The sequence below is a fragment of the Chrysemys picta genome, chromosome 1, assembly GCF_011386835.1.
Source record: "Chrysemys picta bellii isolate R12L10 chromosome 1, ASM1138683v2, whole genome shotgun sequence".
NCBI lineage: Eukaryota > Metazoa > Chordata > Testudines > Emydidae > Chrysemys > Chrysemys picta.
In genome coordinates, this window is record NC_088791.1 from 199,268,919 (window position 1) to 199,321,972 (window position 53,054).

The window sequence follows — 53,054 nt, forward strand, 5'->3', positions numbered from 1 at the left end:
GTGCCCTCAGCAGAGCCAGCATTAGCCACAAGACAGAGGTTCCCCGAAGACTAGACTCTAGCTGTCACTGCCATTGAAAGTGGCAGCCCTAACAAAAGGAGCATCTGTGCCCTCCAGTTTGTCTAGCGATACGGTGATACAGTGGGGAAGAAGCAACTCCACCCTCTACAACAGGTGTGGAGTTGGAATCTTCTGGGTCTAGCCCTTCCTTATGCAGTTCGTTCTCTTCCACCATTAATAGTGAAAAAGAAAGAGAATCACATTTGCAAATGGTAGTCACATTACTTTATGCACTTCTGGGAGGTGCTCAGATGCTATGGTAATGAAGGCAGTGTAGGAACTTGTGGAGAATAGAATAGACATTCCATGCATATTGTCCTAGACACAGGAGATCTTTCACTTTCAGAGAGAGGCAGAGAATCTCTTCATTTAATATCTTGTTTATGGCCCCTTCATTTAACATACCTCTAAATATGCTTCAGGCTCCATCCCCAATCTCAGCACAGCAATGTACTGTCAAGCTGGTTATAAGCCTAAGTTTTTGTGCAGAATGTGAGCCCATGACTTTCTGGCTCAGGAGAGAAAGCAATATCAGTACCTGTAAGTAACACAGACAAGATATATTAGGGAAAGGGCAAATTAAGAAAAACTAAAGAACTGAAGCTAATACATAACTACAGACACACACACTGAGTATCCTGTGAGCTAAAGCTTGAATGTTCCACAGCTCTCAACAAAACATCTTCAAGCTCCAGTATGAAAACTTGATTGAAAAATTACTCCTGATCCCTAAGCCTGTAGGAGAGATGGTAAACTAGGAAACACTGTTAAAACACTTGACTAGAAGCAATCAGCAGTTGTGGTTTGAAGCTCATGAATTTCAGTAGGAGTTAGAAACAGAAGGTTTCTTTGCTGTTTATGGCACATGAACAGCTGTTAAAGAGAGAAGCTAGAGTGGATTTGCCTGCCGTAAAAGACATCCCTAGCTTTTCTGGAATTTTTGACATTTAACTCCCTTTCCTTCTGAAGCTGAGTCAGACACTCCTCCTGCCCCTGCCATCCCTTCTTTCACACACACACCCTTCCACTTAGATCACATGTCTGTAGCACTTCTGATAGGGAAGCAAGATTCATACTAGTGTAACTCAATTGACTTCAGTGGAGCTACTCCTAATTTACAGTGGCATATGTGAGAGAAGAATCAAGCTCACATATTTCATCTACTTATATGTTATTTTTTACATAATTATAGAAGATTAATGTGTACAACCAAATAAGGGATCAGTCAGCAGGTGCTTAGGTATGATGATGGGCATGGTATAAATACACACTAAGGGAGATTCAACTTCATGTAAAAATGTACAGTCCAATTCCCATCTCTGTTACTGTGGTGTAAATCCAGAATAATTCCACTGGCATAACAGATATGCTAGATTTACACTCATATAAGTAGGATCAGAATTTGGCCTGCAATGGAAACCAAATGCCAATGCTGGCTCTGACATCTCCTTTCTGCACCTGTTTGCAGAGGATAAAATCTCCCATCCCCTCCATCCCTTTAGAGTGGGCTCCAAATTCTTGTAGTAGCCATTCAAATCTGGTAACCTGTCACTGGAGTAATAGTGGGTTAAAGGACACTAACCAAATACTTTTATCATCATTTACATGTAATTGTCATTCACACATGACAGCAGAAAGAACAGCACCCTTTTGACTCAAGTAAACAAGCTAAGTAAGTTTTCTTTTCTCATCCCAATGAGATGTTTGTGTGCATGTGTGGGTGTGTGATCTTGCCTCTTTTCAGAGTGAGCCATATCTTTGCTGAAGATGTGGTCCCTTAGGAAGTGGTTTTTCCTGACCAGGGTAAACATTTAAAGGCTATGAGAACTTCCTTCCCTACTCATGTGCCTGTTAAGAATTCAGATGTTAAAAAACTACTCCAAAATGCCTGCACACCCATAGACATTCTTGACTCACTAAAACTGCTCATTGTAGCCAATTTCAGGCAGCCTCCCACACATTACATGTACGCAGATCAATTTGGTGTATCATCTTTCCGTGAAGCAAAGACAGCATTTTATTGTGAAGCCATGTGTGTGCATACTAATGGCAAGTAGTGTGATGTTAGGTGTGCAAGTTCTTCCCAGGTGTTTACAGACTGCCTATTACTATTGATCTAAAAAGCCTGCATGAAGGATAGCAATTGTGATCAATAAACAAAATGGGAGAAGGAGAGCAAGTGCCCAGCAGCTGTGGGAATAGCCAGGATACCAGATACTGATCAGTGAAGAGTTAAAAGCAGCACTCTGGAAACGTTGGCTGGATGACTTCCTGACAAAGTTTATACAAGTATAGTTTTGCAAACGTGTGTGTGCAAGGACGTATGTGCCTACGTGCCACATATCCCGAAGCAGCCGGAGCAGAGGGGAAAAAAATCACAGATGAGACCAGGCTGAAAGAGCAGCCGATGAATGTGCAGGGTCATCACATCACTCTCATTGCAAACCCACGGGATAAATCACAATAATGCCTCCCCCACCCCCGAAGTACTCATATTACTAAAAGAGACTAGGGCGGGAGGAAGAGGACCAGCAGCTCAGGGAATTTACAGCACTTCTAACCAGAGGCATATTAATCAGGTTAACATCATGCCCGCAATGGCTGATGAGCCCATGCATTCAGAAGTGTTTGCTGTAACAATGAGTTGTTAGAGATGAGAGCGGCATGGCAGACCTATGATTACATGGGCTCTTTACTTTATTAGTGTGTTTTCTGCAGTGGAGGGAATTATTCTTCCTTACTATAGAAGTGAACATTCCTGAGCCCAATGACTTGTGGCTGACTGAGAGCATATCTTTTAGCAAGTCATCCAGTCTTCATTTAAAGACTCCATAGCACCAATTTTAACAAAGTGGAAGTGTTATAGTTTTAAAGGAGACAACTTAATCAGAAGGTTTAGAAAACCTGACCTATGAGGAAAGGTTAAAAATAAACCTGGACATGTTTAGTCTTGAGAAAAGAAGACTGAGGGGGGACTTGATAAGTCTTCAATATGTTAAGGTCTGTTATAAAGAGACTGTGATCAATTGCTCTCTATTTTCACTGAAGGTAGCACAAGAAGTAATTAAGAACATAAAAACGGCCATCCTGGGTCAGACCAAAGGTCCATCTAGCCCAATATCCTGTCTTCCGACAGTGGCCAATGCCAGGTGCTTAAACTTTCTATCTGTAAGGACAGTTAGGCTCTGGAATAGGCTTCCAAGGGAGGCTGTGGAATCCCCATCAGGTTTTAAAGAACAGGCTGGACAAACACCTGTCAGGGATGGTCTAGGCTTTCTTGGTCCTGCCTCAGTGTGAGGGGGATGGACTACATGACTTCTTGAGGTCCCTTCCAGCCTTATGTTTCTATGATTCTATAGAATGGTATAGAATGGTACCATGGTACTTATGAAAGGTACTTATGAAAGAATTAAACAGTATCAGTCCCTGTGGGAATGGTCAATCAGTAAGCCAATGTTTCTGCGTTTCATACCTTACGTGTCTTGCCATTTGATAAATTGCTGGAGAGTTTTATGGGTATAAATATGTGGAAGCTCAGAAATCCCTTTGCTTCTTCAGTGCTGCTGTATTTTGACAAGGTATTTTGTGGAAAAAACAAACAAACAAAGGCAGTGTGTTGTCTATCAATGACTCCATAGCAAATTTGATCCATTTACATGTAAAAAGATGTTTTTCCTAATTGCCACCCTTGCAAACTCAACCTGGACTCTGAGAGTCAAGCTCAGTTCTTTGTGATTCACACATAACCACCAACAGTAAAGATGCCGCAGTCAGCATTTAGACAACACGAGTCGGAAACAAAATCCAGCTCGCTCTCCAATTGCTGGAGGGCTAGCCAGAGAAAAAAGGAGTAAACACTTATTTTTATTAGCAAACTAAGCAAAGGTAATTCATAGACTGTAAGGCCAGAAGACATACCTAGATCACCTGGTCTGACCTCCTGTATAGCACAGGCCATGACATTTCATCCATTTACCTCTGTATTGAGCCCAATACCTTGTGTTTGGCCAAAGCAAACACAGAGTCTGAATTCTTGGGGAACAGAGCTGTGGAAGGAGACATTGCCATTTTTACATACTGTAGTCACTTTTCTGGTCATTACCTCTCTTTAAACTCTTATTAAAGTAATCTGTTATTTTCCAACTTGTCACCGGACCCAATTATTATAACTCCAGAAATGAACAGGACCATTTGTGCATCATTCCAAGATGCAGGGGGAGGGATGGGAGCTGGTGGAGGAGGAAAAAGAGATTTATTTCCCCCCTACACTATGTAGCATTCACAAAAAATCTGCAGAAAAACTGAAGCAGGCAAGCTGGTTCTTGTAGAGGGAGATTCGGGCTGATTTCATTCGCATTCCATTCAACCTTGAACAATAGCATTGATATAATATCTCTTTCGATACTTTTCCTCACACATAGGGCGGTAGATGTACAAGTGCTTCTCATTTCGTTGAGTGGATTGAGAAGTTCCACACCAGGAGGACAGGCATCGGCGTTGGGAGAAAGGGGGAAGGGAGGTGATTTCAGCCTAACACCAACTATTCATACTGGATTGTTTTCCACACACTTCATTTGCGCTGACATGTTACAGAATAGGGCTGTTCACCTGGATTGCATTAACTGATTTTCATTCAGTACATAGCCTTCATCTCCATCCAACCAACAGCTGCCCCTAGCTGGACCACAGCCTGAAACATGCCATATATGCACATGACACAGCTCAGATTCCCAGCTTGGATGATAGCCTTTTAATTCTAGAAATAAGCAGAGGGAGTAGAATGCTTCTCTACATAGATGGGGGAGGAGGGGTTAAAAGTTGGGCAGATTCATACCAAATTCCTTCATAAACTAATTTCAGAGGGGTAGCCATGTTAGTCTGTGTCAGAAAAACAACGAGGAGTTAGGGTGACCAGATGTCCTGATTTTATAGGGACAGTCCCGATTTTTGGGTCTTTTTCTTATATAGGCTCCTATTATCCCCCACCCCCGTCCTGATTTTTCGCATGTGCTGTCTGGTCACCCTTCGAGGAGTCCTTGTGACACCTTAGAGACTAACAAATTTATTTGGGCATAAGCTTTCGTGGGCTATAGCCCACTTCACACATATGCATCTGATGAAGTGGGTTATAGCCCATGAAAGCTTATGCCGAAATAAATTTGTTTGTCTCTAAGGTGCCACAAGGACTCCTCGTTGTTTTTGCTTCATACACTCAGCATCAAATCACTATGTCCTAAGAATATAAACTGTCTTTTTAAAAGCTATTTAATACCGAGAATTTCTCAAGTGTTAAAATATGAAGCTAAGCAAAACCTGGTTCTCATCTGTGTGGTTTACCAGGATTTTTTCAGTTTTGATGGAGCAATCCAATGTCCTGAAAGTCCAGCTCAAAGAACTTTCAGGGCCCTCACATCACCACGTTGCAACATTGCATTGAAACATAAGGACATGTTGATGCCATCCTGTTACATTGCATCACAACATGTCCTTGCAATACCCCACATACAAAATTTCACAAAGTGACTTGCATAAGTTTGCCCCTTTGGAAAACTGAGCTTTTGTATAAGGTACTGACAAATGTGAGAGCGTGGCAGTGGGGATACTTCAAAGACTATTGTACTGAGATGTGCCAGCTGCTTTGGGCACATAGGATATTCATAGACTATTATATCAATAAGCGGTATGTGTATCTGTATGTTCCTGGCTCACTGGTTGGGCTTCCTGTGGAATACAGAATCACTAGGGGGTAATTAATGTAAATAGCTGGACAAGTAAAAAGGATCAACCCTCTAGGGAAAAATACACATACTTGTTTTGACTGGGTTCAAGAGGCCTAGCAAACAAAGAACTAAGAATTTGAATCAAAAGTCAAGCTGACCTGACTCAAAGTTAGACTCATTCCGGAACGAAGAACTGCATGGACCTACCAGGAACTCATGTGCCTGATGGGTGACACCTGTTAAGCTTAGCATGCATGTGGACTGTTATGCTATGATATGTTTTCTATGTGCTGCTTTTGACTAAGTAAATGTACTATGCTTTGGGAATGCTGGCTGGTCCCTGGTAACAAATGTCAGAGCTCCTGGGAAAAAGCAGGGCTGCAAGTTAGACTTGCTATGATGATCACAGTGTAGAACAGGTGGAGCTGCAATGTAAAGGCCCAGTATGGAGGGAAAGGAACATGAGTTCCCACCCTGAGCAAGGTGAGGGCTAGAGGTACATCTACACTGCAAACAAAACAAAACCCTGAGGCAGCAAGTCTCAACGCCCAGCTTAACTGACTCGGGCTCATGCTAGGAGTTAAAACTAGCAGTGTAGACATTTCTGCTCAGGCTGGAGCTCAGGCTCTGAAACCCAGCAAGGGGAGTGGGTCTCAGAGTCCGGACTCCAACCCACATGGGAATGTCTAAGCTGCTATTTTTAGCCCTGTCGCATGAGCCCTGCAAACCCAGATCAGTTGACACAGGCTCTGCGACTCACCATTGTTTTGGGGTTTTTTTGCAGTGTAGTCATACCCAAGGAGGCCACGAAGAGGTCACAGTCAGAGGTGCCTTTAACCCCAGAACTGAGCGTTGTTTTGGAAAATGCCTTTCAGAGACTGGTTTTGTTCTTACTGCCTTCTGTCAGGGCACATCATCTGACTGTGGGCAGATGCAATGCAAGTCTAAGATAGCAGCTGCCTGGGAAAGCTCAATGATGGAACAAGTTAGTAAGCGAAATAATGCCATCTGAAAGAAGAGATGCTGCAGTTCCCATGGTCTCATCCCTTAGAAAGAGAAAGGGGACAGAAGAACACTGTCAGTCTGGGGAGCTAGAGGAAACTCATCATGCACAGTATATTTCACAAACATTAGTTCTGCCTGGGCTGAAAACGCAGCAACCAGCTGCCCAGAAACAAATTTTAATTCCACTCTCTCAGGCATTACAGACGTCACGTTAGTCTCTGTACTGACGTCTGCGAGCTAGCTGGGTGATAATTGAGAATCACATCTGATAACTTTTTTTACAGGGTTGGGGCAGGTGTTTTAGTTCCCTTTTTTCTCTCTCACTCTTAGTAGCTTCTGGTCTGAAAGCCAGACCCGTTGCTACTGGCGGAAATAGTTGGACGTCATGTTATGCCCCAGTGTATTGAATTGGCCATGTTTATGTCTTTGCCTCCAGGACAAAGGTGTGATGTGCAGAAATGATAGCATTGTAACACAATAGCATACGATGCCATGTCAAAGTATGATGACATCACATCAGTTCAAAATTAATTTTCCTTGTTTAAAACTCTTGTAAGTGAATGTAGGGCTTATGAAATGTAGCAGATTGACAGCCTAGCGACCAAAGCCCTCTTTGTAGCTGTAGAACAGGTAAGACAATGGAAGCAGACTTCCCCACATTGCTCTGCCCATGTATCTCAACCGGATGTGGAGGGATCACCTTCAGGAGTCAGAGAGAAGTTTATTCTCGTACCCACACAGTCTCTGGGACCTTCTGCTGAGATTATCAGCATGGATGTTAATTAGTGCCAGGTGGGCCAGTAGTCTTTCACCCTCCACTAAGAATGCAACTGAGGCCACCAATTCATTTCATAAAGGGGATATCAGGTGGCAATAGCTTTCCATCACTGCTGATCTGGACTGGATTCCCCAGAAGATATCCTGTTTTCAGGACATAGGCCAGTCTTATCAAAATCAGAAAACTGAGGTGGAATCAAAGCAGGTCTGTCAGGAACTGCATCTTATTTACTGTGAAAAAATTCAAAGAACCCACTTTTCTTTTTCACTGAAAATTTTCATAGAATATTTTGGTCATAAAACTGAGAGCCAAAAACATTTCTATGAAACTGCAAATTTTCTTGCAAAAATTTCTATTTCATTTTGAAAAGGCATTTTGTAATCCAAAAATAAATAAATAAATAAAAATAACCAGTGAACAATGTCCAACCAGCTGTAGGTGGAACTTAACTTGGGCCAGATTTTTGAGAAATGCTGAGCACACAACACTCCAACCAAAGTTAATGGAAGCTACATGTACTTAACAGCTCGTAACTCAACCCTGCGCAACTCATAGAATCATAGACTATCAGGGTTGGAAGGGACCTCAGGAGGTCATCTAGTCCAACCCCCTTATGGCCGGGCGGGCTCCGAGCGCGGGACACTCGGATTGGGGGCCACCCCTCGGGGCACACAGAGCTGCCTGCAGGTGCCGCAGGGCGGCCGCCCCCCAGTGCCGCAGCCGGGGCTGGGCGAAGTGGCCAGAGCTGCCCAGGGACTGCGGCAGGGCGGCCAGGAGCAGCAGCAGCAGCGGGGCCATAGAGGGCAGGGCGCTGCCATGGGGCCCTCGTCCCACTCTCTGGGGCTCCACTCCCTCTGGAGCTGCCCTGCCCAGCTCCTCAGCCCCCTCCCGGGGTGGTCCCCTGGCTCTGCCCTCCCCGGTCCCGGACGGTCCTGGAGGCGGGAGCCCTGGCTGGAGGGACCCTGGGCTGAGGCGTGGCCTGGGAGCCCCGCTGCTTACCCTGACCCTGACAGCGCTGGACCGGCTGGAGGCGAGGGGAAAGCGGGCGGAGTCAGCACTGGTGGGGGGAAGCCCAGCGCTGGGGCGGCAGGTGATGCGGGTGGGGTGGGGGGAAGAGCCCAGAGTTGGGGTGGCAGGGGGTGCGGGTGGGGGGAAAAGCCCAGAGTTTGCTCAAAACTCCCTGCTCAAAGCAGGACCAATCCCCAACTAAATCAATGAACCGATACGCACACAGAGAGCTGTAGGTTTATGTTAGAGAAGGCAAGGTCAAAGAAACATGCCTTGTAGGTGGGGAGGGGGAGGGGCAAAAAGTGGCGAGGTTTGTGATCTCTCTTCGTTCTCTTGGGAGTATTCCACAACCTTGGATTAACTCCCAAGAAAGCTCTGTCTCCCTCAGAGACAAGCTTTGCCCGTATGGTAGAAAGTTCCATTGTGCCTGAGGAGCAGAACTGTCAATAACAGTCTTCATCCCAAAGCCTTAGTCGATCTTTTAAGTATCCTGGGCCCAGGCCATAGAGCACCTCGAAAATAAGGACTGGGACCTTGACGTCCATTTGATATCCTAACTGAGTTATTAAAAAAGGTAGTATTAGCTCTAGTTAATGAACTGAACTGATTGTTTCTGGTCACCATGTCCTTCAAGATTTGAGGACTAGTAGATTTCATCCTCTCACACCTATTTTTTATTCATAGATTGGAAAAGGAAAACAAGGTTTTCAACTCCCAGTTGTTTTCTTAATTTTGAATGAACTAGTCATTGAATTTAACTAATTGAACAAACTGAAATGAAGAAAATATTCTCTCTGCCCCTGCAGAAGAGGTTCCTGCTGTCAAAAGCTGGTTTAGCACTTTAGCAAACTCTGGTCCAAGAAGCATAGCCAATTACTCAAACCACTGAACTGGTGGAACTTTCTTAAAAATTTGGCAGCAAACACATACTGCTTTATTTTTTTTATTTAATTGAAATTATTTTAATAGCTTATAATAAGTTTAGAGCATAAGATAGGTTGACAATTTTAAATTTAATTTTAAATAGGTTAATTTTATAAAAAAATAAACCTGTATTTAGTTTAAATTTAAAAAATCATCAATTTTTATCCACGTTGGCTACTTATGGATATTGCTATGTGCATGAGTGTGGAATCGAAGAGTACTCCTAATCTATGGACTGATTTGACCAATTGTGAGTTTGTGTCTTCTACTAATGACAATCGGATCAGGGCTGCAAAATTGTCAAAACATTTTCCTCTGTCTACCAGCATTACTTCTGTCTTGCTTGGGTTCCGGTTCAACCAGCTCCTCTTCATCCATGAGCTGATCACCTCCAAGCACTAGGCCATCTTGGTGGTGGTGTAGTCTTATGTGATAAAGGATAGATAAAGTTGTGTGGCGTCTGCATATTGTTGGCACTTGAGCCCTTGCCGTCTGACCAGTTCACCTGCTGGTTGCATATAGATATTGAAAAGACTAGAGAGAGAATTGATCTTTGTGGGACTCCACAAATGAGGGGTTGTGGTCATGAAGGTCCAGTTTCTCATCTCTTCTTAGTGGGTGGATCTTTCTCAGGTCCCAGGCTACTGCCCTAAACGCCCTTCCACCTTTTGTTTGCCTTGTCTGTTTAGACTGCACGTTCTTCTGGGCAGGGAATTTCTCTTACTAGGTGTATACGCTGTACCTATACTGGACACTTTATGGGGCACACCTATGCCCCCTGGGGATTCCCTCAACCTGACAGAATCCTCTGCTGCTCCACTTTGGTAGCTTTTATGCCCGCTTTGTGCTGGCAGAGCAGGACAAACAGACTGTACTGAGGTCAGGATCTGGCTCTCTATTCATTACAGTATGTTAGGCAATTTAGTATGTCTCTGAGCCTAAAGAGTGTGTCCAGCTTAGTTTGCAATAGGTTGGTAACATAAGTATGGCCTAAATTTCTCTAGTCACTGGAGAAGTAGTACAGGTAGTGTAATGAAAATGAGGTCTGGTAACTCCCAACTGAGGTGTGGCCTATGCTCATGCGTTAGTGCTGTAACCATGGGTAGGAGCAAGTAGAAGACCTGTACAAATTGAACTGCTCCCCACCCCTTCTTTAGAAGCAGCTGAGGGTCTGATTCTCAAGGTGCAACACTGTGGTCATTTGCGCCTATGCCCCGTGACTGCAAAGATGAAAGAGAGCAACAAATCCCGAGTTGGTTGCATTGTAAATGATTACAGTACCTACAAATCCAGGGAGAATCAGGTTCTGTAGCTTCTTCTTGACTAGCATAACAATGGGGACTTTCAAATCATGTTAGCTAGCACGATCTAACACACAGGTTACCTAACTCTACTGTAGACAGGGCAGTTGTACTTTAGCATGTGCTAAGCTGGTTAAGTTGAAGCCTGCACTCATAGCTAAGCCTGAATGTGACCATCTTGCCTCATGCTTACCTAGGCTTCAACTCAACCAGCTTGGGATGTGCTCCAGTATGACTGTCCTGCCTGCACTAGGGGTTTAGTACATGGTAGTTAGACCATACTTCTTTAAACAACAAACCGCTTTTACTCTAGCCAAGATAAGATGTATGGGTGAAATCCTGCCCCCATTGAAGTCAATAGGAGTTTTGCCATTGTCTCCAATGGAGCCAGGATTTCACTCTGTGTGGTCACAAGTTCCCGCCAAATGCTGGTGTCTTCCTTGCTGGGGTATCATTTTTTAAAAAAAATCCAAATTCCCCAAATTTACTCCTTAATGTGAGAAAACATTATATATATATAAAGCACAGGGACAGCGAGCAGATGAAGGAAACTTCCTTTTGCTCTGAATCACACAAGTGAAAAATCAGTGGCTTAATTTTCAAAGGTGTTGCGTAACTGCAGTGCCCATTGACTTCAGTTTGATTTGTTGCTTCTGCTCAAAATCTTTGACCTTCAGGACACTATTTGTTTACTGGCAGCAGTATGGATCAGTGGCTAGGGCCCCAGCCAAGGAGATCTGGATTCTAGTCCCAATTCTGCTAATACCACTGTGTTACCTTCAGCTAGTCACTTCACCACTCCATGCCTCAGTTTCCCCAACTGTATTTTAAAAGAAGTGGAGGCTGATAATGATCCTTACCCTCCTGTGTAAGGCACTTTGATCTATGGATGAAAAGAGCTCAGTTATACAGTGCTGATCTGGATATTCCATTGCTTTGGCCAGTACTATTCAGTGCCTATTAACAGGACCTGTTCACTATTGTATTTGCTATTGCAGTGTGAAAAAGAACACTTTAAAAGGCGGAGGTGGGGTGTGACTGATTGTCTGAACTACTATCATACAACGCTTTGTTTCCTACCATTTATCTAAAGCTAAATGCCAGCTGTGTTTGATGACTGTGAATACAGAAAAGCGGGAATACAAATGCAAGTCTCTCTCATATAAAGTATTCCCATATTTTCTAAAAGTATCTTTTTCGTCACTCCATGTTTGCACAATTTCCTTAGTTCCTTTCACAAGGCGTTTTGAATAGGATTTCTCACAGCTTTCCGTTTATCTTTCTCAAGCCTTCTGTTAGTCAATCTCCCTAGTCAATCCTGTGGAGCGTTCTGGGCCCGGCTGACACAGTTGGAATGACTTCTGCGTTATTTTAAACAAAATGGAACAGGCAGATGATGTAAGATGCAGATGGTCTCTTTGTCATGTGGGGAGCTGCTGCCACTTGCTGGCGTCATGTCATGTTTGAGTGGAAAGGTTTTTCCTACCACATTCTTTCCAAGGAAGGTTTCAAAGATGAAACATCATGAGACGTGTTGATGCCAAGGCCAGGCTGCGGGAATTTTCATTTATAATTCAGGGGCTCCTTCACAGCTTCTTTAGAACCCCGAGGAGCCTTCTGCCCCATATTTCTATCACTTTACTCCCTGTCCCCCTCCTCCAACCCCAGGGTCGCTAAGTCCTAGCTCTCAGACCCAGGGAGAGACCTGATGAGTTTAAGCATGACCCCTGCCATGGTCAGTAAAGGATTATTAACCAGGTCTTTGAAGCACAGTCCATAGGAAAATCTAACTAGCCCTGTTTTCAGGGTGGAGGAAAGTACAGTTAGAACTGCCATTATGTTGGTTCTGTACATAAATGTTCAGGTTTGTTTCCTTTTTGCTGAGATCTGTACTTGTGGCTACAAATCCTTCCTTGCCACCTGCAGAAGGTATTTCTAATTACAGCACAAGCACATCTTGTGCCAGTCAGCAGGTCTGCAAAAGACCCAGGCAAAGGAGCAGAAATAGTTTTGCAATGAAAGCAGGACTGAAGAGAGAATGTCGCAAGACTGATCTCTTCTCCAGTCTGGCATCAGTGCTGGGAAACTGAAGCACAATGTAGAGAAATGGGGCATTAATTCTGCTTAAATAGCAGACTGTATTTCCTTCACCAGACTGTTCTGGGGAACTAATTACACAGACTCCCAAATCAAAGAAATATAAAACAGTCTGCAAATTATTGCAATGTTGATTTGTTGGCAGCCCAAACCATGACATATGGTCCTCCAGTATGGTACCCCATTCAACAGGGTTGCTAGTGTAGCTCATTACGCAAAGTAATGACGTAAGTAACAGTAAGAAACTGCTTATAGAAATTTTATTTTAGGTCGTTTCCCTGGTTAGTCACACAAGAAGAAACTCAGTGGTTTAAAGGGATGCTGCTGATCTGGTTAGGCTCTTTAACGTACTTTCCTTATAGAAAGGAGGTAAATCACACACACGCACACGCACACCACGTTAAAAGAACATTATTGAGTGCTTAAACTTACAGCCTAATAATGTAGGGGGGGGTTGTGTGCAATTTCTTATATTGTTAAAAAAGCCAACTGAAAAAAACAGAAATTCCATCATGTGGCATCATATTGACACCCACATGGGTCATCAGCAGGGTTGGAACCTTTAGATCCTCCTCATAGACCTCTGTCATTTGCGCTAATGGAGTAACTAACAGCAGTAGTAGGTTGTCCTTCTCTCTGTGGACCAGATTTAAAGGGGGATGAGACACACCCTTTTCTATGGGGTTTCACAGATATTTGATGACAGCAGAGTAATAGTGAGACTCAGGCATCCGGGGTTCCATTCCAGGCTCTGGGGCACTGTGTTCTCTAGTGGGCAGAGACTTTTCTGCCCATTGTCCCCAACCTTGACCACTTAGTCCCATCCACTTGTCCCCATCCTTCCTCTTCCTCACTCTGGTTCCTCATACCAGTCCCATTAGCCTCACCTAGCCAGTCCCAGTCTCCACTCATCAAGCTTCTCATCCCAGTCTCCCTGCTCAGCCCAGCCCAGCAAATCCTAAACTATGTCTAGACTGCATTTGTCTTTCAGTGGGGTGTAGAGTACGCACTCAGGTAGCCTGCCTAGCACAGTTTTAAGTAGCAGTGTAGATGGTGAGGCATGACTTAGGTGAGTAGAGTACAGACACACCTGAAGAGTGTGGGTATGTATGCGAGAACATGCCCTACATGGCTCTCTACTTGCCCAAGCTGAGCCTGCCCATTTACACTGCTATTTTTAGCTGTATAGTGTCCCACTGCCTCCCAGCTGCTGGAGCCTTTCCCCGCCGCAGGACCTGGGAAAGGCTCTGGCAGGGGTGAGGCAGTGGGGAAATGCTTTGGCAGGGGGGAAAGGCTCAGTCTTTCTCCACTGCCTGCCCCCAGCCAGAGAGTCTTTCCTCGCCACAGAGAAAGCTCCAGCAGAGGGGAACTACTGAAGCTTTGCCCTGCTGCCTCACCCGTGGCAGAGCTTTTCACTGACATGTGCAGCTACACACCGCAGTGAGAGCACAGCTAACTTTTCACTGTGTCGTGTAGCTACACATACCCTACCACCAAAAGTGGTGTGTCATGTAGATGTAGCCCTAGTGTCTCACCCCTCTGGACTCTCTGTCGCAATGCCCCACACCCAGTCCCAGTCTCTTTGTCCAGACAGGTCCAGTTCTCCTCTTGCACCCTGGCTCCTTATCATATAATTTTCTCTCCCACCCCTCCCTCATCACACAAGTCACAAGGTAGCATTTCCAGGGCCAAAGTTAGGTGGAGGCACTACAGTACAGGCCCATTCCTAGAGTCCCAGCTCATGGAATCAGGTGATTACATCACAACCTCAGCTTTCATTTAAAAGAGAAGTATTTTCTAGCCCTTGTGGTTGCAGAGAAAAATTTGAAAGCATGTCCCAAATATAACTGCTGCAGACACGTCTGCCTGAGTATGCAGACATCCTGAAACAATAGCTCTGAGAGAATTCAACTGTCCTATCTCAATGGAGTGCTAGTGTCATGGAGGCAGTACTTTGCCAACGTTAGGTATAATATTTCTTTCCCTTTCCTGTAACCCAGCTTACTTCTCTGCTGGAGTATAGACCACAGTTAAGTCCTTCCAGAACTTACATTTCTTTTTTTTTTTAAGTTAAATCTCTGAGCAAACAATCTCTAAGGGAAAAATGTTTACTAAATCTATTCTATCTATCTATATACACGCATGCGCACACACACATCTATAAATGAATAAGAGTTTACTTTTAATCCATGAAACAACTGTGAATATTGTCAATAACACCTTTTTAAAGATCACACTTTCAAGGGTTTCCCCAAATTTTAGTACCTGTTACTATCACAAGTTCTAATGCAAAATATAATTCTGCACCCAAACATCCATACACACACACACCCCTAGGGCTCTTCTCTGGAAGGATTTACTTTTCTCAGTCTCTGGAGAATAGTGTCCAACCCTCTGTTGGCCAAGCCAGCTCCTTCAAGTTGGCAAACAACTGATAGTCTCACAGTCTCCTTCAAACTGCCTTTGAGACCTTGCAATGACAAGGGTGAGGGAGCCTGCAGTCTAATCCAGCAAAACTAGCCAAGTCCCTGGAATACAGTTCTTATAGCAGGCTGTAGTCCACCTACCTGGCTCCTACTCCTCCTATTTATAAATTCTTCCCCCTACCCTTGAGTTCCCATTAGTTCCACTCTCAGACCTGGTCTACACTATGGGGTTAGGTTGAATTTAGCCGCGTTAGGTCAATTTTAAAATGAATGCGTCCACACAACCAACCCCGTTCCATCGACTTAAAGGGCTCTTAAAATCGACTTCTGTACTCCTCCCCTGACAAGGGGATTAGCGCTAAAATCGAATTTGGGGTAGTGCGGACGTAAATTGATGGTACTGGCCTCCAGGAGCTATCCCAGAGTGCTCCTATGTGACCGCTCTGGACAGCACTTTGAACTCCGATGCACTAGCCAGGTACATAGGAAAAGCTCCGGGAACTTTTGAATTTAATTTCCTGTTTGGTCAGCGTGGCAAAATCAGCAGCACAGGTGACCATGCAGTCCCCCCAGAATCATAGAGCGTAGAATGTTTCTACGCTCCCCCATCATCTCCGTCCCTGAGGTTATCACAGATTAGAAGGCGAAAAAAACGCACTCTCGATGACTTGTTTTCCGAGTTCATGCAGTCCTCCCGCACTGATAGGGCACAGCTTAATGCATGGAAGCATTCAGTGGCAGAGGCCAAGAAAGAATTAAGTGAGCATGAAGAGTGGAGGTAGGAGGCAATGCTGAGGAAAGCCAGCAAGAGCACAGACCCCCGCTGCATCCACTGAATAACCACCTACCATGTTCCATAGCCTCCTCACCCAGATGCCCAAGAACGACTGGGGGGAGGCTCCGGGCACCCAGCCAATCCACTCCAGAGGATGGCCCAACAACAGAAGGCTGTCATTCAAACAGTTTGATTTTTATTGTGGCTACAATAAGCAATATGGCCGTGACCTTCCCTTTCCCCCACCTCACCCGGGCTACCTTGTCCGTTATCTCATTTTTTTTTAATTAATAAAGAAAGAATGCATGGTTTCAAAACAATAGTTACTTTATTTCGAAGGGGGGAGGATGGTTGGCTTACAGGGAATTAAAATCAACAAAGGGGGCGGGTTTGCGTCAAGGAGAAACACACACAACTGTCACACCGTAGCCTGGCCAGTCATGAAACTGGTTTTCAAAGCCTCTCTGATGCACAGCGCGCCTTGCTGTGCTCTTCTAATCGTCCTAGTGTCTGGCTGCTCAAAATTGGACGCCAGATGATTTGCCTCAACCTCCCACCCCGCCATAAACGTCTCCCCCTTACTCTCACAGATATTATGGAGCACATAGCAAGCAGCAATAACAATGGGAATGTTGGTTGCGCTGAGGTCTCACCTAGTCAGCAAACAGCACCAGCGAGCTTTTAAAGTGCGTGACGATGAGCTGAGTGGGCTCTGTGCTTGCCGTGGTATGGTGTCTGCATGGGTAACCCAGGAAAAAAGGCGCAAAATGATTGACAGCCGTTGCTTTCATGGAGGGAAAGGCGACTGACGACATGTACTCAAAACCACCCGCGACAATGTTTTTGCCCCATCAGGCATTGGGAGCTTAACCCAGAATTCCAATGGGCAGTGGAGACTGTGGGAACTCTGGGATAGCTAGCCATGGTAGTGAGGACGCACTCCAACGACTTAATGCGCTTAGTGGGGACATACACAATCAACTGAATAAAATCGATTTATAAAAATCAACTTCTACAAAATCGATTTAATTATGTAGTGTAGACATATCCTCAGCGAGCAACTCTGGGTGTGTCCTGCCAGGTGGCTTGCCCACAACAAAAGTCATCTAAGTAGCTTCAAACAGCTATCAAGCATGCCTAGTGCCTACCACACCCCAATTCTAGATGATTCTGGCCAATCCAGCAGAGTCACCCCACCTGACTCTGGCTGCTCTGCAGGCACACACAGAGTCCCAAAAACAAAAAGAATAAATTACGTGTCCTCCCCACTGTTCCTTCCCTTGTTTTGCACCGCTCAATGCTGCAATAGAAGTATGAGGGTTACACTAGCTCCAAGAGCCACTGCTCCAAGGGGGCCCTGCCAACACTTCCCCTACAGGGCACTCTGTGTGTGACAAGAGAGAAAGAGTACAGCAGGCTTGGCCCATCTACCAAAGCAGGTATATATTGGCTGCTGGAGAGTCCTCTTGCTACCACTCCTTCCTCTCTAGGGGGAGAGAATCCCAGTTGCTGCTCCAGGGGGGAATATAGAGGTGCCACACCATTGCCCCCACCTCTCTGAGATAGGGACCTCCTACCATTATCCCTCCAGGTGGAGGGCACAGCCCTATGGGCAGAACCTTGGGGGCCCCATGTTGTGGGAGCTCGTCTGCCTTAATCCAGCCCTGATTGGGCAAATGTAACTCTTGTACCCAGATGGTTTAAAAAAAAGCCACTGGAGCTTTGTCTCTCCTGGCGAAGATGCAGGCTTAGGGAATTTTGCATCCATAAACCCACCAATCTCCACAAAAAAGAAAATGCAGGCAGTCGACTGCAGCCCTGCTTCAATTGAGAAGCCTTTGAGAGGCCTGCCAGGCAGAACAGGTTAAGATACAAACTGGCTTCTCCTCTATATCACCATACAGTATGGGAACAGCACTCATTTGTGGACTCCACATGATATAATAGTACAGTCCACCGTACAATAGCAACCAAAGAGATCCCTATAAACCCACCAATCCACCCAGAAGGGACTCTTCAGTAGGATCCATGCAATTTGCGGGGCCTGGGACCTGCTCTCCCCACCTCTCCTCTGGCAGGGTAGGCTCCATCAGGGCCAGGCCTGCCACATCCCCTGCACAGCGCCTCCCATCCCAGCACGCCTGGGTAGCAGGACTACAACAGTTCCTTATCCTGCGCCCTCACATTTGTTTGTTGCATCTAACTGTTGTAGACTGTAAGCTCTTTGGGGGTTGTGTCTGCCCTTTTACAGGGCCATATAATGCATAGCACAAGGAGGTCTGATCCCTAATTAAAGTCTCCAGGTATGTCCACAAGAAAAATAATAGAGGCTGGCTGAAAATTTTCCAATTAAATTGTTCTGACAAAAAAATTTGGCTTGGATTCTTGACAAAATGATTTTTTCCACAAAAAGAGTGTTTTCCATGGAAATTTTTGAATTGTCATCGAAAAAATCAAAGGGCTGGAAAATGAGATATGTGGGTTCGGTTTGTAGACAATGTGACGGGTTGGATCACAGAAACCCCCTTGGGAGCTGCCACCCAAAGTGCGAAGACTACCCCTACTTCTGTTTTCCCTGCCAGCTCAGGACTCCAGCACCCTGTCTTGCTGAGCCAGCCACTCCTGCCTGGCCCTAACACAGACCCAGGGTCTGAATCACTTGTCCCAAAGCTGCAGGTTTACCTGAAAACAGCTCACGGTAGTGTGCTTGTCTTTAGCACTCAGATGCCCAACTCCCAATGGGGTCTAAACCCAGATAAATCCATTTTACCCTGCATAAAGCTTATGCAGGGCAAACTCATAAATTGTTCGCCCTCTATAACACTGATAGAGAGATATGCACAGATGTTTGCTTCCCCAGGTATTAATACATACTCTGAGTAAATTACTAAAGAAAAAGTGATTTTATTAAATACAGAAAATAGGATTTAAGTGGTTCCAAGTAGTAACAGACAGAACAAAGTAAGTCACCAAGCAAAATAAAATAAAATGCGCAAATCTATGCCTAATCAAACTGAATACAGATAATCTCACCCTCAGAGATGCTTCCGTAAGTTTTTTCTCAGACTGGACACCTTCCAGGCCTGGGCACAGTTCTTTCCCCTGGTACAGCTCTTGTTGCAGCTCAGGTGGTAGCTAGGGGATTCTTCATGATGGCTCCTCTCCCTCTCTGTTCTCTTCCACCCCTTTATATATCTTTTGCATAAGGCGGGAACCCTTTGTCCCTCTGGGTTTCCACACACACCCCCTTACCCCCCACTGGAAAAGCACCAGGTTAAAGATGGATTCCAGGTCAGGTGACATGATCACATGTCACTGCAAGACTTCATTACTCACTTGCCAGCACACACATATACAGGAAGACTCACAGGTAAATACAGCCATCTGCAGACAATGGGAGTCATCAAGATTCCAAACCATCCTTAATGGCCCACCCTTTACATAATTACAATAGGCCCTCAGAGTTATGTTTTATACTTCTAGTTTTAGATACAAGAGTGGTACATTTCTACAAATAGGATGATCACACTCAGTAGATTATGAGCTTTGTAATGATACCTTACAAGAGACCTTTTGCATGAAGCATATCCCAGTTACATTATATTCACTTATATTTTTATAAAACCACATGAAGCATATCGCAATTACATTATATTCACTTATATTTTTATAAAACCATATAGACTGCACAACGTCACAGACAAAATATTTCAGTATCTGAATTTCTTCCCGCCCCCCGCCCCCCCAAAAAAGAAAGTCAAACTAGTCAATGTGAGAAGGAAGGGGAAAAAAAAAACATTTTTTGACCCAGCTCTAATAAATAGCTTCAGTGGTCTGGGTTTTCTGTAGTCTCCAGGACTTCACCCCGAGGGAGTGTGGTATTAAAGGCCAGCTCAGCATAGCATAGGTCTGCACTGAGAGAGTACTAGCAGACAATCAAGAGGAAACCACACATCTCTATAGGACAAAGGTGACCGAGTGCATGGTCTCTAGGGAAGGCTTCTCCCCCCTCCACCTACAGTCTGTGGAGTCATAGTACGGGAACTGGTGTTGATTTTCAAGTGAGCTGTTTGTGCAACTGGCCTGTTGGACATGCGTACTAGGAGAAAGGGCATAGGCACTATATAAACAAGCTATTATTGTGTAATAAGCAGATGGAGGTCATGATCAGTTGCAGCTCTTACATTGCCACTGAATTAACCTGACATTTCTGACATATGATCTTTACCAGCTGTGAATTAGGAAGTGGGTTGCCTGAAATGGAGCAGGGAGGGGATGATACGGTACAGTATTGTGTTTTCTCACAGAAGGCCTGGCTGGCACTCAGTACCACAGAGGGGCACAGCTACATTCCAGCAGCGGGGGAGAAATGGGGCAACAGCATTCACTCTTTAAAGGCCCAAATCTGCCAAGAGCAGAATTAGGGTTACCATATGTCCGGATTTTCCCGGACATGTCCGGCTTTTTGGGCTCCAAATCCCCGTCCGGGGGGAAATCCCAAAAAGCCGGACATGTCCGGGAAAATCGGGACATGCGGGGCCGGCGGTGCTGGGCCGGGGGCCGGGCCGGGGGCCAGCGGGGCTGAGCCGGTGGTGCCGAGCCGGGGGCCGGGCCGGCAGTGCAGTGCTGAGCCAGGGGCCGGGCCGGCGATGCTGAGCCGGGGGCTGGGGGCCGGGCCGGGGACCAGGCCTGCGGTGCGGTGCCAAGCCGGGGGCCGGGCCGGCAGTGCGGTGCCAGGGGCCGGGCCAGTGGTGCCGAGCCGGGGGCCGGGGCCGGGGGGTGCTGAGCCGGGGGCCGGGCCGGGGACCGGCAGTGCTGGGCGGGCCAGGGGTGCTCGGCCGGGAGCCCGGGGGCCGGGCCGGGGACCGGCAGTGCTGGGCGGGCTGGGGGTGCTCGGCCGGGGGCCTGGGGGCTGGGCCGGGGACCGGCAGTGCTGGGCGGGCCGGGGGTGCTCGGCCGGGGGCTGGGCCCGGCACCCCAGGGCCCGAGCCGACCCAGGTTGGAGACACCAGGGGGGCCAGACTGGGCCGCGCCTCCTCCCCCCACACACCCCTTACCTGCTTCAGGCTTCCCGCAAATCAAATGTTCGCGGGAAGCTGGGGAGGGGGCGGAGTTGGGGCGGGGACTTTGGGGAAGGGGCGGAGTTGGGGCGGGGGCGGGGCCCCGTGGAGTGTCCTCCTTTTGGAGGCTCAAAATATGGTAACCCTAGCAGAATCCTCTGATGGCAGCAGCCACAAATGCTGTTCTTCTTCTTATCACAGTAGCATCTAGAGACCCCAGTTAAGAGCAGGGCCCCCACTGTTCTGGAGACTGTACATATTGTAGAAGACAGTTCCTGTCCTGAGGCGCTTACAGACTAAGGGCCTAGTTCAAAGCCCACTGCAGTTAATGGGAGTCAAACCCTAATTAGACAGGGCAGACAAACTTCAGGAGAAAGCCAGTGACGGCACAGAGAAAGATGAAGTGATTCACGAAAGGTCAGTCAGGGAAATGAACAACACCCTTCTGAATCCCAGTTCGTTGCCTTAACGAGACCAGCTTTCTTCTCAGACACATGTATAAAGTGGTGTATTTATTCTGCTGGGTTATTAGTGACCTGGAGGTGCAAAATGAGGTGACTGGTCCAATTCTACACCTTTGTGGTGGCGGTGTCCTCGACCCATGTAATAACCAGGTGATTATTTCTCAATGTGTGTTCAGGGTGTTCCCACAGGGCCTGGTTGTACCTGGCCACTACAGAGGTATGTAAAAGGAAGGGAGGTGGAGAGAGTACAAGGAGCCTCCCACTCCTTCCATGCCAGGGGCCAGGCACAGACATAGATCTTGCACTCCCCAGAGCACCAGGACTGCTTAAGGGCAGTGCTGTTGCCAGTGCTAGACTCTCCAGGAGGAGCAAGGAAGAAGGTGTGCCCAGGCTGGTGGGGAGGTCATGCTGGACTATCTTCCAGGCTAGTGGATGTTCTGCCCTTCTGCTCCAGGAGGTATTATGTATGGCTGAACAGCTCCGCCCACCACTGATACCAGGCTGTAGCCCATAAACTTAGCTATGCATGGTTTCTGGATCCACCAGCTTCTGTTGGCAGAGCCTACTGAGAGGAAACTCCTCCTGGGAACAGAATGCAACACCATAGATTGCCTGTTGCAACCCCTTTGATGCCAGGAGAAGCCCACAAATTGGAAAGAGGTAGCGAGGGAGGATCAGGTGCAGAGCACATGGGAGATGCATTGATTCATCCACCTCCTGGGGAGCCTCCTATTGAGCTATAGCCAGACTTTAAAGCTGTCCTCTAATGGGGGTGAAATACCTGCTTGGATGCAGCTGCTCCTTAAAATGCAAAAGGGGCCAGAGTGCAAATCCTGCACCTACAGGAGTAAAGCAAGCCCCAGTAGGATAAAAAAGAAGTCTTCTTGGGCTATTAGGGGTTACCCAGATCCAGATAAAAGAGGGAAGTGTCCGTTTTTCTTGTTTTTAAAAATAGAGAATTGATCATGCTTATTTTCAAGTAATGACTGAGAAAAGGAAAAGTTCGTTCAAGGTTCGTTTGGACACATTTTTGTTTACATCTTTTAGCGCACGGAAACCTGGAGGAGCTGCTATCCTCCTACACAAAAATCTGCCTTCCCAGAGAGAAAACGATAGCTGATGATAAATGCATCCCTCACTAATGAATTATATTGTGAAAGAATTAACTGAGGAAGCACATATGTGCCCCCTGCAGCTGATCTGAATTGCCTCTCTAGTTTTCTCTGATATTAGTTCTTCCCCACAGGGTATTCTTGTTCTTGGAGGAGATTTTAATGTTGTCCCTAATCCCTGTTTGGACAGACTTCCAGCCAGCCTGAAACCTTTTAAGGCTTAATTGTATAGAACATCAGATATGATCTTTTTATATGCAGCACATTGAGCAGACATTAAGAGATATCTTTCTCTTATGAGAAAGGGCCTGATCCTGTGAAGACACCAAGGGACAGATTTTCAAAAGAGCTCAGCACCCAACATCTCCTCTGGTTCTCAAGGCAAACGGCTGGGTGCTGAGCACTTTTGAAAATCTGGCCCTAAACAATACTCAAGATCAGGCCCAAAGACCATATACACACACACACACACGAACATTACAATTCTGCAGAGATTGCGTTGGCCATTTGTGACGCTCTGTACCTCGGAGGAACACCCAGCACCCCCATGTTCATCCTTGTAAAATGATTGTGTCGTATCCAATACAAAGTTTGTCATATCAGGTGTCTTTGGAAGTCTCATGATGCACTGAGCATGGTGGTTATAGTAATGTTATAGTAATTGTTATAGTGATGTTATAGGTTATAATTTCATGTATATAGTTATGAGGCTGAAAATGTATCCTCATGGCTTAAAGCAGGCCCAGACAAAAACTCTCCAGGCAAAGGGGCAGTTCACACCTCATCAGGGCAGGTATGGGACAAACCCAGCCCAGCCTCACAGGAACAATGGACTCTGACCTAGGCAGCAACAAAAAAATCTGTTAGACTCTCAAGGGAGTCACCCCCCTTCCTTTGGTCAGTTTGAAATTGTGATGAGGTAATGCTCACCTGACTCTGAAGTGGGGGGAAAGAGGGCAAAGCCAAGAGGGAAGAAAGGGCATGATAAAAGGGAGAGACATTTGCCATGCTCTCTCTCTCTCTTCTACCTACATCTACACACACCGCACCAAGCGACTGAAGCACTGATCAAAGGGGAGAGCCTGGCTGAAGAGCAACCAGCCAGCCTGTGGTGAGAAGCATTGAAAGTGTTAAGAACAGTTTAGAATGTGTTATGCTTTTATTTCATTTAACCAAATCTGACTTCTTGTGCTTTTACTTATAATCACTTAAAATCTATCTTTATAGTTAATAAATATGTTTGTTTATTCTACCTGAAGCAGTGTGTTTGGTTTGAAGTGTGTCAGAAACTCCCCTTGGGAAAACAAAACTGGTACATATCAATTTCTTTGCTAAACTGATGAACTCATATAAGCTTGCAGTGTCCAGGAGGCATAACTGGCCACTGCAAGACAGAGGTTCCCAGAGTTTTGTGTCTGGGACCGGAGATATTGGCTAGTGTCATTCAATTGCACAATCCAAGGAGCAGCATACATGCCAGAGGTCATGTGTGAACAGCCCAGGAGTGGGGGTTCTCACAGCAGTGCAGGGTAAGGCTGGCTCCCAGAGTTAGGGATTGGAGTGGCCTAGCAGATCACTGGTCCGGATAGCACCAGAGGGGAACATCATACCATTAAAGGGTTACAAGCAGGGAAAACTGCAGGTCTAAAAGTCTAGTAAAATAATATTTAGAAGGAGGTCAAATCTCTAATCACAGTCTGGTGCTAGTTCAACTGGTGTGAAGTGACATAATTAATAGAAGAGTTAGTGCAACTATGTCATTTATATCAGCTATGGAGCTAGCCCCTATCTATTAAAATACATCATCAATTCCTCAAGACTCCCTTTCACCCACTTTTAATGATGTCATAAATCCTCACTAAAATGTAAAAATATTGAAGATTTTACTTATTGTCCCATTTCTTTATTAAATGTGGACATCAGGATAAAGGCTAACATGTTTCCTAATAGGTTTTCTCCTATTGTTCATCTAGATCATCTGTTTTCATTCTTCATACAATAAAATTAAGAAGTCTATTAAATTAAATGTCTATGATATTCATTGAAATCAGTCAGAGGGCTTTCTCCTCAACCTTGCTCTGAGAAGGCTTTGAGGGAGAATGCTGGAAGTCTGGACCAGATTCTCAGCTGCTGGAAACTGGCGTAGCTACCCTGACATAACCTATATCAGTTTACATCAATTGAGGTTCTGGCCCCTAATATATTTAAAGGCTTAAAACCTTTAATGCTGGGCCCAAATTTAGACATAGAATTGCTCTTTTTATACAATCACCCCAAAACTTGTGTTACCCTAAAATTGTGTGTACCTGGGAAAGTTTTAGCAGTTATAGCTGTGTAGTTATACTAGCAGAGTTCTGCAGCACACCCCTCCATTCCCCAAGCATAGACACTCTTATTCCAGCATAAAAGTGACTTTTCTGGTGAGCGTCCACATGAGAGAGTGACAGCAAGTGTGTGTGTGTTATATTGGTATAACTATATTGGTTTAAATTCACATCTTAAGTCATACTGAATTTTTTTCCCTATGTAGATAACACCTTAATGTCACATTCTCGGATTATTTAAAAGAAAAAAAAGCAGTCTGGGACAGGAATGTTCTACTTCCCAATCTTATAGGTTTATTTGTTAAATCTTTAGCTATTGCCCTTAGATCCCATTCAGATATCTTGAGGATTAGTATTGGCTCCTATAAATATAAGTGTCCTTATTTGCAGATAACCTACTCATTTTGAAACATCTTTGAAAATTACCTTAACCTCATTTTAGCTCTTCAGCAATATGGTGGATTTTTTGGTTTGAAAACTAATGTACAAAAAACAAAAGCAACTCTAATAGGAAGTATGACACATCGGCTCTTACCCCAAGATTTTCAGATTAGTTAGCAGCTCGGATTCTAGTACCTTTCTGTTAAAAGAGCTCATTAAAATATATTAACCTTAATAAAAATGCATTTATCCAGCAGTGAAGGAGGAAGACCTTGCTATTGATATCTCCTCAAATAAAATGTTAATCTTTTTATGACAACTGAATATACTACTCAGCTTATTTAGTCCTATTCTGGTTTTCCCAGTGTCTTTTCCCCTTAATAATTCAAAAAAATTAGAGCATCTTTGTAAAGCTCTTTTATAGAAAGGGAAAAAAATACAAGGATAAGCCTAGCCAAAATGCAATCATCTAAACCAGATGGATTGTCTATCAAACTTAGCAATTTCCCTTCATATTGTATTGGAATGGCTCCATTATAACCCATCTGCAAACCCTTACCTCACTTCAGCATTAAATCGCCCATCCCCTTACACTGGTAACACCTAAATACATGTATTGAAATTTGAATGGCCCTCTAATGCTAGAACAAATCCTGTCATAACAATCATCCTCCAGAACTGACATAAAGTGTGTTAGCTGTTAAGCTGTACTCCTACAGCTTTGATAGTGGAGTTAGCACAATCTCCACCAGGCCTAGAAAAAACTCTTCTGTATGGATTGGGTAAACAAAGGGCTCAGAGAGCTCCTTCAGACAGACTGGGGGGAAGCATGTGCTTGTTTGAAAAACTTAAACCAAACTTTGGTGTTAATACTGAACAGCTTTATAGGCACCTCCAAGGGAAGGAGCTTGTAAGCAAAGTATTAGCGGTGCTGTCACTACATCAACCCGAGAACCAGCTCACAGACCTAATTAACTCAAAGTTTGACACAGACTTTTTAGAACATCTTTCAGGCACAGAAGTTCTGCATATCAAGCCAAACCTAGAGTATAAACAGGAGGTGTCAAAGGCCAACTTCAAAGATTTAGATTGGTATTAGATATTATGTACGTGACATGAAGCTTCATAATACAAGCTCCAACATTATATTTTACTCACAGAATGGATTATTCCCTTAAGGAATAAATACCTGTCTATCAGCTTCTCACTGTAAGAAGCAAATCAAGAAGCAAATTCTACACCCTCTTTTACAGATGTGGAGAATCCCTGGTCAGTAGAATGGATACAGTTGCACTGCTCAGGTGGGGTCTGGATTGGTTGGCATAGATGCCCCCTGCTTGGTTGTGCTAAGGAGGCCAGAGGGGAGCTCAGTGGAGGCTCAGGCCGGGACAGAGAATCCACTGTGAAAGCTGATCCTACCATCTCACCCTTCTGCTGTGGAGGGGAAGAGAAACACAGAAGGTCCCATGGAAGCTTCTCACCATTGCAGGCTACTCAGGCTAGGAACTGAACTAATGATTTGGGCCTAATATGCTTAATATTAAGATCTTAGTTTTTGTTCCCAGATATATTTCTGAGTACATTTGCAGGTGAAACAAGTGACATGATGTCATAAATCCTTACTAAAATGTAAAAATATTGACGATTTTACTTATTGTCCCGTTTCTTTATTAAATGTGGACATCAGGATTAAGGCTAACACATTTGGGCCTGGGAATTTTTACAGCATGTTGGGAGGGCCTCAGAAAGAAAAACATTGGGAACCCCTGCCTTAATTTATCTCCATGTGACCAGTACTGGAAATTAAGTAGTTAGATTATTGTGGCCCCCCAAAAATTGTACAATTTTGGAAGTTTATAAATAGGGGAAAGAAGCTGACTTTATTGAAATAAACGGATGTTACTTAAAGAACTTTGGAGTGTGTGTCACTGTTTTCTTAAATTAAAAGGAGGAATACAGATGATATGTTAGATGCACAAGTCATTACAGGGAGGGTGACAGGGGAAGTTAAGGAGGGGAGAGACAAAGAAAATAACCTTAAACCAATGGTCCAGATTTTGTCCCCACATCAATGTACAGGGACAAGCTGGGGCACAAGATGGTATAGCCACAATGCTCAATGCTACAGCTATCCTGGCCTGTGGAGCAGACCATCAGAAGCCATGGGGAGGCTACTGTAAACTAGAGCAGTTCCTGGGGCTGCACCTGCAGAATCTGGGAGTGGTGAAGATGACAAAGCCTTCCCCCCTCCGAGGCTTCAGCTTCTGAAAGATGCAGCACATAATTAGCCATCTGCATTTGCATGGTGCTTCGTGCGTCGTGTCACCAGAACTTGGTCCATCCCTCATAAAGCAGGAGCCTGATTCTCCTTTCGCAGTTATAAAATAGAAGTGCCACCTCTGAAATTCCTCAGTGATCAATCAAATCAATGGAGACGAAAACCCTCTATAAGTAAGAGGAATACCAACAGGCTCTATAACCCTTTCCTGACTTTATTCCCCCCTTGCAATGCAATCACATGTGCTTTCATATATAATACTGACTTCAGTGGCATTACCGCACTGTACAACTGCTGCAGCTGAGTGGAGAAGCAGGCCCCTGGTTTTAATTAGAACAAGGGGTTTTTATATAGTTTTACTGTAATTTTCCAGATGCTCACGTTAAAACTGCATATAAAGACATTTCACAGCAGCCCACAAAGCATATAGTAGTAGTCACGATGGTGCTTCACGTAATTACTACCTCTCATCAGATGGAGGCTGAGAATAACAGCAAGAAAAGCCTGCTGCAGGCAAGGCTAAAAGGATGAAGGGACTAATAATCGACTAATTAAAATTCTCACACAAGGAACAGGCTTTGATTGATAGAAACTGCAAATGAACGACTTCTCTAATGACGAGCAACTGTCTATCTTGTCGCTGACTCAACTGAGAGAGCGGGTTTTGACAATAGGCAGAAAGTTAAAAACCGCTCTGAGAATAGCCTACTCCAGCTATCCCATAGTTGTACAGTCACTGACCGTGGGCCCGATCCTGTATTCCCCCTACAGGCAAACTATGTGACAATATATGCATAACATGGAATTGCAATGAGATATACCAAAAGTCAATGATGAAGAGGGAGGCTCCAGCACATGCAACGGGGTGCGGGTGAGACTGTTGAGTCACTGATTTGATATCAGCTTCAAAGGAGCCTCAGACTCCATAGCATGTCAAAGGCCAAAGAAAAATCTACCCACAAAGCAGTCACACATTGTTGTCTGAGGTTCTACAGCAACACACACCTTAGTTTGGAATCTGGCTCTAGGCAGTGTATATGCATCACTGGGGCTAGAGAGGTACAGGTCATCTGCTCATAACCACTGCAATCTCAGGCACTTATAAACCGACACCAAAATCAAAAGGGAACTGTCAGGCTGGAGGGAGGTTACTAGTGGAGTTCCTCAGGGATCGGTTTTGGGACCAATCTTTTTATTACTGACCTTGGCACAAAAAGTGGGAATGTGCTAATAAAGTTTGCAGATGACACAAAGCTGGGAGATATTGCCAATACAGAGAAGGATCGGGATATCATACAGGAAGATCTGGATGACCTCGTAAACTGGAGTAATAGTAATAGGATGGAATTTAATAGTGCAAAGTGCAAGGTCATGCATTTAGGGATTAATAACAAGAATTATTGTTATAAGCTGGGGGACGCATCAGCTGGAAGTAACAGAAAAGGAGAAGGACCTCGGAGTATTGGTTGATCACAGGATGACTATGAGCCGCCAATGTGATATGGCTGTGAAAAAAGCTAATGCAGTCTTGGGATGCATCAGGCGAGGTATTTCCAGTAGTGATAAGGAGGTGTTAGTACTGTTAGGTTCCAGGGAAATTTTTTTCACCAGACAAAAGACATTATATATATATATATATATATATACACACACATACACACACACACACACACACACACACACACACAATAAGTGTTAAACAAACAATTTAATACTGGTACACAGCAATGATGATTGTGAAGCTTGGTTGAGGTGGTGAAGTCAGAGGGTGGGATATTTCCCAGGGAATGCCTTACTGCTAAATGATGAACTAGCACTTGGCTGAGCCCTCAAGGGTTAACAAATTGTTGTTAATGTAGCCTCACACTCTACAAGGCAGCACGAATGGAGGGAGGGGAGACAGCAAGGCAGACAGAGAGAGAGACACACACCATGTGTGAGAGAGAGCTGCACATTGCCCCTTTAAGTATGCTGACCTCACTCTAAGTACATTGCCTTTTTAAGTAGATCAGCAAGTTGAGACAGCAGCTGCTGCCAGCAAGCTCCCTTCCTGCTGAGCCCGGTCGTGTCCCCCCACCCTCGCTCTATGGAGATAGGGTAAGTACTATCAAATGCTTAAATATTTTTTTCTCTAACCACTTTCAAGTACAGTCATTTTAGGCGTTATTGTGAACAATAGCAGGTCCAAAAAGTGTTCAGATGGAAACATGATTTTCCACTTGATGACTTAATATCAGTTCAAATATCTGAGCTTGTTGATAGGTCACTGTTCCCAGCTTTTCTTCACAACTATGAGAGCTAAAAGCAGGGATTTTTTTTTCTTAAATGACAGCAGAAATTCTCTTGTAACCCTTTTAATCTAGGAGCAGAAGCTTTGGGGGAAAAAAACCTTAATATCATGAGACTAACAATAAAATCACAACGGTTGGCTACAGACTGACTGACTTGCCATCTGTTAGCGCACAGGCTTTGCTTCCCCCAGCTCTGATTTAAGGTTCAGGGAGTTCCTATCCATGACAAAATCTGAAACACTCAATGGGACAAGAGCATTCACAGCGAGACCAGCTCTGCACATCACACCCTTGGGTCCAAAGAGAGATGTCCTCATGCACTCAATCCAGCTGAAAAGAGCATGCCATGGCAAGGAGCTCTTCTCTCTCTTTGCTCCACAACCCCAGGAGCCAAGGAACTCTCGAATGTCTGGAGGCGCATTTGGACACTAACTTTTCACAGGGTTGTTCTCTGCATCATGTATTGGAAGATAGTATGTGCCCCCCCGTCTGTCACTGACTAGGTTTAAATTGCAGCAGTGTCAGCTCCTCAGCTGCTGTACAGAGCAAGAGGCTCAGGCACTGAGATTCATAATGCTGCAGCAGCTTCCCAAGGTAACACAAAGGGAAGAAGGAAATCAGTCCAAGCCACTGGACTTGGTCCAACTGCAAACCTCTGGAATTCCCTTTGGGCTTATTTGATATATTTTGACATTCAGAATGTCAGTGTACTAATGATTTGAGGATTGAGGGCCACGTCCTGCATGCCTTAAGCATCCAATACTTCCAGGACTGCAGGATCAGGCCTTATAAGGCTTAAATGACAACGATAATGTTGATTTTTTTTTAAGAGTTTCCTTTGTCAGATGAATACCATGACTGAACATTTGTATCAAGTTTGTATTTTCAAAACCAGTTCACCCTTACTCAGACAAGGCCTAAAGAACAACAACAATTTGCATTTGTTTCTAGACATTGATTGATTGTATTATTAAACAGCCAAACTTTTCCCCCAAGGAATCAAATCCGTTTCCGCTTAGTCACTCTTTCCTCAGTGAAGTATACTAGACCATGTTTATGCACTTTCTAAACATTCTGTAGGGCCTGATTCTCCTATTTTACACCGTCATGGATCAGGAACAATTCCAGGGAAGGCAATGGAGTTCATTGATTTAAAACTGTTTCTGAGATAAGACTGAAGCTCTGTGCCTTTTTAGATCTTATTATGCACAGATTTTATGGTATCTGGACAGAATATAAATAATGGGATTTCTTTTACTGAGAATCAACAGGGATGAATACATTGACACTGGCAAAACAACTATGACAAAACAGTCAACGTGACTATAACAAAGCTGTTAAATGCACAAAAGTAAATCCACTGAACCTCCCGCAACCCCCAAAAAAGTATTACTTGTAACTGTAGTAGGAAAAAATTCATGTAGAAGTGTGACTTAAGTTGATGATGTATCTTAAATACAACAACTGCAAGGCAATTTTGGGGACAATTTAAAGTGTTACCTTTTGTGCATAAAGGAGTGTTCAGTTGCTTTATGGAACTACTAACATCTCTTTCTTAGGGAAGCTCTATTCCCCCCTGCCCTCTTTTCACATTGCATAACCCCAGGAGGTTGGCTGCTACTTGCACTTATCCATGTGTCTTTCATTTTAAATCACAACTAGAATATGAATATGATTTGGTCTGCTGCACAATTTGTCCAGATTAAATTCTGTGCTGATTAACAACCATGACAAGTACATACAGTATCTTCAGTCAGGCTCACCCTTGAACATGACGAGACACGTACACCCTGATGTAACTCCATCTATTTCAGTGGAGTTTGCACCAGGATGAATCTGGTCCCGCTCATTTAAACAGAGCCAGAAAGGAATATGTCACTGTATTGTTCTGAGCAGAAGTAGATATTAAGATCATGGTTGTAGCTTACTTTCTTCATTAGAACAATCTTACTGATGTAAGAGCCAGGACACATGCCAAAGGGAAATTTTATAATCACCTGAAAAAATACTTAACCTTGAACTACATCTACTTTCTAATGGCATATTGTGAAAGCAACAAAACAGCAGCACATGATTTTGGGACCAGGGATGTTCCCCTTCCAATTGTTTTCATCTTGGAGGCCGCCAGGGTGCTTACGTGCACTTTCGACTGCCGTTGTGAAATATGTGTTCCCGGTTTGTTCTTGTACTGCCCCTGCAGGAAATCAGAGCCTTTGACTTCCTGTAAGCTGCAGATGCATTATTCTTTGTATTCCCCAAATAGGAAGTCCTGGGGTCATTCTGCCAAATAAATGGAAACTTAATTTCATTTCAGCACAGGATTAATAGCTAGGAAGTGTCAGGATATTGATGGGCTGATAACCAGACAGTCAGACCAGAAGCCTTTTATGGGCACCAGAGCTAAAGCATTTGGCTACAGACATGAAACTGAATCTCTGTATCAAACTATGGGGAAGAAACCTTACCTGATCAGAAGCAATACAGGCATTTCTGTTATTGCTTTGTTTATCCCATTGTAAACTTTACAGCTTTATATTTTAGGAGGAAAAGAAATAAATTGCTTCTGATGACTAAGCCCTATTTTTGATGACTAAGCCCTATGATTTTTGTTCTTCAAATCTCAGCATTCTATAGGGGGCCTGATTGTCCTCTTACTTACACACCAGTCTTACAATAAGCGTAAACTCCATTGGCTTCAGAGGGTATTCTTCTGATTTGCACCAGTGTAAGTGAGAAGAAAATCTGGCCCCAAATTTTCTCCTGCATATCATTTGAGGTTGCAAACTTCTCAAGAGACTGAGCACGTGGAAAATCATTGTAAAAGTAACATTTAAGCCCATTAAATTCTGTGAAGTTAAATCAGGCATGAATTTGGTCCATTATATTTTAAGCATTATCCAAACAGAAACTAATCACCACCAAATTCCTGTGAGGTTAATATTATTATTATTCCCATTTTGCAGATTTGGGAAAATGAAGCAGATAGCTTAAGGGGCTTGCCTGTGGCCAGAGAGAGTCAGGTCAGAGCTAGGGTGTAGAGACCAGGAGCTCCTGGTTATCAATCCTCTGCTCAGTTCACTAGACCTTTCTTCTCCTGCTCCTGACATCCAATTTCAGGATCAATTAAGCACATCATTTTACCATAATAATGAGCTAAAATCATTTTAGATGTAACTCCATTGATGTCCACAGAATTCCACCAGGGATTAACTTGGCCTGTGGTGGAAAGAGAATGGAAAAGCAGGGGTTCTTATGTGCACCAATTGACAAAAATTCCTGCGCTAAGTTTCCAGGGGTTGGGGTAAGAGGTCTTCCTGAATGATAGGACTGTATATACTCTATGTTTGTCTATAAACTGCAGTATTCTCTACAATATTTTCTTCAGGCAGCTGCTGAAATGAAGGGAAGACCCTCCTTTCCACAGAGAAAGAAAGATACCTAAGCTCTGGGTTTGCACGAATAGATCCTTGAAGAGTATATAAATAGAATCCTCCTTTCGCCTCTTCTAAAAATATGCATGTTAATACAGTAAGCATTACTATGTATTTAATGTACAAGCTCTTGAAGCTGTGGCTATTTCATTTTAAATCTGATGTAGAAAAGAAGTCAAATGAACTTTGTGTGTCTTCCCCAAGTGCCTGTTCATGAGAATCCGTAGTGGAATAATAGATAGCTATGGTCTAAGAGTAATATTGAATGGAATTCTGAAATAAGCTCTGGAGAACCCAGCCACGAATGCCCAAATCAGGACTGACCCTTCCAGAGGAAGGATGCATATGTTAATGAAGACTTTGGGGAACTGGAAAGGACCCCATATAGATCATCTCAATTGGTGATCATTTTAGAGGATCTATTGCCACAGTGCCATGAACAAGAAAAGAAATCAGCATTGTATCATGGAGATGAATCATTGGATGAAGCACTGATCAAGAGAGGAGGCTTTGGGATTTAGACAGCATTGATACTCTGTTTAGTCCCAGCTCAGCAAATCTCTTAAGCACATCTTAACTCCATTCCCATTCGGGGAAGTACTATAAGCATGTGCTTAAATCCAATTACAAACCATGGAATGTAAGCATGACTTTAAACATTAAACTCATGATTATGTGCTTTGCTGAACAGGAATGGTTTGCTGAATTAAGGCCTTAATATGGAATGGAGAGTATTTGATGGTGATGATCTTCTTTACTTAACCTGGGCTGGTTTTGAATGCTGAAGGTCAGTTCCCATTTCTCTTGTTACAAGGACATTAAAACAGGCCCAACAAAGAAAGTAACAGAACACCACTAGCCGTCACTTTCAGGCCCCAACTAAAACCTCTCCAGTGCATCATCAAGGATCTACAACCTATCCTGAAGGACGATCCCTCACTCTCACAGATCTTGGGAGACAGGCCAGTCCTCGCTTACAGACAGCCCCCCAATCTGAAGCAAACACTCACCAGCAACCACACACCATACAACAAAAAACACTAACCCAGGAAACCTAACCTTGCAACAAAGCCCGTTGCCAACTCTGTCCACATACCTATTCAGGGGACACCATCATAGGACCTAATCACATCAGCCATGCCATCAGGGGCTCGTTCACCTGCACATCTACCAATGTTATATATGCCATCATTTGCCAGCAATGCCCCTCTGCCATGTACATTGGCTAAACCGGACAGTCTCTATGCAAAAGAATAAATGGACACAAATTAGATGTCAAGAATTATAACATTCAAAAACCAGTCGGAGAACACTTCAATCTCCCTGGTCACTCGATTACAGACCTCAAAGTTGCAATACTCCAACAAAAAAACTTCAAAAACAGACTCCAACAAGAAACTGCAGAATTGGAATTAGTTTGCAAACTTGACACCATTAAATTAGGCTTGAATAAAGACTGGGAGTGGATGGCTCATTACACAAAGTAAAACCTATTTCCCCATGCTATTTTCCTCCCCTACTGGCACCTTAAAGACTAACAGATTTATTTGGGGATAAGCTTTCGTGGGTAAAAAATCCTCACTTCTTCAGATGCATCTTTTGTAGTGATAATCAGATGCATCTGAAGAAGTGAGGTTTTTTTACCCACGAAAGCTTATGCCCAAATAAATCTGTTAGTCTTTAAGGTGCCACCGGACTCCTAGTTGTTTTTGTGGATACAGACTAACACGGCTACCTCCTGATACTTTTCCCCTACTAAAAAGCAACAGAGGGTCCTGTGGCACCTTTGAGACTAACAGAAGTACTGGGAGCATAAGCTTTCGTGGGTAAGAACCTCACTTCTTCAGATGCAAGAAGTGAGGTTCTTACCCATGAAAGCTTATGCTCCCAGTACTTCTGTTAGTCTCAAAGGTGCCACAGGACCCTCTGTTGCTTTTTACAGATTCAGACTAACACGGCTACCCCTCTGATACTTTTCCCCTACTGTTACTCACACCTTCTTGTCAACTGTTGGAAATGGGCCATCCTGATAATCACTACAAAAGTTTTTTTTTCTCCTGCTGATAATAGCCAAACTTAACTGATTACTCTCGTTATAGTTAGTATGGCAACACCCATTTTTTTCATGTCCTCTGTGTATATATATGTGTTTATATATCTTCCTACTGTATTTTCCACTGCAAGCATCCGATGAAGTGGGTTTTAGCCCATGAAAGCTTATGCTCAAATAAATGTGTCTCTAAGGTGCCACAAGTACTCCTCGTTCTCAAGTAGAAGTAGAGAGGTTATTTTACCTCTGTATTTGGCACTGGTGCAACAACTGCTGGAATACTGTGTCCAGTTCTGGAGCCCACAATTCAAGAAGGAGGTTGATAAATTGGAGAGGGTTCAGAGAAGAGCCATGAGAATGATTAAAGGATGAGAAAACATGCCTTATAGTGATTGATTCGAGGAGCTCAATCTATTTAGCTTAAAAAAAGGTAAGGTTAAGGGGTGAACTGATTATAGTCTATAAATACCAACACAGGGAACAAATATTTAATAATTGGATCCTCAGTCTAGCAGAGAAAGATACAACACAATCCAATGCCTGGAACTTGAAGCTAGACGAAGTCAGGCTGGAAATAAGGCATAAATTTTTAATGGCGAGAGTAATTAACCACTGGAACAATTTACCAAGGGTCACTGTGGATTCTCCATCACTGACAATTTTTAAATCAAGACTGGATGTTTTTCTAAAAGATTTGCTCTAGGAATTATTTTGGGGAAGTTCGATGGCCTGTGTTACACAGGTGGTCAGACTAGATGATCACAGTGGTCCCTTCTGGCCTTGGAATCTGTGAATCTGTGGGAAAAGGTAAGATGCAGAATGATTCTTCATTCCCTGAGGGATCGGCATGAATTTGAAATAACGCTACACAAAGAAAGTTATGAGCTCTCCTAACTGATCTACTACAATTGACTCAAACAACTGACACATCAGTATTGAAGGACATGCTCTGTCTGGGAAAGAGAGAGAAAGGGGTGATGGCACATGTAAAGGACAGTTTAGAATTGGTGAAATATAAAATTGAAAGATATTAGATAGGAAATTTGTGATCAAAATTAGCAACAAAGGAATAAATCTAACAGTAAATCACTTTTGTTACAGACTAAACTCAAAGGAAAAAAAGATGAATGATTTATCAAAGAAAGAATTCATGCTCATACACATGATAAGTACTGTGTTTGTGGGGAGACAGACAAACAAAGGTTACCAAGGAAGATTTACATCGTTGTCCTTTCTACAAAGGGCTAGGAATGCCATGGAAAGTGGGGCTCTCCTGGACTGGGTTAATAGAAATGCTGAGGGGCGGGGGGAAATCTAGGGGCACCAATTCATTTCATTATTGAAAAGAGATCACAATAAGCAGTCAAATGAAAGCACTTAACAGAGCAAATTGGGCAGATTTAGCGAATGAATGAGCAGGGTGCCATGTGTTGTGGTATTAAGAATGAGAAAGGGAGAAAGAACGGGCAGCCCTTCAGGGCACCCAAGCAGCAACAAGGCAAGTGATGTAGTAAAAGATAAACACCCCAAGCCCCGACCCACACCTCCACTTCAGGGTGGTCTCACACAACAGAGTGATTTTATGTCACTACTGCACTCTCCACATTCCAGTGCTGCTCTGTGCTGAGCCAGTCCCCTGTTGCATGTCAGAGCACAGACTTTGAGCTGCTCTAGCTTGTGCCTGCTGTCAACAGCCCCAAGGGGAAGCTGTGGCAACCAGAGATCCCCTTAGCACAGGAATCTACATTGGAGTGATCATCCTGTGGCTGGATAAGCCTTTTTTTTTTTTTTAAGGCAGCTTTGTGCTGCTGGAGCGCAGCCAAGTGGACTTTGCGGGTGGGGGGAAAGGGAGAAGGTGAAAAGTCCAGCAAGGGAGGTGCTGAGAGTAAGGCTCCTACAAGAGCCGTACTGCAAGACAGTGGGCTAGGACCCTCTACACAGGTGCTCCATGCCTACTTACTTACTCCACCAGAGCTCGGCACAGATCATGGAGGAGCCACCGGGTTTTGTGGGCAAACTCTACCCCGCTTCACCTGTAAGAGGAGCTGGGCAAAGCCTATCTCCACACCAGGTGGAAAAATGTGTAGGAAATACTCTGATGGGAACCTCACAATTTCCTGTCACCAGTACAGGAATAAACCTACAACGAGGAGGGTCTAGTATATTCAGATTCAGTGAAAGGCACTCAAGCAGTTTAATTAATTGGACAAGAAAATTGCAGGGCCCTGAGAAGTCTCTCATGCGAACATTTTAAAAACTAGATCTTATAAAACAGGAGGCTTCTAGAATTATGAAGAGAACCCCAAAAGGGAACGGAAAAGGCCTTCCCCTCTCCCCTCAGAAAAACCGAGGAGCTACAGAAGATAGGGAAAAGAAAAGGGAGTGGGGGAGGGGAACTTTCCTGACCCTGGACTAGATGACCTCTTTAGATCCCCTCCAGTCCTAGGAGTCTATGATTCTATGACCCTTCTGAGGTCCAGCAGGGCTCCGTGGAAGTTGTGCCATCACAGGGGTGTCGCAGTGGGATAAGCACCTTCTGGCCAACTACAGCTTCAGAATCATGGCATCTAAAAAGAGAAGAGGAAGGGGAAAAGATGAACATTTCTATTTTGAAGAATTCATTTACTCTTGCTCATTGGGGTTTTCGCCGCTAACCTGACTATTTTTACCTCCTCCCCCCTGCCCACCATTTTGTTTTAGCACTTTCAGGTCCCCCTGCAGGCACAGGGAACCCTGTAAATGAAAAATTGTTAGTAGTCTAGCCATTAGTTGGCCAACACACCTGGGGAAGTTAGCAATAGGGAGTGTCCCTTCTCCCTTGGTTCCCCAGGCAGCCTCTTTGCATCTCTGTAATGCCATCCTTGCCTGTCCTTGGATTATTCCCTTGGCAAAATAGCATTGAAACATTCTCTCATATGGTCCTGAACTAGCATCATGGAACAATTTACTGGGGCTCTCCCCTCCTGCCTTGAAATTCTTCTCTCACAGTCCTTGGCTTGTGGGAGTGTAAAATCTTTCTGTTCCACGATAAGAAATTCTTCAAAAGGGAGGTACTTTCTCTGTACTCCTCACTATTCTCTCAGCAGCCTAGTTCATGCCCTAAGCCTTCTTTGATCATGGTATTGCTCTACTCAGCGCCTGCAAAAATATACCGCCACTTCCCAAGAATTATGGGCAGCTAAAGAAAGCCACAAAGCTGCCCCCGTCCTGCAAGATAAGAAACATGCACACTGCATTTTCCCTGTGAACTTCCATTAGCCTTTCTCCTATATAGAAGGGTCTCATACGACTTCCGAGTTCGTACTTTGGAAAGGAGATCTTTCCTGTCCATTCATGCCTCGGCACCACGCCAAAGAGTGGCTTTCAAGTAGGACAAAGGCAAGGGCTCAGTGTCACTCCTTAACTGTGCCAAAAGCAAGGCATGGGGGAAAGCCCTCAAATGACAATGGCAGTTTGGAGAATGGAAGGCGCTACACAAATAAGACAAGTCAGGCTGACTTTCCTCATTAACCCTTACAGCTGGCATCTTCCAGACAGATGCACTGTAAGGAGGTAAGCATAGACATATGTATCACTATATAAGTATAGCCAAAGGGTAACATTTTCAAAGTGCCTACATGGTTTAGGACCCTAAGTCCAATAACTTTCAATGGTACTTAGGGCCAGAATTTTAAAGGTATTCAGACACCTAAAGATGCAGGTAGCTGCCTAGTTAGGTTTTCAAAAGCACCTAGGCACCTAACTCCTATAGGCACCTAAATACCTTTAAAATCTGACCCTTAGGATCCTAAGTCACCATTGAAAATGGGCTGTAGGATGCTAAGTCAATTAGGCACTTCTGAAAATTCTACTGTTTTCCAAAGGTTAATGTTACATTTTATTGCCAGGTATTACTGACCTTCATTTTCTTTCTTTTTTTTTTTTTTGCATCCCCCCACCCATTCATTCCCTCACCGCCTCCTTTGCTATTTCAGGAGCAAGGAATTGATGGTGCTTCCATGAATAGCTGAGATTGGTTTTGTTTATAGCTCTTAGGGGATTTTCTACAAATATTTAGAATTCCAGGGCTTTTCTAAGTTCACACACTTCAGTAAAAAACCCACAACATGCACTTTTTATTGTGTTAACTTTCTCATCTCTCCTCCCTGCTCTTCTGCCCACCCGCCTCCTCCCTCTAGCATCATCAACACTCCCCCTCATCCACACTTATAACCATGACATCACCACCTCTGATTCATCCTTCCTTCTCCCCCTCATCAGTCCCCTCTTACTGTTTCCTCTATGAGTTTTAAAATCCACTCTGCCTCTTCCTCTCCCTCAGGGCTTTGCTCCTTTCTCACTGTTTCTGTTTCTTCCTTCTCCTCTCTGAACTCTCTGCAGTTCCCTGCTCCCCACCCCACTCCTGACTACCCAAAATGTCACTTCCCTCATGTGCCTTTCTCTAGTCTCCTATTACACTGACCCTCTCCTCAGGTGCCTTCATTGGCTTCTTATCTTTTTCCGCATGAAATTCAACCTTATACTCTCACGTTTAGAGTCAATGCAGTGGTATCAGGGATGAACTTGATGATTTCTAGCTTTTATGATTTTCAGTGAGTAATAGATTTCAGTGTTTTGCTTTGTTTTAACATCTTACTGTTGCAGAGCTCAGTTCCAAAGTCCTTCTCACAAACAGGAGACATTTCAGAAGAAAAAAACATCTTCTAGGAAAGAAGACTGGCTATTTATTTTAAAGACAGCCAACACAAAGTAACGTCTCTCCAAATGGCACTCAGCTCTTCAGACTACTTATTCCAAAGCTGGTTGACAACAGAAACCACCAAATCAATTAAACAGAGGTTGTGTTTTGAAATGGCCCTCTCAAGGGTGAAGAGATTCTCTCTTCCCTCCGGCAATATTCCTTTCCAGCAGGGCTTCTAAAAACTGTGTTTGGATCTGTGGGTAGTTCCAAAAATTCTCTCTAGCAAAAGAGTTGAGGTGTAGGGGGAAATTGTTGCCGCTCAGATTAAAGTGAACAACAAAGCCAATGACACAGAATTACCTTTGGTCACTTTTCAACCTGTGTGACTTTAATCTATGGGAATGGGAAGAGAATTTGGCCCAGTGGGGTTTTTTTTTTCTGTTTATTGCATCAAAAACCATTCAGGATTTAGATTAATAAAATTGTATCTAATTCAAGGATTATACGTAGTCAGGTAGATAAAATGCATCTCTTTATATTTTCCCATATAGATTGAGAACTGTTCAGGGCAGGGGCCTTGTTAACGTACTATGCTAAATTCTGGTTCTGTTGAAGTGAATGGCAAAACTACCATTGATTTCAGTGGGATCAAAATCTACCTCACTGTCCAGAAAGTGCTGGCACTACCCCAGTAACAATTTTGCACACTCTGGATTGACTGCAGCTTTGCTAAGCCTTTTTCTGTGTACATGTATCATTTATAAGGACAACTACAAAAATAAAATTACAAAAGCAAACATCTAATGCCTCTAGATTTTACATGCCTCTTAGCCCTAAAGAAGAGCCAAGTGTGTAGACTGAAACAGCTTTACACAAAGTTTGTTTTAACTACTTACATTACTACAATCCCACTAACCACTCATTTCTCAATGTTATTGCAGCGCCTCAAGGGCCAGAGGCTAAAAAAAGCCACAGTCAAACAAACAACTCAGTGTTCCTAGCTTCAGTGAGTCCATTATGTTTCTTTGCAAACAAAACAGTTTTTGTTTTTTTAAACAAAAGCATGGTCATAATTTCTGTGTAGGTCAATCCTCCTCCCACCTCCTAACCACTGATTTGGGGCTCAATGCTGCAAGGTACGGAGTATGCCGGAGAAATGTCCAGGGTGGGATTCACAGGCACCTACATCCCCCTTAGCTGTCATTTTACTTACCTATGTCCAACATTTAGGCACTGCTGTCATTCACAAAACCCCTGCTCAGCTGCCGCCTAAACCTGTAGGCACCTAAAATCCCAAGACACCTACAGTTCCACTTCTAAAGTCCTCAAAGTGCCTAAATTTTGGTAGCTAGGCATGCACACAGCCATGCAGTCATGACACTGCCCAGCAGCTCAGTGACTAACTCACATGCAACTATGCGTTTCCACACCTATCTTGCCTTCAGGGCCTAGTCTGATAGGCATGCTCAGATGCATGTAAATGGATGCAAAGTGGCCAGAGAAGGAACCTCCCCCACTTCTAACCACTGGACTAAAAGTTAGAGCACTCACCCGGATGACAGAAGTGTGGCCTGGCCAAACCTGAATGGCACTGTAACCCCAGGGTGCCACTTCTGAAGTGGGGAGCCGGAGCCAGGCCCAACCCCGCAGGACAAGAGCTGTCACTCTGGGGTGACACTCATGGCTCAGGGCTGCTGGAACAATTTTTATAGTGCAGGTGCTTAAAACCACTGAACAAAACTGTACACCCAGTCTATGATGGAAGCAGATGTTTAGTTGCTATTATTACTTCAAGCCGGGGGTGCTGCTGTACCCCTAGTTCCAGCACCCTGGGCAGGCTCACTCTCCAACCCCCTTCCCTTCTCTCACGGCTCCCGTCAGTGTTAATTTTTCTGTAAGGGTGGGAGCCTTTGTTTCAGATTTTGCTCCAGCCCCAAAAAACTTCTGTGCGGCCCTGATTAAAGGCTTTCATTGACTGGGAGCTCAGTCTACTTATCTTGTCAAATAGAATCATGGTATAAGTACCTTCACAAGGAGAAGATATTGACTAGCAGAGAGTTCTTTAATAAAGCAGACAAAGACATAACAAAATCAGTGCCTGGAAGCTGAAGCTAGACAAATTCAAGTTAAAAATAAGGCACTTAAAACAAAAAAAACCAGCGAGGGTAATTAACCATTTCAACATCTTACCAAGGGATATGGTGAAAGTCTTCAGATCAATAGAGGCTATCGGTCTTCGAAGTATGCCGTAGTTAAACCAAAAGTGTTTGGTCTTGATGGCAAAGGGTGCAAGTCTATGGCCTGTGTAATGCAGGAGATCAGATAAGATAATTACCTCTAGGCTTAAAAAAATCTATGAACTGAAGCTGTTAAAACATTTTAAAACTTTTTGGGGCATATTCAAAATGAATTATGGGAGAAAGGCTGTACTACAGCTGAATTCCAACAGTGGAAAATTTAAAAAAAAAGGTCTACACTTCTGTGTATGTGTACCAGGATTTTCTATGACATCCATTACCATAGTACATAGCATAGGTTTATCCCCAAAACTGTTCTGCTACACCATATGTGAATGTATGGTATATACATAGCTGTTGCAGAAAAAATTGTCAACCTATATATAATAGGTTATATATTCTGATATGATCTAAAGTCACACTTTCTGCTTGGGTTTCTTTCTACTGTATGTTGGTTTCTGAAAACACTTCTCCATAAACTGAATTCGTTTAAACTTGCTTCTCTCTCAGGCACTGTATTCTTAGCATGCATATTCATTACATTGATTTATTCTGCCATTATGAGATATCTGGTCTTTGTAGTCATTTGCCAGCAATTATTTGCAATAGAACAGACAACATGCTTGTTATCTGGAAATATTTCTGATCTATTGTGTTCTGTCAGTGTCACCCTGCACCAAAATATATCTTCTGTTCTCAATAAGGCCCTATTCAACTGCTGTGAGAGATTTCTCCTGAATGTTTGGTGAGAAGCCTGAAACATTGCATGCCAGAAAAATACCCCTTTGCTGAGCAGTATTTGGTCCCATTTTATGGTGCCGAGATAGGTCCAAGGGCTGAGTTCTCTCTTTAACTTATAGTCTCCAAAGGCAAACAAGCTAGTAGGTTTCAGCCTGGTAGTTTCACCTTATTTTGACACAAAACAAAAGCTTGACGTGAACATTCCGTCACAGACAGCTGTATCTGGCTGCATGATTAATACTGTTTTTACTAAGCCTATGACCCAACGTGATATTAAAATCTTCCTGGTATCTCTTATTTATATAGTTTATATAGCTATAAAAGTTTTACTAGTGAGTGAGTGGGGGAGAGAGGGTGTGAAGGGGGAGAGAGGGTGTGAAGGGGGAAGAGTCCACATTTGGACCAAAGCTGGTTTATTTATTCACACTGGGATTGGGTCTTGGTTCCAGTTAGTTAGGGCTAGTCACTGGTGGTCTTTTAGAGGAGCTGGATTCTGAGCTAAGAGCACAGGAAGAAGTAGTGAATTAAGTACACTGACAAGGGCAAAGGAGACTGTGATTTGCTCCCAAAACAGTGCTGTGAGGAAATTGCTGAAGGCTGGTATGGGCACAGGGAGAGATGAAAGCTGCTGGGTTTGGTTACAAGTCCATATGCAGCACTGGGTGTAAAGGAAAGCCTCCCCTGTTCTAGACCTAATTGATGGGCTGCCAGCTACTGGGGTAGGACATTGTCTACTCCATGTTCAGTATAAAGCTGATCATCTTATCAGTGAAAAAAATCTTACTAATTATTCACTTACCTCCTACCTGGGATACTGTGCAGCATGTATTTGTGATGGTTTGGTTTTGTAATATATTAAAAAACAAGGGGTTCATTTAAAAAAGATATTCAAATACAGCAGGGAAACTGTCTTTGGTTCCCCTCAAGACCTGGCCATGAAATGCTGCTAATGTCAAGGTAACATACCATTTACTTCTGCCGTAGATGGTGTAAGAAGATGGACTGTTTCTTTTTGTGGCCTATCTTATCAGTGAGTGTTGGAACCATGCAGGGAACTGCTGATGGATTCCTGCCTCAGGTGGGACTCATTAAGTCCACCTTAGGTATAACAGAGGTGACAGTAGTTCTCTGACCAAAGAGGAAATGAGGATATGTGGTGAAGCAGTCCACAGGAAGTGTCCCTAATGCTGCAGTTTATGTTGGGAAAGGGATCTGTGCCAGAAATTATGAGACAGTCACCCAGAAGTCACTGCAACTCAGATAGCACCAGTGTGGGCATGGGTCAAAACTGCAACACTTCAGAACGCAACTCGACATGCTTAACAGGGGCACACTGATCCATTCAACCTTAACCCGGTTCTACCCACCAGTTCATTTAGGAATGGTTCAATTCTCTAATATAGGGCTGGGACTTAATAGTGCCCAGGGCTTTGCTTTCCTTGCTCATTTTAAATTTGGTAACCCAGTGCCAGGAGCTCCAAATATCTACAAAATAATAATCATAGTTTCTGGTGGTTGCATCTTTAAATGGCAGAAAAGACAGATATTCCTTTCTTTAAGCTAACATAATATCCCCCATTGAAAATTCAAAGAGGCAAACCCAAACGACTCCCAACGCAAGCGGGGGCCAGAAGAGGAGATCATTTAACTGAAATAGTGAAAACACGTTTGACAAAATGGCCTAGCATGGGCACTCTGTCTCCAGGCTGATCCCACCAAGGAGGCTGCTGCAGTTTTTGCGGCTGCTTTCAGCTCTACTTCAGTACTGACCAAAAAAAATCTGTTACGACACTTATGCAATGAGCTGAGCATAAGCATGGGGTCTGAAGAAAAACTTTAAAGGCAAGAAGCAGCATTTATATGGCAGAAAACCATCTAATAATAAGCACTCATTGCACCTGCATGCATAGAAATTCCAAGGGCAAACTATGACTTTTTCTACATTTTGAAGTGACTCATTTTCCCTCAAAGTTGAAGAGAGTGTTGAAGATCCATATTTTTCAGAGTGATTCAACCAGAATGGCCACTGGGTTACTGGCTGAGTTGAACTACTAAGCTAAGGGATGAAAGCTAATGTAAGGGCCAAGGGACTTGGAATGTACCAGCTATTTGCAGGATAGCTATGGCAGACATTAACACTCAGTTGTCTCTAGTAAATCTTAAATTGCTTTGACAGGTGGCAGATTGAGAGATGTGAATGGCTGTGTCTTTCAGGGAAGAGTTTCATTTCTTGGCAAATGGGACAGAGTCTGGGGAACTGGCCATAGTTTATTGATTTTTTTTTTAAATCAAGCATACTTTTTATGGATGAATTAACTGACTTTGAACTCTTGCGCGGGTGAGTAAGCCCAATTCAGCAGCATGGTTAAAGAGTTATGTTACTTCCATCTCATGGTCAGGATTCTCTCTCCAGACTAAGAAAAGAAGTTCCAGATAGTTACCCACACACTTTTTTAACACAGGAGAACTTGATAGCTCAAGACACAGATGATGGAATGTGGAATCTCAGCTCAAATCACTCCCAGAGCAATTTGTAACCAAATGTTGACGCATAAACCAGCTATTTGATGACCCCTATAAACTGAGTTGTTGGCTTCAACATAGTTCCCAGCAGACAGGTGTCCACATCACAACTGGCACAGAATGGCACTCTCAGCAGAAAGCACAAAGACTGGGTGCAAATGGCGTCTAATCTCTCTCTTTGGAAGGAGTCAACCCCTCAAGCACAGAGCTTGGAACAGTGAGGGGACGCTTTCATTTCCAGGGTCTAGAAGGTGAGCGAGGCAGTGACTGTAAGGTGGGGTTGTATAGGTTAGCCATCCACACAATAGGATGGTTCTGAATCATTTAAAAGGTCCCCCTCTCCCCCTCCCCATTATATAAATAAATACCAGCGTCATGTCAAAAGCGAGTATAGAGGAGGGATTTGAAAAAGCATAGAACAGATTAGCTCTCTAGTTTCAGCCTCCCATAAAAATTGTTTTAAAGCAGTTTGACTGATGAGGGCCCATTTCTCTGGCTCTATTTCTGAATCTTCATTCAGGATGGGATTCAGTTTAGTTGATGTCAGCTACTTAGTTGATGTCGCCAGAGAGAGCTTGTCTTCAAGAGGAACCTAGTCCCCGGCTTCCATAAAGGGCACAGTTAAGAGTCATAGTTTACAACTGTGAATACCTGCAACGCAACATATAACTGTTAACATCAGTGTAAAAAGCAATCCTTGTAACTTGGAAATTATTTCACATTTAGGCCTGGTCTACACTAGGCGTTTATGTCGAAGTTAGCGCCGTTAAATCGAATTAACCCTGCACCCGTCCACACTGCGACGCTATTTAGTTCGACATAGAGGTCTCTTTAATTCGACTTCTGTACTCCTCCCCGACGAGGGGAGTAGCGCTAAATTCGACATGGCCATGTCGAATTAGGCTAGGTGTGGATGGAAATCGACGCTAATAGCTCCGGGAGCTATCCCACAGTGCACCACTCTGTTGACGCTCTGGACAGCAGTGCGAGCTCGGATGCTCTGACCAGCCACACAGGAAAAGCCCCGGGAAAATTTGAATTTGAATTCCTTTTCCTGTCTGGCCAGTTTGAATCTCATTTCCTGTCTGGACATCGTGGCGAGCACAGCAGCACTGGCAACGATGCAGAGCTCTCCAGCAGTGATGGCCGTGCAGTCTGGGAATAGAAAGAGAGCCCCAGCATGGACTGATCGTGAAGTCTTGGATCTCATCGCTGTGTGGGGCGATGAGTCCGTGCTTTCCGAGCTGCGATCCAAAAGAAGGAATGCAAAGATCTACGAGAAGATCTCTAAAGACATGGCAGAGAGAGGATACAGCCGGGATGCAACGCAGTGCCGCGTGAAAATCAAGGAGCTGAGACAAGGCTACCAGAAGACCAAAGAGGCAAACGGACGCTCCGGATCCCATCCCCAGACATCCCGTTTCTACGAGGCACTGCATTCCATCCTCGGTGCTGCCGCCACCACTACCCCACCAGTGACCGTGGACTCTGAGGATGGGATACTGTCCACGGCCGGTTCCTCGGACATGTTAGGGGACGGGGAAGATGAGGAAGGAGATGAGGAGGGCGAGGCAGTGGGCAGCTCTCACAACGCTGATTTCCCCGACAGCCAGGATCTCTTCATCACCCTTACAGAGATCCCCTACGAAGCGTCCCCAGCCGTTACCCCGGACACAGAATCTGGTGAAGGATCAGCCAGTAAGTGTTGTAAACATCTAAACATTTATTTTTAACAAAACAGGAATATTAACAATTAAAAGAATGGGTTGTTCATGATTAGTGTGCCCTAGGCGCTTAACGGTTTAGTAAGGGGCAGTGCAAGTTTTGAAAAGAAATCTAGCAATGTCCGGTTTTCAGTGATTGTCCTGCACAAGCCGCTCTACTGTTTATTCCCTGCTACTGCAGCTACAGTAAAATGCGGTCTATGTGTCCGGGGATAGAGCAGTAATCCTCCTGGGACATCTCGATGAAGCTCTCCTGGAGGTAACTTGAAAGCCGTTGCATGAGGTTCTTGGGGAGAGCGGCCTTATTGGGTCCTCTGAAGTACGACACGTTGCCGCGCCACGAGATTATCAAGTACTCGGGGATCATTGCTCTGCACAGCAGGGTGGCATACGGCCCTGGTCTTTGGAGGCTTTCCCGGAGCATTCTCTCTTTGTCGCTCTCGGAGATCCTCATCAGGGTGATGTCGGCCATGGTGACCTGCTTTTAATTAGGTAGGGGAATGTTAGTGTTGGGACTGCTTTCCCGTTCCTTTACAGAACTGTAACCGCTGGTTTGCAGCCACGCGGTGGAGGCGAGAGAGGGGCAGCCGAAAGGGATCGTTCCCGGGGACAGCCGCGAGGGGGTGGGACAGGGGCAGAGTTCCCGCTTGCCGGATTGCTGGCAGCAGGGACTGACATTGATTTAAATGTGAAATGAGGCCAGTGGTAATATAAAAGTTTTAAACTGCCACAAGTGTACGGCTTACCATGTCTGCCTGCAACAGAAATTCCGTTGTGCTGCCTCGCTTCTCAAATGTGCTGTTCAAGACCCCAGGCACTGAATGCGAAGGCCGAGAATTCGACCTTGTGCTGAGTGCGCATGTGAAAGGTGCTGTGCATGGTCTTGTTCACAGAGAAAGACTATGTTCTTTGTTCACAACTACATTTATCTTTCTGAGGAATTCACTCCCTTTTTCCCATTTCCACAGCCCCGTCTGCGACTGTCTCACAACCTAGCCTGGAATCACACTCCCAGAGGCTAGCGCGGATTAGGCGTAGGAAGAAGAGGACACGGGAGGACATGTTCTCTGAGCTTATGGCCTCTTCCCAAGCCCAGGCAGCACAGCAGACCCAGTGGCGGGAGAACTTGACCCGAATGCACCAAGCCAACATGGATCGGGAGGAGAGGTGGCGGCAGGAAGACCAGCAGGCGACTCAAACGCTGCTTGGACTACTGAGGGAGCAAACGGACACGCTCCGGCGCCTTGTGGATGTTCTGCAGGAACGGAGGCAGGAGGACAGAGCCCCGCTGCAGTCCATCTCTAACCGCCCTCCCCCGCCACCAAGTCCCATACCCACCTCACCCAAAGTGCAAAGAAGGAGAGGCGGCAGAGTCCCTGCTAAGTCTCACTCCACCCCTGCAGAGAGCTCTAGTAGCAGAAGGCTCTCATTTCCCAAAATTTGAAAAGTTCTTTCCTTCCCACCTGACACAAGCCCCCGTCCAAGTTTCACCTCCCAATGCCATGTGTAGTTGATAATAAAAAATTCGTTTCTGTTAACTACTGTTTCAATCATGTTCTTTTGGAGGAGGAGGGGAAAGGGGGTTGGTAATTGGACAGGACAGTCTCCTTTGGCAGGGTACATAGTCGGGGGCAGGCACAGCAGCAGGGCACATACACAGTGCAGTGATGCAGTGACTAGTTGCCCCGGTTAGTCTGGGAGATTGTTTTGATGTAATGTTGGGGGGGGGGTGGGTTGCTCTGTGACTTTGTGGCGGGGGAGGGCAGTTACAGATCTTAAGCGCCGGTCCTTAGGCAGGATCACAGAGCCACACAGCATGGGATCTGTAACCGTCCTCCCCCTGCCACAAAGTCAAATAGACCCCCCATACACACAGTCCCGATCAGGAGGGTTGACAGGCTCCGTTGAAACAAGCATCCCACCGCAGCGGAGCCTGTCAATCCTTGAGTTTAGAAGCTGCATTCGCGTCACAACACTACACCCGCCCCGCACCACAGTCTGCGTCCCAGTTTTAAAAAATTCCCGCGAAAACAGTATTAAAGAAAACGGTGTGCTTTAACAAAGTAGAACTATTTTTATTTCGACACGTGTGTTGGAGGGGGGGTGAAGGGGGTATGTAACTGGATAGGATAGTCAACATTACCTGGGTAAAGAAACGGGGGCAGGTTTAGCTTCTCAGTACACAAACTATAAAGTCACAGGTTACCCTGCTCACTCAGGAACTTTGCTTTCAAAGCCTCCCGGATGCACAGCGCTTCCCGCTGGTCTCTTCTAATCGCCCGGCTGTCTGGCTGTGAGTAATCACCAGCCAGGCTATTTTCCTCAACCTCCCACCCCGCCATAAAGGTCTCCCCCTTGCTCTCACAGAGATTGTGGAGCACACAGCAAGCTGCTATAACAATGGGGATATTGGTTTCGCTGAGATCACAGCGAGTCAGTAAGCTTCTCCATCTCCCCTTGAGACGGCCAAAAGCACACTCCACCACCATTCTGCACTTGCTCAGCCGGTAGTTGAAGAGTTCTTTTTCAGTGTCCAGGGCGCCAGTATAGGGCTTCATGAGCCAGGGCATTAGCGGGTAGGCTGGGTCCCCGAGGATGACTATAGGCATCTCCACATCCCCAACAGTTATTTTGTGGTCCGGGAAGTAAATACCTTGTTGCAGCCGTCTAAACAGACCAGAGTTCCTGAAAACACGAGCGTCATGAACCTTGCCCGGCCATCCCACGTAGATGTTGGTAAAACGTCCCCTGTGGTCCACCAGTGCTTGCAGCACCATGGAAAAGTATCCCTTTCGGTTAATGTACTGGGTGGCCTGGTGGTCCGGTGCCAGGATAGGGATGTGAGTTCCATCTATGGCCCCACCGCAGTTTGGGAATCCCATCGCTGCGAAGCCATCTATGATCGCCTCCACGTTTCCCAGGGTCACTACCTTTGGCAGCAGTACATCAACGATTGCCTTCGCTACTTGCATCACAACAACCCCCACGGTAGATTTGCCCACCCCAAACTGGTTCGCGACTGACCGGTAGCTGTCTGGCGTTGCAAGCTTCCAGAGGGCTATGGCCACTCGCTTCTGTACACTCAGTGCAGCTCGCAACCGGGTGTCACTGCGCTTCAGGGCAGGGGACAGCAACTCACAAAGTTCCAGGAAAGTTCCCTTCCGCATGCGAAAGTTTCGCAGCCACTGGGATTCATCCCAGACCTGCAGCACTATGCGGTCCCACCACTCAGTGCTTGTTTCCCGTGCCCAGAATCGCCGTTCCACGGCATCAACATGACCCATTGCCACTGTGATGTCCTCGGCGCTGGGTCGCCTGCTTTCTGACAGGTCTGTGCTACTCTCAGACTTCAGGACATCACCGCGGTGCCGTAGCCTCCTCGCCTGACTTTTCTGCATCTGCCTCAGGGAAACCTTTATGATAAGCTGCGAGACGTTGAGAGCGGCCACAACTGCAGCGATGGTCGCAGCGGGCTCCATGCTCGGAGTACAGTGGCGTCCGCGCTGTCAATGACTGGAAAAGCGCGCGAACTGTTTTCCCGCCGGCGCTTTCAGGGAGGGAGGGCGGGAGTGATGGACGGATGACGACAGTTTCCCAAAAGCACCCTCGACTCATTTTGTTACCCAGAAGGCATTGCCGGCTACACCCAGAATTCCAATGGGCAGAGGGGACTGCGGGAACTGTGGGATAGCTGACCACAGTGCACCGCTTCGAATGTCGACGCTATCACCGTTAGTGTGGACGCACAAAGTCGAATTACTGTCCTTAGTGTGGACACACACGTTCGACTTTGCAATATCGATTACAAAAATTCGATGCAAGTAAAATCGAACTACTCTCGTAGTGTAGACAAGGCCTTAGGCTCAGATTCTACAATCAGCTGCATGCAGTTGGGCCCCTGAACCATGCACGAGCCCCGGTGAAGTTAGTGGAGTTCTCTGACAGTGCAAGTGTCCACCTGAAAGGATCCAATTGCGGGGGGGGGGGGGGGGGGAGGAGGGGTCATTTCTTCTGTGTGAAGAAAATTCTGCCAGTGAATTGGCTGATATAATTATTAGTAATTTGTGTATATTCCTGCCAGAGGTAGCCACAACAACTTTCCGTACATTTTACAGGGATGTTCATCATGGGTGTCCCATTGTGGTATAGCTCTTGCTGTGTAGCCATATGAAGAAATGAAAATTAAGCCAAACCAATTTAAATCTAAGGCCAGCAGAAAACTGTTCTTTGACTAACGACCCCACACCCACCACCCTGGATGAAATCTTGTGGCTAAAGTGGAGGGATGGGAGTCAGGAGACCTCGAGTCTAGTCCCAGTTCTGCCAAAGATATTCTGTGTGACCTTAGTTAAATCATGTAACTCTCACTTCACCACAGAGGCGGAGAAGCCACAGGAATCCCTTTGGTTTCTCCATCTCTAGAAAAGGGATAATAATTCTAACCTGACAGCGAGCACTGGATGAATTATTTGCAGCAATTTTTTTCTGTTTGCAAACTATTCACAAGAATACCTAGATTGTTACAAATTTATTCATTATCAATCATTATTTGATACATGCCTTATGTGATCATATTTCATCCAATGGATGGTTGGCAAACTATTCACTATGACAGCTGCTTAAAGCATTTATACTATGCAATTAGTCAATTAAGTCATGATACTGTTTCTGCTTCCTGACAGGATTATGTCTAAGTCCACAAAGAACTTTCAAGATGACATCAACATAGCTGACACAATTTCATATTTGCACAAATGTTCACAAGACTTTTCCTTTTCGCAAACAATCTTATAAGCAAAATTTTGCTCACACAAATGGTTGTGAAAAGTAATCAAAGGAGTTGTGTCTGAATACTTTTGTGCAGCATTCAAGCACCAAGGGGGTTGGTCTGGTGGTAAAGACGCTGGCTGGGGACTCAGGCAAATTAGGTTCAATTCCTGTTGTAACACAGCCTTCCTCTGTAACCTCAGACAGGTCATTTAACTTTTAGGTGCCTTGATTCCCCCTCTGTAAAATGGGAATAACACGGACCTATCTCACAGAGGTATTGAGAAGACCAATAAATTAATGATTGTGAAGGGCTCAGATACTACAATGATGGAAAACAAGTATCTAGATAAGATAAGGCTGGAGACTTTACCACATCTGTTTCTAAAAGAACTTGGCATGCTTTGTTACATAATGCAGAGGTACAATTTCTCTGCTGAAACAGTAATAGCTGATACCCAAAGAAGATACATTCCTGCAAGGGCAATTTTGATCAGTAAAATGGATTTTTACTTTATTTTAAAGATACTTTTTTAAATTACTGCATAACAGGCTGTGGTTCTCCATAACATTAATAATAACTAAGAACATTTATATGAAATGACAAACCTATATATTGAAAATATAGGTGAACTAAAAACTGAAGTCAAATTGTCTAAAACCAGCATGGTCTGACTCTAAGAACTAAGTTACAACTGTATCTGAGAACTTTCATTTATTACTTGCAATAAATAGCCTTTCCTTCTAAAACACCTCTTTGTGGGAGAGATTAGCAGTACAAGTGCAGCATATTTCTGCTGTGTAGAAGTTGCTTATTTTAGAATAACGGACGTCACACATTGGCCCTGCGTAGAGCACTCCTTGGAAGAGGACCACAGATCCACTTAACACCAAAG

The 53,054-nt window shown here is 44.6% G+C and overlaps 1 protein-coding gene and 1 long non-coding RNA gene across 4 annotated transcripts; one reads left to right on the forward strand and one right to left on the reverse strand.

Moving 5' to 3' along the window:
- Positions 1–29,735: 29,735 nt before the first annotated feature.
- LOC135977408 (uncharacterized) lies at positions 29,736–48,929 on the forward strand. Of its 2 annotated transcripts, none has more exons than XR_010594889.1 (2): positions 29,736–29,810; positions 48,360–48,929. XR_010594889.1 is itself a non-coding variant. In XM_065578234.1 (2 exons), exons 1-2 carry the CDS (start codon positions 46,789–46,791, stop codon positions 48,833–48,835), a joined length of 1,053 nt encoding a protein of 350 aa, XP_065434306.1. In that variant the 5' UTR covers positions 46,384–46,788; the 3' UTR covers positions 48,836–48,929. The 2 variants fall into 2 exon arrangements, 1 of the variants encoding a protein (XP_065434306.1); XM_065578234.1 differs by lacking the exon at positions 29,736–29,810 and adding an exon at positions 46,384–47,365.
- On the reverse strand, positions 35,380–41,659 carry LOC135977409 (uncharacterized). Of its 2 annotated transcripts, none has more exons than XR_010594890.1 (3): positions 39,757–41,659; positions 37,892–38,052; positions 35,380–36,280 (listed from the first exon to the last, which is right to left on the reverse strand). It is a non-coding gene; the product is annotated as an uncharacterized LOC135977409 (long non-coding RNA). The 2 variants fall into 2 exon arrangements; XR_010594891.1 differs by lacking the exon at positions 39,757–41,659 and adding an exon at positions 38,268–38,683.
- Positions 48,930–53,054: the final 4,125 nt, after the last annotated feature.

Coding starts and splice junctions, on each gene's coding strand:
- LOC135977408 (XM_065578234.1), top strand. CDS start 46,789: ATGCAGAGCTCTCCAGCAGTGATGGCCGTGCAGTCTGGGAATAGAAAG. Junction 47,366..48,359: donor ATCTGGTGAAGGATCAGCCA/GTAAGTGTTGTA, acceptor CCATTTCCACAG/CCCCGTCTGCGACTGTCTCA.